This window comes from Tinamus guttatus, unplaced genomic scaffold (genome assembly GCF_059628265.1).
Source record: "Tinamus guttatus ecotype Peru unplaced genomic scaffold, ASM5962826v1 Tinamus_guttatus_pri_ptg000052l, whole genome shotgun sequence".
Taxonomy (NCBI): domain Eukaryota; kingdom Metazoa; phylum Chordata; class Aves; order Tinamiformes; family Tinamidae; genus Tinamus; species Tinamus guttatus.
The window spans coordinates 6819969-6892057 of record NW_028288586.1 but is presented as its reverse complement, the minus strand read 5'-3'; the positions used below and the strand labels follow the sequence as shown (position 1 = coordinate 6892057).

The 72089-nt window shown below is 39.2% G+C and overlaps 2 protein-coding genes across 2 annotated transcripts; one reads left to right on the top strand and one right to left on the bottom strand.

The window, feature by feature from the left end:
* The first annotated feature begins 23552 nt into the window (after positions 1 to 23552).
* Positions 23553 to 28705, top strand: ZNF518B (zinc finger protein 518B). Its single transcript, XM_010227809.2, is given in 2 exon segments — positions 23553 to 26994; positions 26997 to 28705. Coding segments are annotated over 2 exon segments (3264 nt in total). The 5' UTR covers positions 23553 to 23756; the 3' UTR covers positions 27023 to 28705.
* Positions 28706 to 30181: 1476 nt separating this feature from the next.
* CLNK (cytokine dependent hematopoietic cell linker) lies at positions 30182 to 67829 on the bottom strand. The gene is made up of 16 exons (XM_088540060.1): positions 67785 to 67829; positions 64943 to 64983; positions 62250 to 62412; positions 60824 to 60909; positions 60323 to 60368; positions 53509 to 53537; positions 53128 to 53147; positions 51492 to 51620; positions 47871 to 47898; positions 44753 to 44771; positions 43566 to 43641; positions 42458 to 42498; positions 37900 to 38033; positions 37451 to 37528; positions 35265 to 35420; positions 30182 to 30336 (listed from the first exon to the last, which is right to left on the bottom strand). Exons 1-16 carry the CDS (start codon positions 67807 to 67809, stop codon positions 30190 to 30192), a joined length of 1218 nt encoding a protein of 405 aa, XP_088396186.1. The 5' UTR covers positions 67810 to 67829; the 3' UTR covers positions 30182 to 30189.
* Between the last annotated feature and the right edge of the window lie 4260 nt (positions 67830 to 72089).

The window sequence follows — 72089 nt, the reverse complement described above, 5'->3', positions numbered from 1 at the left end:
AAATTCTTTGAAATAACTCATTTTCTAGCTATGAGAACGTAGTGTTAGAAACATCATTTTCAAATGTAGTACATTTTGTAGTTTATCCAAGTGTACCCTGAAATATGAAAGGGAACTTTCAGGAAATACAGAATAAATATTATAGACTGGATAAAATATAGTTACAGAACTGTCTAAGCATCCATACTCATTTGTGATAAATTTAATGGAAGCTCACTCAAAATTACACTAGTCCTATTCCTGTATATATTACCTTAAGCCAATACCGTCATAATTATTAGACTTATCGTGTTCATTTCTTATTATAATTGGCACTGATGTTAACACAGATTTGATACAGCTTCAGTAGATGCCCTATTCTGTGCTTATAATTGAATTTCTGCATATTAAGAGATTGTCCTTTAAAATTGACAACTTGCACATTCAGGATGTTGAATTAACTCAATCTGTGCAATTGAAGCAGTTGCCAGCAGTAAAGCAGGAGACTTGAATACCAAAAATTGGAAATTCATGCTAAAATGCCAGGTCACAGTTGTCTATATTAGATGTTATCTTTCTTATTTCTGGTGCTCAGTCATAGCCCTAAGTTATCTAGAAGGGGAAGTGAGTAACAGCCTATATACACGTGTGAGCCCTCTTGCAGGGCCACAGCTGTGTGCGAGCTACCTGCTGCGAGGCAGCTGCCTGCTTTAGCTGCAGCATGGTCGGAGCTGCCTATTGCCAATGCTGCGGTTTAGCCATTGGAAATTCCTCTCTATCTTTTCCAGTCATGGAGCTGACAGGGGAATGTGACCAACAGTGTTTCTTAAAAAGTGAGTCACGATGCTTTGAGATTCACAGAGCGATTTGGAGACGCTTCTTAAATGCTGTGATAAGACAGACAGTTAAGTTTAAGAAATTGTCCTCGTAGTCAGGGATCTTACAAGGACAAAGGGCTAATAAAAAACTAATTATTCTTTCACAAAGTTTGAATAACATGACAGCACATCATTTCTTCTTGTGCTTCTTAGCTGCACGATTTGGGGAAGATCTGGATTCCTTTGTGAATCAAATCCTTCATGTAGGGCTGACACAGTTGCCATTTTTGACAGAGGCACAAGACGAGATGACTTTTCAGCAGTTGCTAATGCCCTCAGGAAACAGAAACCTGCTTTGCTGAGTTTATCATCCAAGCTGCAGCTGTGTGCGATAAACCCAAGGGACCTGCCCTGCAGCTCAGTCTTCATATGGAGGTGGTCCCAGATGAACAGCATAAGCACGAATGCAGAATGGTAGGTAGGATCCTAGTGAAGGCCTTACAGTAGCACACCTCGAATGCAAGAAATTGGTTTTATTTCTGGAGAGGAAGCATAACTTGGGCAGCTGGCATTCAAGTATTGAAGCATTACATTTCAGATGTTCAGATCCAGTTTACCATTCCACCTGGATAGTCAAGATCTGTGAAGGTCATTGCCAACTACAGTTCTTGAGCTAGGCTCACCTTCTCAGAGAGAGACCTGCTGGCATTGCAAAATACTAAGGATATAGGACAAGGATTCAATTGTTAGTGGTTGTGTTCCCTTCTCCTGCTTCTCTGGTTTTGCACTGTGGAACCAGACATGACATTTGGGAAGAAACAAGCTTTCTGGGCCTCATAGCAGCACATGTGAGTTCACCACAAATATTGCATGCGGTTTTCGAACCTCAGTATGACACATATGCATTTTTTTCTGCATGTGTCATATAGATGTCACAGCATGTTCTTACTCCCTTGCTGCTAAAGTAAGTAAACAACCAGGCAAATATGAGGACTCTGTTGTTGAGAAATCAAGCCATGGTGCACAAGAATCGTTTAGCCAGAGGTATTGTCACATGAACAAGACTGGCTTACAAGAAATCTGTACAAGCCTAGTTTGTAGATTATTTTCTTTTATATGAATGAGAGAACTAACCTTTATAAAGTGGTTCTGGACAAGACTGCATTTTTATTCTGTAGAAGAAGCAGCTGGTGAATCTCAAATTTCAGATTTCAGCTTCTCATAGCTTTGCATTTATACTTCTCACTGTTATTAATATGTGGAATTTTGTGTTTCATTGCTGTGCTGGAAATACAGAGGGAAGTGAAATGAAATAGTTGATTAAAATTCATTGTTGGCAAAGGCAATACTACTTTGAAAATCCTGGCTGTCAAACTGGGTTTCATGAGAGGGGAACTACTAGGCACAATATTAATCTCTGTTTTTCAGAATAAGATTACACTACAACAATATCTATCATTGAGAAGTTTTCCACCCTAATCCACACAGTCTTATGATAAGAAAAAGACTGATTTTCAAAGGCTATGATAAAACTCTGATTAGCTTGATCTTGAATACAGGCTGTAACTATGCAAAATGAAAGGCTCAGATCATGATAATTGTGGCTATTCTGGAATTATTTATGACAGAGATTATTTTTCTTCATGAACGAGCAAGTAAATCTCACCATTTGTTAACTGCCAGTGTCAGATTCAAAGATAAAGCTGTGGACTAAAATACTGTCCTTGAATAAGTTGAAAACTTAGATGAGTTTTACAGTACTTCAGCTGAGTGTTGTAGCGTTACAAGTTCTCTGAGTGCTGTTGATCAGAGAACAAGAATTGGGGCACTATCTTAAAAAAACAGTTTAACAACCAAACTCAAGAAAATAACAAGGATAAAGCCATCCTGCATAACTGACAAATGTGAAAGGGACACTTATTGTTGTCTTGTTAATGGTGCTGTTTTAAGAAATGGCTGATCAATAGTTGTATGGTGTGTTCCAGACTACGGAGCCATAATGTGTTCCAGCTGGACTGAGTGTAGAACGGGCAGGAAAATGAAGGCATCTTGAATTCCAGTTTGGAGGAATTAGTACTGTCTGTACAAGCTAGAGTTTGTTTACTGCATTAAATGTTCCAAATGCTTACTTATTGCTAAAATAATGATGTAGATTTTTTTTGCTGATGTCCGTTGTTTGAACAAGCTTTTAAAGAAATCAGAACTATGTATTTTAACTTTCGTGTCAAAAGTCAGGAAAAATTACCTCTTTGAACTTCTTACTTTAATATAGGTACAGTTTAAATTTTAGTATAAAGTATCTACTCCTTTCTGCAAACAAGGTTCCATTTTACTGAAGTCCTAAATGCTAACAGTGAAAAGGATTTCAACATTTATCAAATGAAAAAGTAAACTAAAATGTAGACACATTTATGGGGGAATTCAACGGGGGAATTTGACGGCAGTATTACACCAACTTCTACCTTGACTTCAGCTTCCTACGGCAGCAGATATTTGTGATATTTGTGTCTAGACATGAGCCAAAAATACCCACTCAAGACTTATTTTGTGCTGTTTTCATTGCAACTGGTAAGGGTTGCTAATAGGGAAGATGTCTGATGTTTCCAGCTGAAGTTTAAGTGAGCATTACAAAAATGACTTGAGGGCCATTTTTTCCTGATCTGAAAATCTTTGCTGTTATTTTAGCGGCCTCAGAGCAGCTGGTGAAACGACACATTTTGCTGCTGCCAGGACAAGCCCATTTCCTGTCAGAAGACTTGCAGTTTCAAATGTTACTCACACAAGTTACCCATCACCTGACATTTAGGAGGATAATCTGAAACTAGGCTGTATAATTTACACATTCTAATTACTAAAAATATCGTTTGGTTTCTCTTTTTTTTTTTTTTTGGTCAGCAACTGTATCAACAAGTCTTTATCTGCAAAAAATATCTGGGCAAAGGAGCAGTCTCCCCTCAGTACGAATCCTTGCCACCCGCAGATCAATTTGCTGCAGCTCCTTCTGCCATTTGAGTCAATCACTGATCCTACTCTGTACCTCCTTGCCAACCCTTCCCAAATAGCACATTCTCCGTTTCTGCTTCATTTAAATCAGTTTTAGTCTTTCCTTGTTAGCACTCCAATCTTCGGTCATTAACTGTAAATTTTTCCTCGTGTATGATCCATGACTTGTTTGGGGCTGATGGGTATCACACAAAAACTTTCTGATATGCTGACTTGTCATTCTAGGCTCCTCTGGGAGAAATAATTGAATTATTCTCTCTTCTGTTTCCTACACTCTGATCATTGACTTACATTGTGGTAACTTTTCACAGCAACTTTCTCAGTACAAATGTACATCTATTTGATATTTCATCATCAGAAGGGCTTTCATTAATCAGTCTTTATCTTTTTCAGTAATCGCAGTTTCCTTTTCAAATCCACTGCAGTTTCAGTTTAATATTTTGGCCAGAATTATAGCTCAAGTTTAGCCTCGTTCCAAGCAGAAAATGCATTCCCCAAGTTTTATTTTAGAACTGGCTTGACTCACTGAATGCAACTGTTTGTTGTTCACAGCTGGCTGAGGGTTGTAATACGTTTGAAGCCATCACTGCAGTCTCTCAGTGGCAAGAAGCTTTTAGAAAGTATCCCAGCTGGAGCCAAAACAAAGTAGTTTAGTGATTTTACCAGTATTCACTGCACTGGATCACATCACAGATCTGCATCACAGATCTGTTAGGTGGGGTCCTACACTGCTAGGAACTGCTCTGTCAGGCCAGAGAAACAGATGTGAAGTGATGCAAAGATGAAAAGAAGAAGACGAAAAGCTTGGGCTCAAATTCCCACTGTCGCCCAATAGCTGGCGGTGGGAGGCTGACACAGCAGCACAAAGAGGAGCGAGCACGAAGCGTCCTCGCGTCCCACTGCCATGCCACACCATGTCCCTGGCCGTTTGTAACACTGTGAGACATTCTAACCATTTCTAAAATATTGTTTGTCGTATTCAAAGCATAAGGCGAAAAATGAAATGATCTCATTGGGAACTGAATAGATGTTTATCTTTTCAATGTATTTTACTATTGAAAAGTGATTTGTTTATAACATATAGCTGTATTCTTATGAGATCCTGGGTCTTTAGATCCCCAACTTCTTCTTTCTTTTTTTTTAAGTTAGAAATGTATGAAGAGGTTTTATGTTATAAAACAGCCTCTCTTCCAGAAAGTCTTTTCTTTTCTCACAAGGAAAACTGAATCATACAGAAGTATGAGAGCAGCTTCTTAAACTGTGTCTCTGTTTTGAATTAGTTTGCCTACTATTAAAAATATGTAACAGTTCTGGAAGTGTCAGTTAAATTTAACATGCCATCTCCTCTTCTGTGTTCTTTTTCTTTCCCTTATATCCTTCTGGTTTAGACATATACTCTATTTTTCTGTTTATATGTTAAGTTCAGGTTGTAATTCTACTCAAAATAAGATGCAGTGGGAAGCTGTAACTTGTTTTTATGTCATTGTATGATTTAAGTCTCACAAGAGTTAGAAGAACTGTCCCTTAATTTTAGATGTATTAAATATTTTGCCTCCTTTACAATTACATATTCTTTTTTATGTGTTGTACTTTAACATTGTGAACTTAGAGAATAGTATTATTTCATTAGAATATCTGAATTGCATTTAAAATACTGGTTACTAAGTAGCTATATTATTTAATACTTATATGTATTTCTTTTAAAGAGCTGACAGGATAAGTATTAAAATTATGACTGCTCACTGCAATTATCTTAGTAATGGGTATAATAATGCTTACTGTATAGAAGGCAGGCTGGAGAAGAATTCTTAATGCTTCCTTACAAGTAGTGAAAAAGTATGCTAAGATGTATGAAGAACTGGCAGTTGTTAAATATACCCTTGGGACTGCTGTGTGTCACATGCAAAGTGAGTTATCACTAGAAGAAATGTCTTTCCTCATGCATGTGAATCCAGATCTCAAACTGGCCTGTACACCTTTTGTGAAGAAACATCCTATACTGTTGGAATACAATGTCCTCTTTAGAAATTTCAGTTTCATACTTGTAAAAAATATAACTGACTCATGGCTAAAATTCTGCAATGTTGTCAAAAGGCTGACATCGCATTTAAGTTGATTTTGGTTAAGATAAGTGCAACTGAAGCTATTTACTTACAATATCATAAACGGACAACACAGTTACAGGCATTTTCAAAAGGCATCAGTGAAAAATGAAAGAAAAGCAGGCTTTTAATTCTTAACACAAAAATTAATTTTAAAAGATCTCTCTGTCTGTCTCTCTGCATTCAGTCATATTATTGTAGACACTGTTCTGACCTATACAGTCAGGAATGTGTTTCTTCCTGCAGGCTTTTCTGCCTCAGGTTATATTCATCAGAACCAACCTCTTCTTGGTAACTGGCTATCAGCCCCCTTCTTGCAGCTGTACTTATTCACTTACACATGCAGGTTGTTCTAACACGCCTTCCCTCTCATGCAGACCCTGCACTTAACTAACTGGTTATTTTATCTCTTTAAGGATTAAAAATTCCCTGGCTTGCACTCCAGTGCAAAGTGTGTATCTGCTGATCTATAAAGTCTACATATTGGACACATATCCACGATAAAAGCAAACAGATGAGATTCACTCATGCAGTGCATTATTAGCCCTTAATTGGCAGCAGGTAGTGTTGGAATCTCATCTCATTGCTTCAGTTTCACTTTCTGAAAAAATAACTTGTTCATGGAAGTTTTCCTTGAAACTGCTAAGCATATCCAGTGCAGGCACACCATCTTGACCATCGCTTCCTGGCTTACACTGGCATGGTGCTCTGGTAATATATCATGCTGCTATATGAGGAAGTTCGAGAGGGAAGCTCTGGGACACAAGCTGCTCTTTAAAGTCCCTGTTTACTTAACCCAAATATTTAGTAAAAGAAAACTCTTTACATGTAACTGCTGATTAACAGCAGCAAGCTGTGGGATGTGGCAAAGCCAAAAGCGCCATTTCCCTGCTGAAGGTGAGGGAGGCGAGTGCTGTAAGTAGTGGCATTACTTGGACACAACCTCCTTAACTGGACAAGATACTGGAGCAAGTCCTTTACTTCTGCTCTTCCTTTGTTCCCTGGTAGGGACTGCGAATGTATTTTGCATTTCCTTGTTATCTTCTTTGCTTTTTACAGGGTTGATGGCATGTTTTCGTATGTTAAATACATTCTCACCCTTCCCTTTGTGTACCCTAAGCTCGCCTCTCGGCAGCCCCTCAGGCTGCATTGCTGCAGGGAGCAGTAATGGAAGTTCCCTGACTTGTGTTTGCTCCGCAGGCCGGGCCTGCGCTCTGAAGGCCTCTGCTCTTGTCCCCGGCCTGCGCTCTCAGGGGCCTTCGCTGTAGAACTGTGAAATCCAATAGGCTTATGGCACATCGTGCCACATCTTCAAAGGATAACAGCATTCCCAAAGCTCAATATTAACTTAATAAGAATGATTTCACAATCGTCTCCCTGCATGGCCAGTTCAGAGAGATGAGCCAGAAAGAGATGCAAAGTGGAAAAACTGGAATTCCACTTTCTTCTGACTGACTTTCTGGAGGACCCAACCTCTGACCATGGACTGTAGAGGAAGCCCAAGATGTTCAGTCTCACGAAGCTGTAACATCCTTTGGATAAACTGCCCAGCCGTCGTCTCCTCCACAGCCTTGCTAAGTAAGCACAGTTGCCTTGAAGCAGTAATTGGTGTGGGAATGCTGTGCAGCAGTGAGAGGCAATACTAAAAATAATTCTGTCAGTAATCTAGTTGGGCAAAAGCATTAAATTCAGTTATTGAAAATAAATAGAGGATTTAGCATCCTTGGAGGATACACTATAATCCCAGAAAAATCAAAGGAGGGAGTTTTTTTTTTTTTCATCTGGCAGTATTAACGTTTCTTTACAGTCCATATAAGCCTTCCTGGAGACACTTTGAAGGAAATTATTCTCACCGATTAATCATTTTACTGCTGTATCTGAAAAGATTTTAAGGACAAACTGTCTCATTGAGCTCTTCTTGCTTTGTTCATGGCTTGCTTTCCTAAAAATTGCTTCCACCACTGAGTTGATTCCTGTGATTAATGTAACTTGTCGCTGATTTTACGCTTTGCCTTTTTTTAATATTCTGGCAGCATCCAAAGTGGCTTGAGATTTGAATCAGTTCTTCTGAATTATCGAATGGTTTAATGGAGTAATAATATGAGATATGGCAAGTGTGTGTATTGCATATAATTTGTAAAGATGCTAAAGCTACTTTTTGAATATCTGGGCAAAACATTACTAGGTAATTTACTTTCCCATTTGCTAAAAAGCTCCGAACGCCTTTGCGTTTTCCAATTACAACCTTGTTATATCACTTCTTAATTTTTGCCTTTTTTTTCTGGTGTTCAACAAATGCCTTTTGCTGGTTTTCTTGATGGCAAAATAATAATCAATAGCTGTCTATTTAATTATAGTTTATTGATTTCTTTCAACAGAGTGGAAGTTCATCTATATTGTGAATCAACCTAACAAGATATAAGCATATAACTGCAGCGCATGTCACTGTACATTTAGTGATACGTTCTGAGAGTCATGTCGTCTACTTAGCCCCAATGGATATTTCTTCTTGAATTTGTCTAGGCCATACAAACTTTTATTGTGAACGAGTCTATCACTAGAATTTTTGCATCTTAACTATTTCTTTACCCTCTTTTGTCTGTTCTACATCTACTGCCTGCTTGTTTTATTTGATAATGACACTCCTATCTATTGGCTTGTGAAAGACACTACACAATTGTTCTCTATGTATCCTCTCTTTGTTGCTCACAGATTTAGAGGTCTCTGTTGTATTCCCTTCTCAGTGGTTTCTTTCTCATGCAAGTCTGGTTGTCCCTCACAGGAGACCTGCCCCAAACCTTTAATCATTGTGTTGCCCTTCTCTGAACCCTTTCTGGTCTCTGTGATGGGAGGATCCTAATGTCCCAGAGCACCCAAGATGCAGGCACACTCTATTCATACAGAGAAATAATTATGTCCCTTGTTCTCTACTCTCTTTCTTTCTTTGTCATTTCTAGCATTTGATTTGCCTTTTTTTTTTTGACCTGAGCAACTGAGTACTTGGTTGTCCTTTTCATAAATTATTTAGTTATAACAAAAAGATCTTTTCTCTGAACAGTATCATTTTATATGTAAAGTTATTCTATGAGAATCATATGATCTTTCATACTTTCTCAGTGGTTGGTTTTGTTCCCAATAGTCCTGGATTTTGTGCCCAATAATTTAGTGATGATTTTTTAAATCTTGCTTTGCTCTTGACCACTTCCAGCTGCTGCTTGCTTTGCATGTTGAAAGTAGATATCCAATTATTTGATGTAAATCAAAGCTTCCAGGCTACTACTCAATTTAAATTCTGCTTCAAAGACATCCCTAATTTGAATAAAGAAGGTTAATATCCCCTCTTTTTATTCAGGGACATATTTTAATTCATGAAGGTTTTCATCACTCAAGACAGTCCTATATTTTCTGTCTACCTTAGACTACAGACAGTATTTTTTAAATAAATTAATTCACCCTTATTATGTCCATGTACTTTTTCTCACAAAGAAATTTGCATCATTTTTTTTGCCATTAAATTAATTCTGATCAGATCTAATGTAATTTATTCATATCCAACTCTTGCTTATCTGAAGGACTTCTTTACTATCCACTTTTCCCTGACTATAGAGGGGCGTTCTCATGTGGATGGTACTAAATATGAAATGACTTTATCAGATATCATCTGATGAACCATGCTTCACCCACACTTCAGAATGCTGTATTATTTTCTGAGATTCAGGCATCTTCCTATGAAGCAATTCGGAGTTCCCAGCCCAGTTCTTCACTCTCCTGTTGTTACCAACCTTGTGCCCTGCGCTACCCCTCAAGAACACACACACTCCTCCTTTTCCTAGTATGTGGAGGATTCCTTTGTGTTAGCGCCCAGGGAGCTGGAAACCGCAGCAAATGCATCTTCCCTGTTTCTCATGTCTTTCTCTCCCCCTGTCTCTCACTCTCTTGCATGACAAACATGTTCCCTTTTGACCAAAATTCTTCATGAATTGCTTGCTGGTCATACTAACCATTCATTAAAGAAAAGCTCTTCGTGAAAATAAGTTATTAGTAATGCTGAAGGCAGAGCAGCACGTGGTTGTTGGATAGCGAGCAGAGAGAGAAAAAAAAGAAGTATTTCTTGTCTTGGTGGTAGCAGATAAGAGACAGGGAAATGAAAAACCTACCTCATTCAGACTGCATATGTAATTATGAGCTGAAGAAAAAGAGGCAGCAAAAAGGCTTTTGAATTGCTGTAAATTTCTTTATTTCCTCCCATTTCCCTCACAGTTCAGTGGAGGTATTCAGCAGTATCAGTCCAGCATTTTTCTTCCATTTAACAGCTTTTAGTCTTTCAGATCACTTAGAATTTAGATTGAAACAATCCCAGGAGAAGCAATTTTGTTTTCTAATGACTTTTTTTTCTCTCCCTGTGCTTCCTGTAGCACAGAGGAAATTATTGTAATTGTGTGGGGTTTGTTGAGATTTATTCACCTGCTTCAGTGAGTCCAAACGTTTTGCATCCAAATGTTAATTGCTAAAATCAGCAGTATGTCTAGAACCTCTCTTGTGTCTGTCTTTAGCTGATGCAAGAACAAATAGAAATATCAGATGATTTGCATAGGTTCCAAAAATGTTAAAATAAATGACCATGAACTCTAAACACAGAAACATTTTTAGTCATTGAGAGTGAAATGATTAGTGTCTCCTGTTTTGTTATCAGAATCTGCGTGTGCATGTGTGTGTGTTGCAGGGGGGGTTGGAGTCCTTAATAACTTAGCTCTTACGGTGATGAGGAACAGCCTAAGTAGAAGATTATGCTGTTATTATGAATGGATCATCAAAGACCTGCTTGTTGCAAACATTGAAGATAATCTTTCCAGAGTAAAACAAATAACCAGAATCATATGAGGCTTCTGTATTGTCCCTCAGAAGAATTTGTCACCTCAACTTTTGGGTTACCTCTCTGGATGAAGAGATACAGCTGATACAAATGGCCACTCCTTTGGAGACAACAAATGATAGTTTATATCCATACTTCACCTCAAGTCTTGTCTAGATTTATGAATGTGAATTGATTTTTAATAAAAATGATCTCTGTAAGCACCAGCTTGAGAATTATGGTTTCTTCTGGAAACTATCAACAAATATAATAGTGTGACTTCTCCTTTCATCCTCCGCTGGCTTTGTTTCAGAACTTGTATGCATGCGGTGTAATGACTGCATCGCGCTCCGCTCTCTGGCTCATGTGCTGGCCGGCCACTGTGCTAAACTGCATTCTGCAGCTGAGTGTCTCTTCCTCTATGCGGGAAGGCTTAGTATTACCCTGTGAAGGGATTCGCTAAAACCAACGCATTACAACTGAAAGTAAACACTGTAGTGCCTTTTCCGAGGAACTTTGTTCTACGTATGTAAGTCACATTTTAATTGACTGTTCCCTTATGTGTCTGTTTGGGGAGTAAGGAAGATTCTGCCAACCGCAGACCTAGAAGTCTGGGAGGAAGGCACAGTGCAAACACATTGGGTCATCGAGTGCACACAAGGTAGCTGGAGGCAAGAATTTCTCTACTGCTGAGCTGCACAGGAGCAGATAGTCTTACAATAGGGTAAGGCTCCCCTTAAACTCACAGATCTTTGCACTGCATGCTACAACCTTGTGTATCTGTGTCCATTTTGCTATAAAAAAGTTGAAAACAAATGTGAAGCAGAAATAGCATTATTAATTAATAAGGCAGTTTTGAAATGTTCTCTTTGCAGCATATTGTACCAAGAGAAATTAAAAGCACGGAACAAGGGCAATTAAATTATATTTGTGCAGTGGGTTGGTTCAAGTCTGTCTCTCGAAAATCTGTCTTTGTGCTATTCCACCAGTGATCTATGCACCGCAGTGAGATTAAATGAGAATTCACTGACCTGCGGCTTCATCTGTTTTGCGAGCAAACAGATTCAATGAATTTCAGCTTGAATGTTGAGATAATTATCTTGGTCATTTGGAATTTGACCAAAGCTCAGCGAAAATCAATTTAAAGATTTCCATCAGCTTATGTGGACTTTGGGCCTTGCTTTTGAAGGAAGGAATCCGTAGGCATTGGAAGAACAGCTCATACTTCCATATTTTTTTTGAGTAGTTATCAACTGACTTTATAAATACAGAAGCAAATGCAGATCTCAGGATAATTCTGACTGTGTTTGCTACCTTGATAGCCTTTTTTTTGTATAGTTAATAAGACTATGTAAATAAAAACTAAATACATTTGTTCAATTTGATGTCCCTGTCTTATTGGATGCCACAATGTAAAAAAAGGAAAGCAATTTGCATTTACTAAAAATAGTGCACAGCTTTACTTCTTGATGATAATTGCTTCTGAGGAAATACAGGTAAAGGTACTAGCAAGCAATATAGTATTCTATGTTTTTAATTAATCAGGGATGTATATTGGGCTAGAGTTTTAAACCTCTTCTGGCAACTAAACAAGTAAATGGGTCCTGGGAAGAGTTACATATATAAGCACTGAAAAACTTTAAATAAAACATTTCCAGACCTCTTCATAGTTGAAAATTGAGATATTTTAAATCAGTACTGATTGAATATTGCTCTGGACTTTTTTTTTCCCTTAGGCAAGACTCCCGGAAACTCACTGTGATAAATAGAAAACAGACTAATAACAGGATTTTAGAAAAAAAAAAACACACTTTAAATCTACATGCATAGGCATGATCTCAAGATCTTACACTTAAGCAGAAGAATTGTTCACTTTAAGGACTTAGTGCAATTAATCAGTTTTAACTCAGGGCCCCATTTTGACGATATCAATGCAGAAGAGAAAGGAGTACTGTAAAGGCAGAATATCCAGAGTGACTCTTGAAATCTTGGTGGCGGTTCCCTTTCTGCTGAATGCCTTTCTGTGATGGAGGTGGAAACTGTCTGCAGCTGCTAGAAATGAGTTTTAATCTTGGAATACTAATTGGACTAAAGCTTTCCCTGCTGCAAGCCTCATTTTTTTACGAAATTATTTACTGCAACTAAAAATATCACTAAAGGTGTCTGTTGAGACATTGAATTGCTCTCAAAAAAGCCAAATAAGCTCATTAGGTGTATTCAGAAGATGAGTTTCAGCCATTACAAGTTCAAAGTCAACTGAATTTTATTTAAAAAAACAAAAGTCCTATCTACAACTGTGCACATTTTACAGTGATTATTAAAGGACTAAACATATGCTGGAAGGAAAAAAAATGGTAATCCTTCTTTAGAACACATATCTATCCAGATCTGTCCCCACCAAAAGCTATCAACCTTTAAGCTGCTCAAATTTGGACTATGTCTGAAGATCGAGGATTTCGATAGGATTTATTTTTTGACTGTATAAATCTGAAACAGTGTTTTTTTTCTTCCTTAATATTAAGATTCTAGAGAATGAATGATTGCTATCCAGCGAGCAGTGAGATTCTTTGATTGGAAATTGTAGTTCATTACAGAGTTTGACTGACACTCGTGGCTCATCAAAGGAGTTTTAAAGATGCATTTATTGCTAATGTTGCCATAGCAGCGGAAGACTTTAAACCCCATGTCTCTCAAGTATGGGAAATCTGTGATTCTGCAAGCATTTCGAAAATTCAGTCTCTTTCAGATCAAATGCTATATGGGGAATAAGTTCTACAATAGCAGGCTTGCTGGAAAACTGTCCTAAAAATTACAGGCTTCTCTCTTTGGTATCCTTAGCTGTCAGATGTCTGAAATCAATGGAGCAATCAGGAAATTTTTGGAGCAAGTTCAGGAAATTTTTGAGCCAGAGCCTGCATAAACTTTCAGCTCCTCAGCCCTTTCTAAGCTAGAGAAATGAAAAGATGCCCCTTACGTGCAATCCTGGAGAGGATGTGCAGAACGATGCAGTTTTTATGCCACATCGTGTTTCATTGTTGTATGGAAAGACTCGTACATCACAAAGCCATAGTCAGAGGTCTGTGCTCACAATAGTGGCTACACTGATCTAGGATGCTAAACTGTAAGAACAAACAAACAAAAAAAAAATCAAAGCAGATTTCTTAGGCTTGACTGAAACAACCATTTGCAAAGATTAGAGCTTTGAGAATGCCTAACAATATTGCCCTATATTTATTTGAGAATGAAAATCCATGGATACAAAAAAACAATCAATAAAGATGATCTGGATTTCTGAGCTATAGACAGAAAAAAAAAGCACCACCACCATCACCAAAAACTCTCTTCTTTTGTGTTTTAGTTATCCTAAAGAAATAGGTTTCTTTCTGGATGTACATGTACTCTTAAGTATTTTGAGTATTTTGTTTAATATGAAGCTAGGATACTTTATAAAAAAGCACAAGAAAAAAAAAAATAAAGGAATCGTACTTTAAGGACAGTATAACTTCAAAAGGGCTTGCCTATGTAGAGATTTAGCAAGGATGCTCTTCCACGTTTGCCATCTCCTCATGGATGACATGACAGTAATGAGAAAACACGAGCTTAGGTCATGTTTTACAGAACAGCTGATTGTCTCAGAGAGCTGTTATAATAGTTACATTGCTTAAAGAGCGGTCTAAGAAACCTTGGAAATGTTGGTAATCCAGGGAATGAGGGTCACGAAACTACTTTTGCTGTAACAAAAGTAAGAAAAGAGTTTATTTCTGAGGAAAACAAGAATATTTTTGTTACCATGCAGCAGCTAACACTAACTGCTATAGTACAAGAAGTGCTATTTTCAAATGGTGGTAGGCTAGGATAAATATGGGCACCCACGCCAAGATTTTGCCATGTGTTTGCTCATTATTGTGGGATAAGTGTCTCCTATTTCTCCCCCACATGGATACTGTTCCTCGTGGGAGCACTCTAGAGGATTCAGAATAGCTGCATTAAGCGAGAGGAGACAACATTGATGGGAGTGGTTTCCTAGGAAAGCACTGGATCCTAACGAGATGTTAGAAGAGGATTATTGCAAAGCCTGTTTTTTTTTTTTTAACCACATTACACCAATATACAGTAGAAACGTATTATGTTACTGCATGTAGATATTTGGGAGTGAAACAAATTTATAGTAGGATTTTCCAACCACTGAAAAGATACTGTATCTTTGATTTTCTACTGAACCCATAGACTTTATGAGAAAAGCTTGAAAAGAGTATGAAGATATTCTAATAATAGCTGGATAAAGTATATTTTGCTAATTGCCATGTAAAATATAAAACTGTGTTTCAGATTTCTGTCTCACTGTACCAGATCACGGGATGCATCTTCACCACGAACACAGTTTGTCGCTTTCACTGACCGTTCCAAGAAAGTTATTCTGTCTTACATAGCGAGCTAATCTTATACACACGGGTAAGCAGTAAGAGTGAACTGGGCACTTTAAGCAAGTGTATTTTCTTAATCTAGTTGATCTACTTGTTTGTTTGTTTGTTTGTGCTAACTTTGTACTTCCTTCCTGCTCCCTTGAGAGAGGTCTTGCTGTGCAGGATCCTGCCTGCCTCCCAGCTTTGCTGCACTATTCCCCCTGCGCTGTGGTGCTGCCCACCGCTGCAGGGGAGCTGGTTGAGCGGCCACCTTGGGTCTCTGAGTGCTTCAGAAACGCCAGTTGAGGTCACCCCAAACTCCTTGTTTGCTTACAGGATGTTTTTTTGAAAACTTGCTCCAGAACCTCCCTCATCCTGTAGTTCCCAAACCTCTTTCTAATTTCTACCTTGAAAGGACTCATAGCTGGCTTGTCTCTTGACATCTTAATTCTGATCTGTAGTTTTACTGTTAACAGGATTTCCCAAGTAATCAAGACTTATGTTATAATGCAGTCTGTTCCATAGCCTTCACCCCACAACTCACTGCCATGACCTCTTAATCAGCTTCTCACTTTAAACAAATCTGATAAATGGCGAGAGGTCTACATGGGGATGAGCTCTCTGTAACACTGTGGAAATTGGGAGCTTGCTGAAGGAGAGAGAATTAAGCCACCCAGTTAAGCAACCGAATACTTGTTCTGCCTAGCGTGCTGCAAGCCCATTAAAACACGTTTTGCTTGGCAGGAGGCAGAATGATGTGCTGATACCTCTCAGGAGCAGAGGGGAGCAAGGCTTTGAGGTGTTTTAGGTACACGCGAGAAACAGGGATACTGAGTTTGGTGAGGTCACAGAGACATATGGATATGGGTAGAAATATTAGAAATGCCAGGAAAAAAAAAAGATATAAAAATGCAAAAGACTTGTGCTTTATTGTTTATCGAAGGTGAATCTCTGCAAACGGGTTTGAAATGCTATAGTAGCACAGTCGGGCAGGAAACCTGAAGCTAAGCTGAACAGAGGCTAGGAGCAGGGCGGCTTGTTGGCCACGAGAGAGCAGTAGATAACCAGTAGTTGTGTGCAGCGCTACGGCAAAAGCTCAGCACTCAGACACATAACGCCTGTTCAAACACACATACAGAAATTGCTCCAACATCATCATGTAAAACTGCCCTCTTGACACTTCTTAATAATACCTGTGCCCTTCAATCAAACAAAATAGCAGTATGGAGCATTCTGGCAAGTAACAGAAGAATCTGTCATCTACGAACCTTTACATAAGGGTGACACTTTGTTTAGCCACCAGGATCAGGGATGTATTGTACACCACAAAGACCCGCTGCAGAAATGCAAGGGCACAACTAGCCTGGCTCCCTCTGTCTCTACATCCAGGGGTGTAGATGTACATCTACATCTGTGCATTACCAGGGCTTGGGAAATTATCTGACATGAAATTTTCTTCAGTCTTGTCATTATATGTATTTCATGTTGTATGTTTAGGAGAACAAAGACTCCTTACTGGGGTTTGTTCCCCTGCCCTCAAGCATACTGAACAGGTACAGAGCAATGTATTTCCCCCCTGGAAGCCTAAATGTTTCTCTGTTGCAAGTAAATCCTCCTCCACACTTAAAATGACTCACATATATGAAGCACATTCACAGGAGATACCAAGTCCTGCCCCTGCTTCCCCAGAGCTCAGCAGTCTGCGCTCATGTCTTGCTGCAGGGTATGCAGTGCAGCCACATCCACCTGCCTGTAGTTCCCATTCTGCTTCGAAGGAATAACAGGAGTTGCTATGTGAGAGTGCTGCTCTGGGATAAATTCTGTATAGCTCCAAAAAAGTGCCTTTCTTCCCGCTCAAATTCCATAATCATTGATTTTTTTTCCCCTTAGGTTTTCCAGTGCTATTCTTTCTTACCAGATTGACAAGCCCTCAGCAGGTAATGTGCAAAGCAAAGCTGGCTTGGGAAAAATCTCCTGAAGCATCTGTTGACTCCCGTAGTCCTTTTATTGACCCTCTTTCCTCCTGGAGCTTTTCCAAACACGCTGTCCCACCATGGCTAGCCCTCTGTGCATCTCTTCGTAAGCCACAACCCGCATTTTGTGCCAGACGGTCTTGTGAACGGGCGGGAAGCGACGCAGCAGGGCTGGGAGCAGCAGCAGCAGCGCAGAAGCGTCCGGTGAGTTCCTGGTAACGGGGCATCCCGCAGGGCACGACAGGACCAGCACGCGGCAGCGGGGCAAAGGGGCAGGAGACACTGCCCCACGTGCTGGGCATCTTCTCCTTGTTGCAGAACCGCGGGCTCATCATTGTCATGTAAACCGCGTTATTTGCTCGCTGCTGCTTCTGTTTGCTAGTTAGCACCACGATCACCGCCGGCTCCTACTTAAGTAATGACCCATTCACTTTAGACCCTCAGCACAGGTGAAAGCCAGTGCCTCCTAATGCTGCCCCTGGCCGCGCGGCCAAGGGGACAACGTGTAGATAAGGAGGTAACAAAAGACTTGGCAAGCGCTGGGAAATCGGAGGTCACAACGGCAGAATGGTCCAAGGAAAGGAGGAGATCAGGGGATAACTGCAGCAGAATGGCCCTCCCTGGGAGCCTAAAGAGGTTCAGGGCTGGGGAGTAAGTGAGAGAGCAGAGCTAGAAACCCACGGGTTTGACTCACTTCTGTGCAAACACAGTTCCCGTGATGAATGAAAGGAAACGGAGCGGCTTTGAACACGAGGTTAGAAAAGGCAGGGGAAGGGACTGGATTTACCGTAGCTGCAAAGCGCAGCTCGAGATGTGAATTGACTCTCAGGTTTTCCATTACAAAGGCTATTTTGGGTGACATTCTTTAGTTAGGCCTTATTGAAATACTGACTAATCCATCCTGCGTTTGTTACTTGCAATTGTCTAGCCTGCTCCACAGGAAGTTAGATACACAGAGCAAGGGGGGTGAAACTGCTTAATCACTGTTGTGCATCAGATAAATGACGCTGTTTTACCACTGGGGAAGATGTTTGCTGCAATCTGAACAGTCTAAGATGCAGATAGATGAGCTGAAAAAAACATTTTGACTAGCAAAATTTCTTGAGTTACAGCCTGTGTTCTAGAATATCGTATTTTATTTTAGGAATGTAACTAATCTTTCTGGTTATGAAGAAAACTACTATTTTGGTTCTGCATTTCATTTTTTCCCTACCATCTGTTGTTGTTAGCCCTCTCTTAGCTTAAAAAGCACTTTTTTTTTTCCTTTTTTCTTTCTCTTTTTCCAGATTAAAGCTTACTTAGCAGTTAATTACATGGAAGTTACTCTGCCCTGTTTCTTATCATTTTAACCTTTTGTTCATTTTATTCTGTTCTTCCTGAGAAGTACACACAGCTCTAAGATGTTCATGAATTCATGCAGTGGGATGATGATTGCTTTCCATTCCTTTTCAAATCCCAGCATTCGGCTTGCTTGTCTGAGCTCTACCGACTCTATGCTGAAGCAAGCTTTTCACAGAAAGGTGTGTTGTAATTCCAAGATATTTCTCCCGTGCAGTAAGTCAGTTTGTATCCCATCATTTTCTTTTGATTTTAGGATGTTCTTTGCCTGTATGCATCGCTTGTATTTATCCGGAATTCAAGGTGACATTTCACTGCTCAGTTACTCAGGCTCAAAGGCCCTTCTGCCGTTCCTCAGTTGGCTGTTGCGCTCAGCCCCTTGTTGGCTGTTGTCCTCAGCCCCTTGTTGGCTGTTGTTGGCTGTTGTGCTCGGCCCCTTGTTGGCTGTTGTCCTCAGCCCCTTGTTGGCTGTTGTTGGCTGTTGTGCTCGGCCCCTTGTTGGCTGTTGTCCTCAGCCCCTTGTTGGCTGTTGTCCTCGGCCCTTGTTGGCTGTTGTTGGCTGTTGTGCTCAGCCCCTTGTTGGCTGTTGTTGGCTGTTGCCCTCAGCCCCTTGCCTGTCACGCTGCTGCTTCCCAGCTCATCTGGGCCATGCTGAAGAGGCCCAAGCATGATCCCAACGGGGTATTTGCACACATCAGCTGCACACCAGGTGCTGCAGGAACCACACATCATTCCCATCCCGCTACCATCGTTTAACTGACCACTTATTCATTCCAAGGTGCGTCTTCTTACGCCATTGCCAACTGGTTTCTCTAAAAGCCTTTGTCAAAAGTCTTCTAGAAACGCCAGCAGCCTCTATCAACCAGATGACCTCCACTTTTTTCCTTTTTTTTTTTTTAAACATGTTTAATAAACCTCGCTGGCAGCAACATTTTATTACACTGATGAAGAGATGGGCAGGCTCTACGGGCACCACTTCATCGCGGAACGCGTTGGCAACATGGCCAACGCGGCTGGCGACGCCGGTGATGCCCTCGCGGTGCCCGCGCTGGGAGCGGGAGCGGGGCCGGGGCCGGGGCCTCCCCTCCCGCGGCCGGGCCCGGGGCCGCTCCGCGCCTGCGCCGCCGCCGCCGCGCCCTGGGCGCCGCTGTAGAGCTCTACCCGGCGGCGGCGGGAGCGGCGGCGCTGGCCAATGGGGCGGCGCGGCGCCCGCTGAGGTCAGTTCCGCTGGCGCGCGGCGGGCGGCAGAGCCGCGCCGGGCCCTGCTCCGCGGTAAGTGCGCGCGGGCGGCGCGGCCCGGCCCGGCCGCCAGCCGGGGGCGGCGCGGCGGGAGCCCCGTGCACGGGCGGCGGGAGGCGGCGGCGCGGAGCGAGGGCCGCACCGAGCGGGGCGGCGGCTCCCGCTTTGTGCGGGTACCGCGGCCTGGTCCGCCCCGGCCGCCGCTGCTGCCCCCTGCGGGCCGGCGCGGGCGCTGCGCTCCCCCGGCGCGGCGCGGGGACCGTCGGGCGGCGGCGCCGAGCAGCGGGGCCGGGGGCGCCCGCCCGCCGGGCGCCGCGGAGCGGAGCGGGGAGCGCGCGGGGCGGCGGCTGCGCGGGAGGCGCCGGCGGCCCCGCGCGCGGGGAGGCGGGATTGGAGCGCGGCGCGGAAAGGCGGCGAGCGGGGCACATGGAGGGGCTCGGGCTGCGCCTGTTCGGTCACACATGTCTGTGTTCCTTAAAAAAGGGCTTCTTTATTCCCAAGAAGACTATTTAACGGTGTTACAGAGGGCTTTGCTCACGTTCTGATGTGCATTTCTATTGCAGTAATAGGTTGCAGTCGAGGCCCTGCTCTTGCACATACTATATGCGGGTAATTTTGGCAGGAATGAAGTTTTTCAGTGTTTTGAGGGCTGGGCATGGAGGAGTGTGTACCTGTAATGAGGCTCTGCTTTCCTTTATGCCTTGCTTTCTTGCTTACAAGTGTTAAAGCTTAGGAGAGAGTAACACTAAATGTTACTCACCAAGTGCTTTGGGTGCTTGGAGGATCTTTTAAAATGGCTGTAAATTCTGTAAGATGGAGGCATGTGCAATGTAAATGTAAAAGTTGCTGAATATATGTCTAATTACAAGCAACTGTAGGAGCTTTGGGCACTCAAATATTACTTCTGAGGCAGGAGTTATTTTAAGATGTCTTGTTGAGTGCATTGCAACAAGATTGCTGAGCAATATGCTGCTTGAATCGGGTGTCAGAATCATGTGTGTCAGAATGGGGTGTCAGAATCACAGGCCTCCGTTTCAGTACAATACTCTATAATTTCATTAATACATGTTCACCTTTTTATTTTCTTTGGAAAATGCATTAGAAAGTGTGAGATGGTTTTAATCAATATTTTGCATAACTTTATACCATAATTAGTAAAAACTTCATGTAATTAAGATTTTCCCATAGAGTGGAATAAATGTATGCTTGATAATAAAATCTTTTTTAAAAAATGATGCATGGTCTTTGCACTTCTTAATCCTCCATGTTGACAATTCTGATTTATTTTGGGGGAGAAGCTTTATGTGGATTTCAGATACAGAAAGTATTGTGATTGTGTGCCTAGTTGTCACGGTGAAAAAAGATGTCTTCAAGAAGAAATAATTGTAGGAAAGTACTCTTTTGGAATATTTGAATGGTTTGTTTTTAATGCAAAATCAATTCTTTTAATTAATGTGTGTTACACTTGAGCGAAGAGCTTTGGATCTCTTGTCCTTTGGTCTCAAGTTAGAAGACAATAATTGTGACTATTGAGTTGGGTCACTGGTACAGTTAACTCTGCTCAACAGGGACGCAGTCATTGTTAAGTTGGTAGTATATGTACAGTATGTGGTTGTAAAGTTCAAACAAATGTGCTTACTTGAGTTTCTTTAAAAAAAAAAAAAGAAAGAAAAAGAAAAAAAAAAGAAACTTAGTGTCTTCTGATTCTTTTTAAAATCTTCCTTCTCTTAGGAAATGACTGATTTTTGCCTTTGCAATACCAGGGCAGGCTTTGATGGTTGGGTGCAGCCTATGAACTTAGCATGTGAGAGGTGCTGCACTTGGCTGGAGTAAAATCTTACTAGTTTGATCACGTATGATAAATGCATGCTGTTTGTCACATGCTCTTTATTCATTAGGTATCAAAATAAAAAAGGGAACTGAAACACTGAGAATACTCTTCTTTAGAATGATGAGCTAAGTTCGAATGTGTTCTCTTGATTGCGGTGTCTTAAACAGCAAGACCCAAAATACACCTGGTATTGTATGAAAGTTTTCTATATTTTCTCAAAATAATGACAAAGTAGAAGTTTGCATTAAAACTTTTCCTATTAGGTATTTGGCATTCACGAGAAACTGGAGAAATAAATGGGTGGAGAAACAACATGAGTGTCATTTCAGCAGTGACTTTTTCTTTTTCCACATGGTTTCTCCTTTGACTTCCTGGGAGAATGCCATTTATTTTTTCCCCAGATATGGATGTAGCCGGGTGTAGTTGTCTGTATCATTATGAGGTGAAGTTACTAGTCCTAAGAAATTACCTGCTAGCAAGTTTTACATGTATGCAATTATCTACCTGCTAAGGGCAAAAAAGCCCAATCTTGTCCCTGAGCAAACTTATAACTTATTTTATTGCTGTTTGAGGCTGACAGAAATCAGTGTGCTTGCTTTTTGCAGAGGCCTGTTCCTAGGGGCTTTAGCTGTCAGGTTCACTAGCAGATGGAGCGAGGGCAATGCAAGAACAGCTTTCTGGGTCAGATAGTGGCTTCTCAAGGTGAAGCTGTTGAAGGTGCACTGTGGTGGACAATAACCCACCTGAATGAGGCCTCCTTAGTAGGATAGTTGTCGATGATAGGAGCTCTGTGCTCAAACAGTGCTCTCTGTCGATACACACGGAGAAGAATTTGCTTGCAGAAGCAACTATAGGATAGTAGCAGGATATATTGAAATGTGATGGAATCCAGAGGTACCTTAGGGTCTATATGCAGATGCCTGTCTGTGCAGCACTCTATCTGTAAGGACAAATGCTTAAGTAAGAGAGACGTTGAATAGATTATAGTCATTGCTGTTAACTTTGGACATCATATGACTGACATTTATCCTGTATGTATTTCAAAAGGACAGTTTTTATTTGTTTATTTTCCAAATATCTGTGGTCTGTAGTCTTGACAAAAGCTCTTAAAGCCGAGCTCTTGTCCATGTTAAATTTAGAAAAGAGACAGTTACAGCTGTGGAACCTGTGCGACCAAATATTCTGCACAGATTGTGTGGTGGTGGTTTCTCACCACTGTTTTCCCTCTGTTTTACACCGGATTGATTATTTTGCTTGTTTTACACACTCTATATTATCAGGGGGGAGTGAATTATTGGAATGCTTGTCTAGATAGGCAGAAATGATCATATTGCAGTACTAAGAAAACTGAAAGTATTAATTTTATGCAACCACAGATTATTTTGACTTAATTATTTTGAGAACTTGTGAAGTAGAATTTCCCTGTTATGATTTAGCATTCAGGAGTCTTGGATTGGAAACATTGGCACTGATTAAAAAAGAACTTTCATCTGTACTTAAGGATATTCAAGTTGCCTTGAAATTCTTGATATATAAAAACAAATTCATGGTTCTGTGTTTCTAGTAAGGCTTGCAGTTTCTTTTTTCTTCTCAGATTCACAGGAGAGTGACATCTGTAGTGCTTAATAATATCTTTTCCTGAGTCGGGGGCTGCGTATGAACTGAAATCATATTTTGGTGCTCAATTCTGTTACTAAGAATCTTTTTTTTTTTTTTTTTTAAGCTTAAGTACATTCTGAATGTAAATTTTTTTGAAAATGGAAGAGATGCAAACAGTCCAGGTTTTGGTAGAGATCAGGTCATTTTATGAATTTAAGAACACTTTGATTATGAACAAACATTAAATGATTCATTGATTGTGTATGTTTTGCTTAGAATTAATAGTTGTGGGTGCCCAACACAATATTATATTAACAGTAGATTTGCACACTGTAATTTAGCTGTAGGTTCTCTAACACATTGATTAGTAGATCTTAACTGATGTAATCTTCTGCTTTTTATTTCGTTAGTGCTGCAGGTTGATGGAACAGAGTGAAGGACTGGGAATATAACATGGATGCACTTCTCTGAGCAGTTTTTCTTCCCAAGTGTGTATTTCACAGATTGGTGACCTGGATGATTGACTGATAAACAACATATGCAAGACTACTACCAAGAAAACTTTCTGCCTGTTGCTTCTGTGGTTTGAATACACCGGTGCAGAGTTGAATATTCTGAAATGCAGCTGAAAAAAATGAGGGAAATCTTACCAAAATTGTATCCTGGACAACTTAGTGATGAAAATAATTCCTTAAGTACCTCCCCAAAACAGTCTTCAGAGGATAAAGCTAATCCATCAAAAGGGGATGATGACCAGAATTGCTGTTACCAAGGGACTGAGGCTGAGAATAATAAGCTCTCACTAATAAGCTGTATGAAATGCAGAAATGTTCAGAAAATTTCAATGCAGGATATAGAAAAGCATAAGAAACTTGGGTGGACTGAAGACAGTTCTTTCATCTGCAAGAAATGCAGTCATATTACACAACCTGCCCTCCATTTTGTTCCTGAGGGTGCCAGTGCTGTAGACTTTGAAAAACAAGAAAAAACATCCCCAAGTAAAAACCAGAAAACTTTTAAAGTAAAGAACTTCCTGCCGGGTAAATATTACTGTGATAAATGTAGATTTTCAACAAAGGATCCTTTGCAGTATAAAAAGCATGTAAGTCAACATGACGAAATTAAATTTATATGTTCCCACTGCGGTTATGTATCCTACACCAAAGGAGAATTCCAGAGACATTTGGTGAAACACACTGGCACTTTTCCATATCAGTGTGAATACTGTGAATATGGTGCTGTTAGACATGATTATATTGTAAAACATACAAGAAGAGTGCATGAAATGCCCACAAAACGGCTAAAAAATACCCCCGTAAACCATAAGCAGAAAAAATCTGGCTTGCCAAGTCAAAGCACTTTATATCAAAAGCAGAAATATGATAAAAAAAAACCTTTACGAAATGAATTTCCAAGCTCGTCTCCCAATACTATTCGTGAAGTTCCAGATAAAGGGACTAAAATAGTCTGTTTGTCTCATGATATAGAATGTATCAGAAATGCAACTTCCAACCAGGACAAAACATTGTTGGAGCCATCTGAAGTAAGTGTATGTGAGAATCAAAGCGTGGAAGTTGAGGTGTATTCTCCAAAAACAGAACCTTTGCAACCTGGGATGCCTTTAACAGTAATTGCACCATCTGAACTTGTAGTTCCCTCTAACTGCTTAGCTCAAATAGTAGAGATTAAAATAGTAAATGGAGCACGACAGCTGGTTCTTAAATTAATTCCTATGAAAGATGGAACTTCCAAACCTGTGAACTGTGATGAAGACGAACCCGAGAATCAAGGTACAGAACGACCTACAGAAGGAAGAAAAATACCTTCCGCGTTTCAAAATGAGTTGCTAACCATGGAAGTGAATGTAGACAAATTATCCAGTGTTAGCAACCAGCTTACATCAGATAGCATATATGGTAAGAATTCTGAATGTTTCTATACTTCTAGCAGTCAACCCTCGGACTGTAACTCTACACAGAAGGAAGATGCATCGAAATTTTGCTTTCATTTGGTGAAAGGTATTGATGTCCATTCAAGTGTTATAGAACTTTGTTCTCAGTCTCTAGTGACTTGTAGTACTGAAAAAGAAAGTGATTCTAAATCCTTAAGGAGAGAAACAGATGGCAAAAATAATTTGCGTTATGACTTGTACTGTTACAAAGGAAGTCTGGATGTATCCCCTTCCAAATATGCCACTACTTCTGAAGATAAAAGTTCCAAGAATGTTTCAGGAAACGCTGTTCAAGAAGGCAAAAATTCCTCTTCTTCTGCACTCCTTAAAGAAAAGGATACATTGCCTTTGAAGAGTGAAGACAATGAATGTAAGAGTCCACTCATCAACTCTCCAGGGATATGTTTATTTACTACGGATTTTGATAACAAATCTATTAAATCTTGTGAAGCAGGAAGAAATTTTCACGTCACTAAAACTTCACCTTTGGAGCATACGAATGTTAGCTTAAGCAAATTGAAGGGAGTTGATGCCATAAATCCAAAGAACAATCTTCTCCTAGAATCACTAGAGTTACAGAGAATGGAAAACTATGCCAGCCCTTTTGAGGGACCTGTCATTTCATCTGTATTTTCTCTTAGCTCTGGTGCTGAAAATGTTCCAGAAGGCATTAGATGGGATGATACAACATGCAGTAAAAAGTCAGCAACATTGCTGTGCAGAAAGATTGCTCAGTTGATGTCTGCTGCTGAGTCTAACATGAAGTCTATGCCTTTGAGATGCCAAGTCGCTAGTAAAAAGGTGCTTTTGTCTCAGGAAAATTCAGCAAGCTGTGAGAGAATTGCCCCTGCTGCTGAGTTGGAACAGTCTGCATCTTGGCCTCAGCTGCTTGGTGGGAACAGTGTGATTGGTGGTGAAGAACACGGTGAAGACCAACTCCTTACAGTTGCACAGGCATCTAAAAGCAGGATGGCTAAAAACTCCCATGTTGCCACTCCAGTGTTTATTCCCAAAGGGACAGTGCTGAGAGTGCTGAATGCTGCCAGCGGTCAAGACCCAACTGGAATAGAAAGCAGGAGTGAAACATCAGTTCCTTCTGCATATTGCAATGAAATGCTGCTGCCTCGTCCCGTTCCTGTCAGTGTTTCTGAGAAACCTGGCAGTTATTTGCCGTGTTTATCTAATCTGAGTGAACCCAATGCTCCAGCCCGAAATATCTCACTCAGACAAAGACCAAAGCGAGAGGCAAGTGTGAAAAATAATAGTAAACAAAGTAGCATCTCCTGTCAAAAAAGTAGTGATGTAAGCAAGCAAAGCAAACTCCATTCAAAGAGTCAGCAAGGACCCAAAAATAAAGGAAAACAAGCAAGTTTCAGGGAACTTCCCAAGAGGAAAACAAGAACTCAATCAGAAACCAGCTCTGGTTCTGACATGGCCTATCTGTTGACAGCAAGACGTCTCAGGCTTGTCCCTTTGAGAACGGATCAGTTGATAAAATGCCCTCGTCGTAACCAGCCAGTTGTGGTATTAAACCATCCTGATGTTGACTCGCCAGAGATAATTAATGTCATGAAAACTATCAACAAGTATAAAGGCCACGTCCTGAAAGTAGTTCTCTCAGAAAGGACAAGTAGTTGTCTTGGTGTGAAACGTTACCGAAAACGTCTCACTCTTCAGAATGCAGAGACAGGAAACCAAACAAAAAAGCAGAATATGTTAAAAACGAAACTAAAAAAAACACATAAAAATAACTACCAGGTGGTGGAAGCTTCACCAGCTGAATCACTTCAGTGTATGTTTAAGTGCTGGTTTTGTGGAAGAGTGTATGTGGACCAGGAAGAATGGATAAGTCACGGACAGAGGCACTTGATAGAGGCAACCAAGGGTTGGGATGTTCTTTCTCTTCCAACAAAAAACATCAAGTGAGAGATTAGCTTATTTGTCTTATTTTTAATGATTGACACTACTTTGTTTGGAAGGGAAGATAGAAATAACTCCTTTGTTTTGCCAAAAGGTTTTTTTTTGTTAGCAAAGTGGGAGAGGAGAGTTACAGAGATAATGAGAAGCCGATAGTGAGGGCTAAGCACTACTTTGCACTCTCCTATTTGAAATAAGTACCAGAAGACAACTTCATCTGTTCCCTGAAAGAAATCTGAAGATTTGCTATGCAAACATCTTTCTCGTTGCCATTTTCTGTGCTAGGATACTGTGCTTGTAACTGGTTTGTGCTAGTTTGGTATGAATTGGAATCTTAGACTACAAGATATGTGTAAATTTAACTCTTTTTGATTACAACGTAGTGTTTCAGAAATCAGTCATACAGGTATTAAAAATACCTTTGGTCCTCTGTGAGCAGCAAGTATACATCATAGCTTTAGTGATAAAGTAAGTGCTGTGAAAAAGAAACTTAAATGAAAGTACCCTGCTTTAGTGGGACAGAAGGACCTCTGTGGACTGCATTGGTATGCAAGGTTAGAAATGAAGAATCTGTGAGATCAGTTGCTCCTACTGCATAAGATGGCACTGAAAAACCTGGCCTGAGAGAGAGACAGGTATCTGGCTGGCTTTTTATGCTCCGTTTGTGCTGAGCAGGCAGAGCTCTAGGTTTCCTCAAACTTAGAGATAAGCTGCTCTTTCCTAACAGCCTATGTGGTCCCAGCAGACTGTTCAGAAGTTCGAGGAGTGAAGAGCCAAGTATATACCTGCCTGTCACCCTGTGCTCGTGCCGCCTGACAGAGACACTTGTGCAGAATTGGGCTTTTGGTTAGATCCCTGGTCAGCGAGTTCATGCTTATTCACAGGGAGAACTTGCTGAGGACTTTTCAAGATGAAAAACCATGTTGCACAGCATTTATGTTGACAGTGTTTAACCAGACTTCCAGTGCAGTCTCTCATCCTTCTTTAGATTAAGAGGTTGGATATTTAGAATATATTTTTGGTAGGCATCAATTCATATAAGTATTTGCCTAGCTACATATGTACATATGGTATGTTCTACCAACTTGAGTGCAGTGTAAGCAGTATACTTATTTGTTTAAATACTTTCCTAAATTAGGGCCAAATTTCAAGATTTTAGTAAAGAAGGAGGAGAGATAGTACTGCAGTCTAAAGTTTCTGTATGTGAGTGTTTTCCTATTCCTGGCAATCATTCTATTCTAAAATGATATAGAATGAACTCTATTGAATTAAGCACATACTTGCAATTAAAATGACTTCTTGCATTTTTACAGATAACAAGTCAATACTCTTATGCTGGATATGTATTATATGTTTGAACTGGAACTACTCTTTGGAAGAACTTGTAGTTCCTAACTTCTTTTCACTATTGGTGCATTTTTGTAAACGATTTAACTAGGCTGGAAATATTTTTTTTATACTCTGGCAGATTATACATTGCTTTTGATAAAGTATGTACGGTATCTTTATTGAAATGTAAATATTTTAGGGCTATAAAGTACATCTTCTGATTGAGGTTTATTTTGAAAAAAAAAAAACACTTAGAATATTGCTTTCCAACCATTTTGCAATACAGTGTTAAAATCCTTCAGGTATTTGGTGCTTTCAGCAGTCAGATCTGATACATCATTGTGTTCACATTAAACATTTTTATATCATTTGTGCCATAGGCTAGCCTATTCCACAGAACAAATTTCCTTTTATCTGTTAGTAATAACAAAACAACAGTTCTCATTTTGTATGCAAATGGAATTATATTTTTTTAGATGAGTATACACTAGAGGGTTTTTTCACTTCATGTACTTTGATGCCAAACCTAACAGTACTATATGCATTTTTGATTGTGAAAATACTTTTATTTTAAAATCCTGCCATATCATATGTAATATTGAAATTGTTAACACAAGAAAAAACATACTTCATTTTCTCTGTTGTTTAAACTCCTTAAGTCCAGGTTACTGTTTGAATTATTTTTGTCTCTGTAGAAGCTACTAAATAAATGTTTTTGAATTCTCTTAAGAATTGTCTCTGGCAAAACTAGAACATTCCTAACAAGCTGTATTTTTTCTTTTTTAAAGTGTTGTTCAGCATTAGGAACTGCAGATTTTTTTACACATACTAGTAATGCTTCTGTCTTTGCTTCAGTAGACATCTACAAAAGCTTATGTCAGTGACACAGTCTGTTGTCTAAATTGTTAAGCTGTGTTATTTTTTTCATGTAATTAGTTTGGAAAATGTCTTCTTAAAAATATAATACCTTTCATAAATTAAATTGTATAGTGACTTGCTAAAGCCACCTCTTGCTAAAGCCTCTATTTCATGCCTCTCATCCTTTCGATGAGTTCTGCCAGACTACCTCAGCTGTTCTGAATAATTTCCTTCAGGAGGTTCGGTAGTTTCAGGTAACTAGTCCCAGTGGTTTCAGGTAAATAATTGTAATGAATCGCTTTTGCATTTTGATGCAGCATATAGAAGTAAAAAGATTTCAAGTACATCAACAACCGGTTGCTATATTTTTGTTGAACTAGTCTGTGCCATTGTGTGCTATGTCATAATTTGTATTGGAGAGTTGTGTTTGGGGGCTTGGATGTTTTTATTCCTCTTGTTCTCTAACGATGAGGCAACTGGGGTTGCTCCGGTGTTGTCCAATTAACTAGTCAAACTTTAGAAAGGGAGACTATTGAGAACTTTGCTGTGCAGCATCATGTTTGCTTTTCATATTCCAACTAAGCTCAAGTCTTCCAAACCTCTGATCATATGAACATAGTATTATAGTTTGTACTGGAAAAATATCACCTTCTGTGGTACAGACTGGAAAATCTTTTTTGTTGAGTTTAAACACTTAGGCTATTCCCAATAGTGTCTTTTATCTCTAGATTTGCACAGGCAATTTAAAGGGATTTTTTGCATAAATGGTCTTACTGCATAAGTGTTTGAAAGCTCAACTATGAATGCCTGTATCTCACTAGAGCTAAGGAATCAGTCTCGCTCATGTCAAGTAGCAGGATTTATTTCATTCAAGCTAATCTTATAATCTGGTCCCGTGCATTGACTGACACCTACTGATTTCAGGGGCTATTGAATACCGTTTAATGTACACCCAAGATCCATATACAAGCAGGCTTACGCAGACGAGTTGGCGTCGTCACGGCAGGAAGCACTTTTTGCGCAGCGGGAGTGGGTATGTAAGGTAGCACTGCTCTCTCTGGATTCCTGATTTGTCCTTTCCATCAATAAGCGTGATGGGAACATATTTGTAGAAGTCAATGATTTCTTTCACAGAATTAAATTTCTGTGGGGGGGGGGGAAAAAAAGTAAAATTTGAATCAGTGGCTGATAATTGAAATGCTGGAAGTCTTTGTCTCTTCTAACATTAAAAGACTTTTTAATAGACATTATTAGAGATAGGCAGTATTTTGCATAGAATGAGATTAAATGGTAGTTATCATAAAAGGAAGAGCACCCAAGTTGAATCCTCTTATATTTCCTTTGAGCCTCCGAAGAACTGTTGTCTTTAGGAGAAAGCAGCTTCCTGGCTGGGACAGAAACTGCTTGGGATGTTTCTATCCCAGAAATGCAATATCACCTGTGAAAGTTTGTGATTGCATACGTATGATACTCTTGGAAATGATGAAGAAACTGTAAATCATTATTAACTTTTACCCTGTTAGAAATCACACCTATGTAGTGCACATTTCTTTACCTTGATAATTCGTCTGCCCTTTTGTGAATGTACATTTTATTTGCCAGCTCAATTTACTGAGGAAGTGAAAGCCTTTTGAAGAACGGCATGGAAAGGGTAAGCACTAGGGTTTTACTGATGTTCTCTGTTCAAACCGATGGCATCCTTTAATCCTCTTCCTATACTGAGAGAGATCTGGATGGCGGTTCCTGAGCTGATCCAGCTGCACCTTACCTTGTCCAGGTATTTATCCTCACCTGGCTTGCTGGGAGTCTTAAATGCTGCCATTCTGATGGTTGCCAGGCCTCTACTGTCCAGTCATTAGTACTTGCTGCCTATCATTGACCTTCAGTTTAGTTATTTTCCCTGTGGCTTACCCTGTGTGTAGAATTGCAGAGCCTTCCACTTTTCTAGACTAAAATGCTAACTTCAAATTTTGTGATCCATTCCTCTTGTCACAGTACTGTTTGTCCTCAGCTCCTCTTCGGGTTCGTCGTTATTAAAGCACTAGAATTGTATGCAATATGAAAGTTTACTGTGACATTATACTTGCCTTTACCTAAAACAATTTTAATATATTGTTTATTACATTGACATCCATGGGCATACAGTTAGTACATCCCATGATGATTTTCACCTGATCCATCCACACTCAATTTATAGCAAGAGAATCTTTCAGGTAAAGTCTGTGCTCTGATCAACTGCCACTTTGTTATCCTGGCATCAAAATAATTTGATCCCAAAATGAGTGTAGTTACTTTGTAATGTTCAAGATTGCTATTGTTACTAGGGATCTAGGCAAAATCGTAGTTTGTTTCATGCCATTCCTTAAAACTTTTCTGTAGCAGGTCTGTTTCTTTTCCTGTTGTCTGATTTTGTTTGTTGAAATATTGTGCTAACTGTTTAATCTCCTTTGGTTTAGCTTCACTTGCCAAGTGTCACGTGTCACTGTACTGCTAAGCTGTAGCTCTCTTAAAATGGGAGATATTTTGCCTCTCAGCTGTTGCACTTCTGTCTTTTTCCTGATTTCTTTCATTCTGCATTCTTACTTGAGTTAAAGAGATTTAAAATATTAAGTCCTGAGTCTCTTCCATGGCTGCTAGGCCATAAAACTGACTTAGGCATCATAACGACAAGCATTGACCATCCTAAGTGTTATATTCTTGACCCTTTAATGGAACCCTGTGCCTTTTGTTAGACATAAAGCCACGAGGATGAAGGAAATGCAGCCTTTCAGAATTGTTCCTCTCCCTTGACTGTCTGAAGAGATTCAAACGGATCTTTGCTTTCTTAGAGGTGTGCTACAGGAGACAGGTATAGGGTCTTAAGAGTCATTCATTAATTTTATATAACTGCCATTTAAAAAAAAAGGAGGGGGAAGGGGGCCCTGGTGCAGGGACAAAAGCCTGACACTGAGCAGTGTCCATGGGAATACGGTGGTTGTGCTGCTTTTTGGTTCCTCCTCTGTTCAACTAAGCCTCTGAATATTTTGTTTTCTCTGAAAAGCAGAAGAGCCTCAAAAGCCTGCGTATGAGCAGTAGTTCACCAGTCAGTACTTGCCAGAAGATGGAAGATGTAGTGTGTAATTGCTTAGAGGCGTTGGTAGCACTCTGAGTGTCCTGAATTTAAAGTGTCACCTTAAAAGTGTTTATCTTAAAAGCTTCTCTCTCAGGTGAAGGTACTACCATCATCCCCCAATTACCATCATCCTCTTATTTGCTATTTCCATTTTATTGGAGGTCATATAGCACTGCCAGTGACAGGGGTAGTAGAGTGATTGCTCATCTACTCTTAAGCGTAGTGGCTGCTGATGGTAGTTTGAGCTAATCCATCTGACTCTCCTTGAAATGAATCAAGCTGAAACGATGTGAGCCGTGCGAGCGATAATTTGAAAACGACACGTAGCTGCAAACAGTGGCAGCGAGTTGAGAAAATATCCGTGCCCAGCACTGCTAGATCCAGATACACATCTGTCTAGGTCTAGAATACTCTGTAAAACAGGCTGTGAGCTGAAGGACAGTCTGCTCCTGCCTTTGCTTTTAGAAGCTAAAGCAGTTATTGCTGCATTTTGATTTGGGCCTGAAGCTGCTGGCGCCATAAAACAATGTTTCTTTTGTGCATGCCGGATTTGGTTTTGCAAAGGAGTTAACAAGAAGAGTGATTAATTTTTGTGTCCTGGTTAGTTTTGAATGTGAGCAAGGTTTTGAGTTGTTCTGAGCTGTCAAAAACAGCTGTGTATATGAACAGAAGGGATGCAGATATCTGTGGATCTTTAATATTGAAAATGATTGTAGTGGGGAGCTGACAGCCTGACAAATTGTCTTAACACTCTAAGACAGAACTCTTGGAAGGTGCAGAAGCTGAGATTTTAATTTTCAGGAAAAAGCAATATGGGAAATCCTTTCAAATGATCTGAAAGTACCTCTGCTGAACAGGATTGGTGCCACTGTTCCTTCATTGCTACCTAGGTGCTTCGTGCCTGTTTCAGTGTGTTTATTTTCACATTTTCTGAAAATAATGCAGAGAAATGGGGGGTGGTTGTCCCCATGACTCACCAGTCTATCACAACAATATTTTTTTTCTGTTGTAGTTGATCTATGGGAGATTTCTAAACAAAAGAAAAGAATAGGCGTTAAGATCAGGGCACAATTACAGACTTCTCTGGCAGAGCCAAGTCTTAGATAGGGTGTTGGTAACAAACCTTATTCTGGAATTGCAACTTTCTAATCTGAGTAGTGTCATTCCAGAACCACTGCTTAAAATGTTTGTTTTCTGTGAACAAGTTGAAACCAAGGTGTAAATCTTTTTTTTTTTTTTTTTTTGGATATTTCCTGAGACAGGAGGAATCACATTCTTCTTCCTTCTGGTTCTGTAGAAGCTTTTTGTTTTCCTTTAAAGTTGTTTTTATATTGTGCTCAGGTCACCACTTTTCTTTCTAGCTGCTGTAATTATCAGATGTACTAAAATGTTAAAGCTTCAGCTTTTCATTAACTTTTAGTAATGTGTAGCACATACTACATTATTTTGTAGTTTATTAGTTTCATTCTATTTTTTTTTAATTGGCCATCTCTTCTAATCTGAAACTTTTTGATTTTGGTCATTATAGCAAGACTAAACAACCTAATAGTCATGGAAAACTAAACTTGCATTTTGTTAAGGACATACTAAAACTCCATAAAATTTTCTAGGATGTCTAGCGCAGAGCAGGTAGGCAGTGTTTTCCAGAGGACTGGTAGTGCTCAGCAGCAATGCCATGGTGACATATGCAGTGTTGTTCTCAATTTGTTCTATCTTTCTGCTTCGCAAGCTGTTCTATTGTGCTTGCACAACAAAGTGGGCATTTTTTTTTTCTCATTATTCAACCAGTTCTCTTGAAGAACAATTTGCCAGTAAAACCTGTGTCTCATCTCTGAAAACTCATGAATCCTATTCCACAATTTGTCAGAGTCCAAATTTAGTCTTGGTCCTAGCAAATTCATCAAGTTAGCTAGTTTCGAGTTCAGCTTTTCAAGAAAGATATGCTTTAAACATCCTAATGGAAAGGACATAATTGAAAACAGCTGCAGGGGCTTTGCCACTTCAGCTGGCTGACTGTTTACTGATTGCATATTTAATAATCACCAGCACAGTGTCTTGTTCTCTTTTCCTGCTGCAAAGTCTGATGCTTCCTTATGCACAATCTGGTGCTCAGCTAGGACTTCTGTAACTTTCTTTAATTTTTTTGCAAGTTTAAGTTATCTATCTTATCATATCATTGATAGATATATAGATATCTGTGCAGTTATGGAGATAACTGTTTCAGTTCTGAAACAAGTGTTTTTTTTCTTTGTTTGTTTCTTCTTCATATGGGAAAGACCTGCAGATACAGTATCATTTAACCATATAGTTAGAATAGCAATTGACTCTTAAGAATGTAATTAAACTTAATTATGCAAAGGAGCATATTGCTAATTAAAAGTATTTTCTAATTTAAATTTATCATATTGCAAAGACTGATGGAGGGGCAAGTAATCATTCTTTCATTGCTTCTGAATAGCCATGACAACTTTGGTTGTATTTCCTCATTTCTTTTTAAAGATTGTGACTTCCTTTTTGCTATTTGAGAGACAGAATACGAAAAACTGGCTAATTATACAACAATAATAGCAGCAGCACATGCTGTCAGATGTATAGAGCTGCCTATGTTTTAAAATATCTGCTTATATTGTAAAAATATTACAAAATCTGTTGTATGTATAAAGATGTATGTGTTGAAAGGAAGGACACTTCCCCTTTGCTTTGCAGATGTTACTGAGTCAGGGGAGGTAGACTTATCAATTCTTAGGAAGCCTTCACACAGATTTACATCAGATTTTGATTTAAACTATTGAGAAATTGATTGAAAGATTAAAACATACTTGAAATAAGAGGCCTACAAAAAAATTAATGAAGCATAAGGCAACCTTCCTATGTAGGAAGATTTGTAACTAATCACCTTCAGAGCTGTTAAGTGTAACACGCAACCAATAGACTATAACATTAGATGGTATTTTACTTACGTCATCTCCTCGGAGCCCTGTTCCCAGTGCATACTGCTGGCTCTCCTCCAGAAAACGTACTTTAATGTTGTATACCTTTTTTCCATAATAGACAACCAAAACATAGGGTTCAGCGTTCGATTTCCTTGAACAATCTCTGACCAAGAATGTCTCATCCTGTATGACACAGATTATAACAGCTGTTTTAAGAGTAAATCCTAATGAAAAGCATTTTCTTACATTACCCACAACTATAGTTTGGGGATAAATCTTCCAGTTATTATACCAGTGCTGTACTACTCAGCTGCAACAAATTCTACTTCTTAAATGGAATTTAAGATGTAGGCTGAGTTCAGTAAAGTATTTTTCAAGCATAGTGAAACTGCTTGTACGAAAATAGCTAATTTCTGTCATGAGTCATACATCGTCAACAGACTGACTGACGCTAGTGAAAAATCACAGCCAGATCGCTACTGTCGTGCAGTACAAACTGCACAATATTAATCTGAAATATATATTGAAAAAAAAAAGAAAGAAAATGTAGATCAATAAAAACAAATCATTATGCCAAAGATGTTATGAATAAAACGAAGTCCAAAACATGCCCTGTATCATTGTTCTTACTGATAGGCTGAACCAGGATAAGTATCAGGGAACATTGTTTCCATGAGGTGACAAGAAGCACAGTGTTATTAGTTGCTTTTCTCTCACACTACCGAGTTGTACGAACAGCGGGGGGATGTGTTCTTTGTTTCCTAAAGTCTTCTGAGTGCCCAGTTCAGGGCAGTGCAACTCTGTACGGCTGATTGGTAGCCTCAAGTCATTACTCTAAACGGGATTTCTTTCCTTAAGGGATAGTTGAGCCCTTCGAGAATCTGGCTTCTCTCCCCTTTGCCATTGGATCCAATGCTTTTTAAAAAACATTTATGCATGGAAGTAGTCTGAAGTAACACTGTAAAGTCCTTTCTGAGCATATGTGCTGGATACCCACGTGGAAAGTTAAATGACCACAGACTTTAGGAAAGCTGGCAACACCGGAATAACTGGATGCTCCCGTACTTCAGGCTGACCGTCCTGTCCTCAGCCTCTCTGTGCAGCTGGTTCCTACGAGCGGCCCAGAGCGGCTCCGAGAGCCGACAGGAAGCGCAGGCCCCGCAGCCTCCGGCCTGCAGGGAGCTCCTGCCGGGCATTAACCCTTCCTGGCGCGCTGCTCCGCGCGCTCCGGGCGCCTTCCACCAACGCGCGGGCTCGCTGGGGCCTGCAGCGAGGAGTGCTGCGCCGAAACTGCCCCCAGATAAAAACAGTCACTGCGCTTGTGATAATCCACAGCGTGCTTGGGAGGGAGACTCCTAATGCCATCCTGAGGTTCTCGAAATTTGTTATGTGTAAGGAAAGATCTAGTTCTCCTTACTGAAGGTGAGAGTTGGTCAAGTGCCCTCAAACTCGGCAGGGGGGAAAAAAGTAGTCAATAATGATAAAAAGAAAAAAATCCAGCCTTCAGAATTTTGGGTAGTGGAAGTTGGCAGGTGTGAATGGGGCTCTCATGTTTCAGTCCTAAAACATTATTTCAGTCTCTGAATAAGTTACGGGTTAGGATGTTTTATACCTTTTGTGGTCAATACTTTTGTTTTTGTTTTTTTTTTTTAATTGACAACTGAGCAGTGTATTTTTATCCCACCACATGGCCTAGCGTGGAGCACTGGAAGCATCCTTGCTATAGATCGTAAAGCAACTCTCTCCCTCTGCTGCCTTATGCTGTACAGGTCATCCTGCTCTGTTCTTCTAGCTGCCATGAAAAGATCTGCTCTTTCACCCCACCTCTTTTAGGTGGTCTTGTAAAGAACTTAAACATAATAATGACTGTAAAACTCTAAGATACCTGAATGCTCCTATGCCAATCAGTTTGTTTATTTTTAAACATAAACTGAAATATGCTTCTAATCCCATTAATAATCTTTGAGCAGTCAGTGAGTGAAGTACTTAGTTGTAATAGATATCTTTGATAGTATCAGAATTAAACTTTTACATTTTGTTAAACATGTACACATTAAATAAAAGCATAAAGAGTTAGCAATCATTTAAATGTTTTATATATTCTATCAAATTCAAGTTGTTACAGCTTGTATGACTGGGTTACAAAGCACTTGTAAACTATAACAGTTGGACTGTGACTGACACAGTCTGTCTTCAAGATAAATTGTACTTACAGTGTTTTCCTGTAGCAGTGCTGCCTCTGCTTCATGGCGATCATATTCTCCAATGTACCATTCATATTTATTCAAATCCTTAATTTTAATATATCTTAATTAGTATGCAGAAATTAACCACAGCTGGCAGAATCAAAATTAACTGAAAATTGATTGTATCTAATTGCATTTAAGACACATTAATCACAATTTATCAAAGGAATTGTAATACATCTGTATTAAAAAATATTTTAGAAAATCTGTTTCAAATTAGGCATCAAATTTGCTATCTGTAGAATCATAAACTTATATTGGACTCTTTCAGGGGTGCTGAAAACATGCAACTATCAGACCACTTATGTTCATTGAGAAGTATATTCAGTAAACAGCATTTCTTGTGTGTGTGCATCATACAGTGATAATCCTGTTTTGTAAGAAACTGCCTCTTTACTAAATGAAGCATTCTTTACCTTTTCAGTGGGCTGCGTAAGAGATTCCATCTCTCTTTTTACAAGTGAATATTTGGATTTATTTTCATGTGGTAGGAGCAGTGTAGCAGATGGTGACTTCTTAACTGACGAGTTTTCTACATTTAACATGGACCCTGTAAAAGTAATGTCAGAAGGAAATACAAATCACATGGTTTAAGCTTAATTTATAACTTCATTTTGCCATGTAACTTTTTATTCAATATATGTTAGAGTATATTTTGCAGCTTGGAAATAACTTTTTAAAATTTAGAGTCGTCAGTTCTGATTGCCCTTGCACTAATACACCTCCAGCAGCTTCAGATTCAATCCGAAGAGATTTTTCAGATATTGTTTTTTAATTGACATCACTCCGCTGGGTACATGTGCACACAAACGCAATAAAATGTTAACCAAACTGATTTTTTTTTTAATTATTAAATATATGGGGACATTTGTATGCCGCCAGTGTAACAGTTCATTCTCTTCTACTTTCACCTTTTGAACCCTCGTAGTAGTATTTGATCACAGCATATTGCAGTTGCTTATTATCCCACTGTCAACTAGCATTGCTTCTACCAAGCTGTAGGAGTCTTAAAGGATTGAGAAGTTTTGTTGTCCTGATAACTTCAGGCTGCTCTGCAACTTCTTTGAATTAATGCATTTTGGACCAGGCCTTGCTTTTGAGTGCAGAGTGACTCTGCTTTCTCTGCATGTTCCTGCCCCATCCTTACTACTGAGATGACAGTGAGAACTGTGCTCCCAAACCAGAGGTGATGAGCCCCGTGTCTGCCTAACACCGCCCGCGTGAGGGCCGGGGTCGCCTCGCGTGGGAGCTGAGATCAGCCGGCCGCGCCGCTGCAGCCCGACTGCTTCTAGCTGTGCCTCTGAAACGCAGCTTACGTGATATGGAAAAACTGGCTGCTTGAGGAAGAAGTAAAAATGTATCCCGGTATAGAACAGATGGGATTTTCCTATGTTCAGGGCAATGCTGTGGGGAGCACTGGCGGAGTGAATGAGCGCTTATGTGACTGTGTGATTATCAGTCCTTCCCATCTTTCTCGCTGGTGACTGTGACAAGAGACAGCAGCGTTTGCTGACACTGTATTTCATTATGTTTTATCTCTGGTTCATGTGCTATCAGTTTATTGCTTTTCTCCCTATACACGGTGTATACTGGAATATTAGAGGAATTCAGCCAGGAAGGTGGTTCTTTTACAGGAGGATCATCTCCGTTGTGTTCCATTGTTTCACGGACGTGTGTGCCGTGCTCTGGTTTCCAACAGCATCACGTTTATTTTTAAGGCAGCAAACACTGCCCACTGATGTCAGAAACGCAGCTGTCTGCAGTAGGCAATCAATTAGTTCAGAAAGGAACTAAGAGCCACTCATCCAAAAGGTCTGGAATTGCCTCTGCCCTTTGTCTGGAATCAATCTGAGCTGTCAAAATGTAGATGTGTCACCATGTCCAGTTCGCAGATACATTCAATTTATTAGATACTGTAGTTCTGTCAGTTGTGTTCATATTTCATTTTTGGTGTCTATTTACAGGCACTGCTTTATTTAAGGAGATCCTGCAGCTAGAACTGTATTTACTTCTTTGTGACTACTTCTCTATACATTCAGTAGCAAATTTTCTGCTTTGTCTTAAGCTGTAGGACAAGGGTAAAATTCTCTTGTACTGCTCCACAAGAAAATGTAAAAGAATATTCTAAACTTTTGTACAAGTAAATCATTAGTTTAAACAATATATGCTAAAAATACCATACTAAGACATGTGTAGAAGTTATTTACATTAAATATATTTCACAAAGTTGAGATTTCTTCTCAAAGTTTTATTTTAGTCCAAATATGAGCCTTTCTTTTTACTGCTATGCTTTATTCTCATTCTTAAGAAAATAATTAGGTAATTGAAAGTGCTACTTTGGGTTTCCCCAGCACTAACTGGGAAGACATGGGCTTCCCGGCATGAGTTCAGCAGAGCACCCACCACCACCAGGGAGCCCGGGAGGGAGAGCAGCTGGTGCAGCAGGGCAGGTGCAGGGAGCCGGGTTTGTACAGTCCTATGGAAGAGCAGAGAGCTCCTACTGCTGTCTACAGCTGCCTATGGAAGGCTGTAGAAAATCTGGATCCAGATTCTCCAGAGGTGCAGAAGATAAAAAGTAATGGGTGCAAGTTGTAGCACAGGCAAATTCTGAGTAGGATTTTTTTCTGTTTGTTGTTTTTTGATTTCCCCTGTGAGGGTGGTAAAGACATTGAAACAAGTTGCCTGGGGACATTGATCCATCTTTGGAAATATTCAAAAATTCACTGGGCAAATTATCACTTTAGTGATAAGTAAATGACTTAAAAGCAATTGTTTAAGGTTATTTAAGTATACAAAATGTCTAATGGGATTTTGAGAATAGCTGGTTATATAACCTGAATGAGTTTTGTAGTGTAGCTGGCCTTAATTTCTGCTTAGTTTGCCAATTGTTGTGGTTTATTATACAGTTTTGAAAGGACGTTGCAAGACAGCAGGTGGAAAGGCTGGTTGCTTGTTCCATCCTTGTTGTTTCACAAGGACAAGGAACTTATCGAAGAAAAGGGACATCTCTCTCCTGGGGAGTCTGGGCTTGAATAAAGAAGAATGATGGTAGGAATGCTGAAAAGTTCCTAAATTGCAGATTGAGGTAAAGCACCTAGAAAAAAAGAAGCAATTGTGTGCAGGAGAGAGAACTGAGAGACTCCCAAGAACAAGAGCAAACAGACAGAGATGAGCTTGGTGGATTGTGCAAAGAAGGATTAGTAACTGTCCAAGGAGGGTGTGTGGAGCTACACCCTCGGCATGAGGAAGAGGTTGATAAGCAGAAGTGGCTCAGTGGAGGGCCCCTAGCATAGTCACAGAGCTGCAGCACTTGTCTTATGAAATGAAGCTGAGTGAGATGATTTGAGCCTAGAAATGACTGAAATTAAGGTTAATTCCAATTAATTTGAATACATAATACATTGATGTGTTCTTCCTTTGCCTTATTTGCCTTGAGTATAACTTCACATTATGCACCATACAGATTTTGTATTCTTTGATACAGAAATGCATTTGCAAAGGCAGGTAAGGGAGAATATGAAAGTATAGTAAGTGTAGTCAAGGATAGTCCTTATAGCTCTTGAGTCTTTGAGTCTCCTAAGGCATGAATTCTTTTATGTTTCCTCCCTTCCTCCCTTCCTTCCTTTTTCTTTTCTTTCTTTTTAAGATGGAGGTATGATAACAAAAACTTACTTGGCTGTTGGTCTTTTTACAAAGTGAAAAAAATGAAGGTCATGTTGCAAGGATATGCATTTATAAATCTGTCTGCTTATGAAGAACAAATATAGTAAGGGATAATTTTTTCATAGTGTCTTTTCTCCTAAGTATCTATTTATGCAAAAAGAAATGATACATGGTAAAATGGGAGAGATTTTCTTTTGCTTACCCAGTTTTTGTCATTGAGTATAGTAATAAGGGATTTTTTTTCAAAAGCCTCTAAACAGATGGTATCTTTTACCATCTCTCTTGGATTTATGGAGATGCTTTTTAAAGTACTTGTAAGTATAGCAAATAAGTAGGGACAAGCCAAATTGGGGTTAAATTAAAAAAAAGGCCTTTTTTTTCTAGAAGAAATTAGGTAAAGGAGTGGGTGGTGACATGATAAAATGACAGCAAAAGCTAACACAGGTGTTTGCATAAATATCATCATCTGTATAAGACAGCCTGGAATCTCCGTGCATAGTGAAACTACTCCTTTGTGTTGCATTGAGTTCTGGGAATCTCCGAAAGATGGAAGGAAAAGGACGTGTGGTGTTGCCATGGTTACTGGCCATCCCCAAAGCTGGTTTTGGCAGGGCACCCGGCAGGATAACGTCGGCTTCCAGGACACTCCCTGGGTCAGACTGGGCACTCCAGTAAATGCAGGCTGTGCTATCTCCAGCCCTAATAAGCTGACAGACTTGTCTGAATATGGCACCTACAAATTCTTCCCTCTACATACCTGCAGTTTCTTTGCAGAAAACCCCAATTTATTCCTTTACCCGAGGCACTAAAACAATAGTAGAGCCTATATAGCCTCTTGAGCTTCTGTAAGTTCTGCATAGGCCATCTAATTCTAGCTCTGCTGGAAAAGCAGGCTGTTCTGCTCACAGCATGCTCTTTCTCTGTGTTTCTTTGTATTCCTAAACAATTTTCCAGTGCTTCCTCTCGCTAGTCTGCTTCCTTGGCTTGCCCAAATATGCTTAGTTTTCTCAGCAGGGTGTTCTTTAATGTTTTAACATCGATTCTAGACTAGTCATGGGGAGAATGATTCTTTTTTAGATTGAAACAGAGGTGTTTAGCCAAGCACATAACTTCTCCTGTTATTTCTTCATGACTACTGTCTGTGTCATGTTTTACTTTTATCTGGTTTGTCTCTAACAATCCCTCTGCATGACTCCAGTGCAGACATACACTCACAAAAAGGCAGATTCATTCCTTATGTCACAGCTTTGCATATGTAACTAGCACTCATCCATTCCTGCTGTAGGTTTCACAGCAGTCTGTGGTTCTTACCTGAGCTGCAAACACCCTTAGAACTCCGTGTACTTGGAAGACTAGGAGAAAGCAATGAATGAAAGTAATGTCAGAAAACGTTTCTGATCCTGGGCAGTGCATACATTCTCCAGGGTATCATTTTATCCTTCAACAAATTGCAGTTTAGAGCCTTCTGAGTTTCAGGCGGTGGTTTGGTATTTAATAGCTTTTGATAGACTTCTATTAATTTGCCTGGCCACTTCTTGATATTATCTGCATTTTTGCTCTCTGCAACAAGACTTTCACATTTTGTCTGTGTTGAACTCATCCCCTACTAATTTAAGTTGGTGTTACCAGTCTTTCTATAGAAAGAGACATTTTCTATAGAAGAGAGTCATTTGTGATTTTCTAGACCTCTATTGAGGACTCAACTGATTGTACTGAAAAATATCAACTAGAATTCCTTAGGACTCACTGCTACCATGCAAGAAACAAATCACAACTACTACTAGATTTAGTTTAGGCAATAATTTTATGTCCAAGAAGCTCAAGTATTGTAAATAATGTTAGGCAAGAGGTTCTGTTTTCTCAGCTGTATTTGTCTAGAAGAGATACTAAACCACTTCAAGTTATCCTGTACTGCCTTTTACTTTTCATTAACTGCTGAAGAAGGTGTGGGGGATTTGCATTCAAAAAATACCTTTAAAAGGATAGTTCGCATACGTTAGGAGACAGTTAGGAGAAGCTCACAAACTTCTACAGGGGAGCAACTACCCTTCAGAAGCCCACTTATGTTTTCTTTACATATAAATATACATATATGTAGGAGGGGAAATGCTGAGACTGGGGATGAAATGGCTTCTTTATATAGTATATTTAACATCTTCTCATAAAAAATTGAGTGAAAAATATAGTATGCTGGTATGTTATTAAAGACAATAATTACACATGCAATTCCAGTTGCTTGAAGGTCATTCCTAAAGAGAGTTATTCCAATGTGTCAGGGCAAATCATAATATGTCACTTTGTGGTATCAGTGTGTGGCATCCTCTTGCTTTTATTGCATAGTGAAGTACACTTTTCTAGGTGCAGAATGTTTAGTATTTGAAGCATCCAGCACATATGTATGACATTCTTACATTCCTACCTGTCTTCAGGATGATATTTTGGTGTGGACTTCTCTGTTTGGAAATTTAATTCAGGTTGTTTTCCCGATTCTCCCACTGTTTATAATTAAAAAAAAAAAAAAAGATTATTTCCTCTCGTGCAACTTTGACAGTATCTAATAACTACCATGACTTAAATCTAAATTCGTATATGATAGGAAGCAGTGCAGTAGTAAAAGCTAGGAGATTACAATCGGTCTCATTTTAAAATTTAAACTAATGATTTAAATGTGAAACATACTAGTGACACTGAATATTGCAAGTTTTGTTGATGGCAAATATGGATTAGCATATAGGTAAATGATGCAGAATGTTTTACTGAATTCATAAATCGTTTTTGAAGGGAGATATAGACCGGCAGCAAGTGTGTTAATGAAGCTGATGCTATTTCTGGTTAAAGATCAGGCACCTGTACCTTATGCCTCAAAAGGAACTCCCAGAGGAAACTGTGAACTTATTGGTATATACCACATAAAAATTATATATCCAAAATCTATCCTTGAAGTATTTCAGACTAATATTTTTTTTCATGGACCTTAAGAAGCAGAATGCACACACAGAGTCAGTGGGTCAAACCAGTTCTTAGAAGCTGAAGAAGTCAGTAGGTCTGAAGTACTGACATTTTTCAAACATGTTCAGTAAAAACTTATTTGGGCCCATTTGTGTCTTTAAAGATCTAAAACTTTTAAAAGTATTTATTTCAAAATTCCTAACTTCAAATTGGGAAGAGAGATGCAAGAGGGAGAGAAGAGAGATGATCTCTGTGCAGACTGAATTAATTCACAGGCCTCACTCTTCAGGATATTCTTCCCTCAATTTCTTCAGTTTCCAACGGTTGTGTTTTCACCAGGACCTGGGATTTTGATTTGCTCAGGACAAATGTCATGCTCTGGTTGCATAAATAGGAGCAGCGAATGCACATTAAATTCCTTTCACCAGTGTGTCTTCCGCAACTGCTGAGGGGAGTCTAAATATCTCCCTTCTCATCCCATGCTTAAGGGGGATGTATACTTATTAAGGGATGTCTCTTACTAGTCTGAATACAGGGCCAGACTGTGTGATGCTATACAGCAGCACAGATGCCAGATTCTCATACTGATTGCTTCAGCTGGTATGTTCTCACATGAAGGAAAGACAGCAAATTCATACTGTATGATTATGTACTAACCTTGTCCTCCTCTAGGTACCTGTATAAAATGATAAAATAGATGACAAATACATACAGTTTTTGATCACCAACTTGAATTTACAACAACAGATCCAGACATCTTTTGATTTTAAAACAATTTGCAGACTGTGATTCCTAAATATCTTAATCTCTTCATCAGAAACTCAGGCAGAATTCTGATCTCAATTCACTGACAAGAAGGTGACTTGAATTTTTAGGGGTGTAGATGAACATATAGTTTGTCCCAGTATGCACTCATTAAAACACCATTTCATGATCACTATTATATGTTATTTTAAATTATACCAACATATTCCTTTGTTGATCTTGTATTAAATCAGATACTGGACACATACCATCCACACATTAAAATCAGTCATTTTCAGGCCCTTCAACTGATGCCGTAATTATTTTTCTTGCTATGGTAGATATATCTTTCAAAATTACTGTGGGGATATTACAAATGCAGCATATAATGTTACAAGCAAGTAAATGATAGGTAAGTGTTTGACTCAAACTTTCATTGCATTTCCATATTTGTTTCACACACAGATATAATTAGTTTCATGGCTACTTTGATACACAAGAGTATATTACAGAAATATTAGAGAAAGGATTTTTTTGCTCTTTGTCCATGTTGCTACTTGAGTCTTCGTTGAGACTTATTGCCCTGCACATATTTTCCTATTAATTTGGAATTTATAAGTATTGTTGAGGTTGGAAGGAACCTTTGCGGGTATCTAGTCCAAGGTCCTGCTCAAAGCAGGGTGAGCCGTAAAAGCAGTCTAGGGCTCAGATTATCATCTAGTTGGGTCTGGCAAGCCTTCAACACCACAAATTTCACAGCCTCTCTGGGCAACCTGTCCCAACAGACTGTTTTTTTTTTTCCCTCTATCTAGTTGAAATGTCCCCAGTTTCAATTTGTGATCATTGTTTTCTGCTTCCACTGTCTTGGCAATCTTTACCTAAGGACTGGAAGGCTGCTCTTAGGTCCAGCTTCCCCAGATTCACTTCACAGGGCAAATTTTCCAGTCCTTTGCAGACCCCCTCTGGTCTATATACACCAGCCTCATATAATATTCCAGATGACATATAATGAGTAAGGGGGGAAAATGCCTTCCCTTGATCTCTGGGCTCTGCTTCTATCGATGCAGCTCTGCACGCTGTTGGCCTGCTAGGTACCAGGCCGCACTGATGGTTTGTACTTGGCCTACACTGTCCCCAGGTCCTTTCAGCATAGCTGCTACCAAGCCCATCGGTGTTGCGCGGGGTTAGTCCATCCCAAGTGCAGGGTTTTCCATCTGTCCTTGTTGTATTTCATGAGTTTCCTTTTCTCCCTTTCCACTTCCACAGGGCCCGTGGGGGTCCTTGTGATTTGCTCTCCAGCTCTCAAGCAGACTGACCCACAATTCGGTGTCTGCATGTTTGACAAGGTCACACTGAAACTGTGGAGCTATGTGAATGTGAAGGGATCCAAATTAAATTCCCATTTTCATGTTATGAGATGTACTATATTTCTCCTTAAAATGTCTGCCAAGCTATGAGTTTATTATGAACTGCAATATTTGGGCAGCTGTACAGTGCCAAGTTAAAAATATTAATTACAGATGTAAGATATTTCTTGTTCTAGGGGATGTTTTCATATGTGGTTTCTGTAATGAGACAGCGTCCAGGACAACACAAAGCTTTTTTGTATACCAAGTTAAAACATTATGTTTCTTGCCAGTATCTATTTTTTTTAGCATTAAATGCTTATTACAATATTGCAATCAAAGCCTGCATTGTAAAAATCTTGCAGAATAAAACATTTTCTAACCATGGGAAGAGTAAGATTCCCACTCAGAACTGTGAAGAAAAAACAATTCAAAGGATGAAATTGAAATTAGAGCTAGATCAGTACGTGGATTTATTATACAATTTTCGTGATAGGAAGAGGCTGGGCTTTATAGTAGTGTAGACATTGTTTTCTTTCATTTGTTCTCTTGTAATGAGATTAAAAGTACTATAGAAATATAGTTGTGTAATAAAACATTGAATAAGAAATGCAAAATGCTATAAATTATAACCTATTTTTGAATTTCACAATCATCCTTCAACAGTCGGCATTACTGCAGGGAATATATTTCTAAATACATCTTACAGACCGGTTTCCTTAGAAAGCCACTCAAGAAGCTATTGTTGTCATTAATTTCTATTAAGATTTTGCTAAACTCATTTCCTCTGCTTTACTTCATTGGTCTGAATAGAAGGTGAATGCACTTTAAAAAGAAAAAAAAATTTTTTCACAGAAAGTGAGTTTTTTCTTTCTTAAAAGAAAAGAAAAGAAAAGAAAACAAAACAAAACCAAGCCACTTGCTGAGAGCCATCTTGCTTTATGTTTTATTTAGGCCTGTGGGTCTGGGACTGCTGCAGCGAGGCTGGGCCTCGCAGAGGCCGCTGTGGGAGAAGCCCCCCGAGGAGCAGCGGCCGCTGTAGGTGCGCGAGCGAGGGCAGAGCTTTGTCATTTGTTGGCCTCTGCCAGACACGGGGCCTCAGAGCTGCTGCTTCCACTGTGCTGAGCAGAAAAGCACAGTTGTGGGGGGCAATAATGCAGTCAGTTCTGCATATAAGATCTGTCAGTTTTTATTTGTTCTTACTAAAAAGGGTCACCTTTTGTTTGAGGTATCTTTGCTGTGTTTACATTAGTGTCATACTAATGATCCTATCATTTCAGTTTTGTGTTTTTCAAAATATATCTGGAATTTATAATTTTCTGAAATAGATATTCTTTCCTGCTGTTAATCTTTCATAGACATCAGCAGCACTTTGCAGTTAGAGATATGCTTTTATCTAGATACTTGGGAAGGAAGCTTTTCACCGTGTGTATATTTGTATTCCTGTGAGCAACTTCAGGAACTAGTCTGTTATTCAGAGTAGTGGTTTTGAAAATACTACATACATTAAAGATATATTTCTGCCCAAGTATAATATAATTATTGCAATATGATTATTATAATATTTTTACCTAATAGACCAAGTAATGCACTGAAATACCATTACATTAGAGGCTGTGCCAATATGTACTTCGTGCATGCTTTTTGTGGTATTAAATATATTAAATAGAAAGATTTTTACTTACGTCATTGACTTCTTTAATGGATAGTTGTCTAGAAAAGAAATTTATATGCAAAACATTTATTTATTTTAAAATTAAAAAAACCCTTAATACTTCAATACTTTGGTTACATTAACACTGAAAAACTAACAGCCCTTTGCAAAAGAAGAATTTTATTATTGGTATATAAATTCAGAAGGGAGTTTTTTTTACATAAATTATTTGAAGGAAAAGGTTATGGACTTTCATAAAAAGGAATACCACTGAATTCACTATGGTAAATGAGAAAAGTGCTTATTAAGGATTTATTCTGGGAGGAGGGGAGAGGAGATTTGAGTGATCGTGAAATCTCTTCAGTACTTTCATCTCATGCTGAAAAGTCTTATCACAAACTTAGTATCAGCTATAAATGTAATTAAGTTCCCTGAAGAGTTTCAAAAATGAGATTTGCAGTGCTGGAATGAAAAGAAATGAAAGTGGAAGAAAGGAGATGCAGAAGAGGAATTTAAGATGATTATCTGAAAATATTTCAAAAAATAAGTCTGTTCCCTGAGAGCTAGAACTCCTTCCTAGCCCATTCCAAAGGATTTATACAAGAGTTTACAGGTTAGCCTATTCTGTCATCAAAGTAAATCTCTGATTTGTGCAGGCTGGCATTAAACAGTTTTAATTTTGGTGGTTGTGCCACCTGAGCATCAGACTAGCCATCTATCACAAGAAAGGTAGCAGGATCTTGACTCTTCTTGCATAAAATCTGACAGATCAGTTCAGGTCAGCAATAGGATGTGTTTCTGTACCTTTTGTCACAGGAAAAACCTTACTGTGGCTTTGACATATGATCATTTTGTTTGATAGCTTAAAGATGTAATTTTGAAAAATGATTTTTAGCAGCTTTAATCTCACTATACAAGAGGTTAAGACTATGTTTTAGAAGTTATTTAAGAATATAAGGTGTAAATAGGCATGTATTAAGTTCTTCAAAGTCTCTAGAATCCCATCTTTTTTTAGATTACCACCTGGATTAAAAAAAAAAAAGAGAGAGAGAAATTTGTTAAATTGTTAAATCAGTCAGAAGGCAAAAGGAAGGCACAGTAAAAGAAGAAACCCCGGGACCAATTTTTCAAAACTTATTCAGTGGAAAGGAGTCTTGTCCATGCTCTTCCATTCAAAATGTAAGCATGGAGGAGCATCTAATGCTTAAGAGGCAAGAAATTTTCAAACGATCTATTAGAGTTCCTGCAAGTGTAAGAGAAAGGACAGGAATTGTTTGGCATTTGGATGACTGTCTTTGTGTTAGCTTGTGCAATTTGTTGGCTTCTTCTCTAAGGTCATTATTAGATGTGAGAAGGTCTACTTTCAAGATACTGGCTGTATGGCATGGTAATAAAGGTGTACTTGCAGAACTAGATTCTACCATGAAGGCCTTTGCCATTGATGTTCCCCAAATACCACAAGCATGTAAAGCTTGCAGCTCACTGGAGCTTCCAAGATGCATTCTGAGATCATACACAGGCCTAATTTTTTATGAGGCTAGAGAATGTAAAAAAACCAAAGTGTGTAATTTTTTAATTCTTCCAAATCTTGTTGGAAAGTGGATCTTGCAGTCCTAAATCATGTCTTCAGTTGGATACTTTGCTTACAGTCTGGCTGGTAATGGCTGTACTGCTGTACAATCCTGGGACTGGATTGAAGACAGGTGACAGATATTTCAGGTTAAATGCCCGTTGAGGCTTGTGTGGGAAATCTATGAAGTGTCTTCTCACATCACAGAATCATAGAATCACAGAATGGTTGAGGTTGGAAGGGAACTCTAGAGATCATCTAGTCCAACCCCCCTGCTCCAGCAGGGACACCTAGAGCACGTGGCACAGGGTGGCATCCAGGTGGGTTTGGAAGATCTCCAGAGAAGGAGACTCCACAGCCCCCCTGGGCAGCCTGTTGCAGGGCTCTTGCACCCTCACACGTGGTCTTAGTCTCTACCACTTCTTTCTTACTCGTTATTAAAAAAAATTACAATTAATTCTTTTTTTTTTTTTTTAGAATATGTTTGTATCTACAGCTACAATATGAATTGTATTTTGGTAATGATGATTTTGCTGCTTTCTTTTACTTTTAGAATATAAAATGTCATATATTACGGAATTTGGCTTTATAATAGGACTTTTCAAATCCAATACTTTGCCCTCTGATGACTATTGGCAAACACGGTTCATAATAGTTCTCAGAGTTCTCAATTTATATGCTGCCCTACCAAGGCAAAGGATGTTGTAGCAACTGCATGACTGAAGAATCAGTCATGGGATTTGGAACTTTTAGCTGTAGGTCAGGTCACGCATCTGAATATGAAATTACTTCATATTAATAAAATGTCTTAATATCCAACAGCTTTTGGAACCTAATCCATGAAAGAATTTAAGCATCATTCAGGAAAAATAAAGATCATACTTTCATACTTACAGCAGTCTCCCTAAGTATATACTTAACTTTAAGCAGAAAATTATTCATTGATTTATAATCTTTTTTTTTCTTTCTTTCTTTCTTGTGGGATTTGGACTGTAGGATTTGCACTGTAGTGATCTTTCATAAATGAAAAATAATCCATCTTGACTAACTGAAATTGGAAGAACTAATAAAAGGAGAGACATAACAGACATAGAAATCAGTTGTTCCCAAATTTGTGGCTACAATAGTTTTCCATAGAAAGACATTTGAGCATTACACTCTTACACTCTGTGGCCCCTGGATGTGTATTAGCCCTAAATTTCCAGTCTGTGTGCTGCCTTCCCCATTCATGGCTGCGCACTTTAGTCCCAAAGCACCTATGTATTTGGTTAGGTGGCAGTGAGAAGTGGGCATGCATGATCATGTGACTAGACATCCGTGACAAAAAGCAAGCCATTTCATAACTTCACATACACATTTTTGATCATGTGGCTGGACACAGTGGTTCCTGAGACACAACTCGTCGCTCATGGTGACTGAACACGTATGTCGTGACAGAGGAAATGCTGTGGGGTGCTGGCGGAAAGGGCAGCAAGGGGGGACCGCTGTAGAGATTTCCTGCAGTTTGTAGCCTGCCCTTCATGTGCATCCAGTATGGAGGGAGGGAGCATGTAAAGAAAGGGCAAGAAGTGACTCATGATCGGGATCAATTAGTCTCATGAGCTAACGAGGGATTTTTGGCTACAGATTAGTCATCTCTTTTCCTGTATATAATGTTATTGGGATATGGACTGTTTTTCTTTAGGTTTCCGGAATGTTCAGTGTGTTTTTCAGGCACTTGGTTTACCAACCGTGCTAAGCAACTGCAATTGTTTTTACTCAAAAGTCATTGCAAAACTTCTAAATGCTAGTGAGAAAAAGTAGGACAAAACTTACACAACATGTTCATAAAAATTCCACCTACTTTTCCACTCCTTCACTTTACTATTATTTTGGCAGTTATTTCTTTATAAAGTTAAGCATCAGATTACGGTAAATACCACTACTCTTGATTATTCACAGCTGTCTAAAGAATCAACATTTTTATTCTTCAGAAAAAGCTGAGATGGAGGCACAGTCTCGTGGTTTTACCAAGAGAGTGTTTTGATTCTCAGGAAATTAGTGTAAAGAAACTCCAGGGTTTGAGATAGAACATCGTATTACCTTGTGATTTTTGCTGATACTGGAAAGGTATGAGCTTGGCTGAACTTTTTCCTTGTGTGAAAGGGCTGGCTGCTTATCTTTGGTTCTGGAGGAAGTGGCTGATATTGCTTTGGCAATGTCTTTAGAGGCCTAAAAAAGTAAAAGAAGAATTTGAAGAACTATTAGGCTATAAAGGAAGCACAAGGACTGTGTTGCAAGTGCAGGCTCAAAAAAGGAAAATACTGAAGTTTTCTAAGACTATTTCATTATATTCGCAATGACCTTTGCTCAGGTTCAGGATATTATTCAGACCTTTCAAAATTGGTGGCAATTCTGGATAATACTCTGCATTTCCAGACATTACTGTACTATGTCATGTGTCACATAACACTGTTTTCACACACTTCAAAGTTATGTATCAAAGACATCTCTCCAGTGTCAGTATTTGTGGGTGGATATAGCTGTGTATGAGAACCAGGAATTCTGCAATTCAGACACACCTAGCAAAATATATTCCTTGCACCAAAAACTCACAGCTTAAAGGTACCCAGCATTTTCTGGGAGCTGTGGGCTCACCCTGCCCATGGCTGAAATCAGCCAGGCACAGACCACCTCTAAAGTAGAAATTGTGTAGCTGCTTGTGGCGTGGAGATCTGCTTGAATGAATAAATATACTAGCTGTGATAGAATGAATAATTATATTGGCATTGGCACTGCCAGTATACACAGCCAACAGCAATGAGTTCCTTGCAGCAGAGCCCTGGGGGTTTGTGTGGTACAGACCAAAGTCAGGTGAGATAATTAAAATCTACTCTAGCTACCCTAATGCAAATAGAACAAATAGTGAAACATTGTAGAATAATTAAGTAAGAATGTTCATATTTGTGCACTTCTACAATTTTGAGTTTGTAAAGCTTTATCTTTTTTTACTGTTTTATATTTTAACTTAAGGAGTAAGATGAATGTGTCTGTAATGCTAATCATTTTTTAGAACCATTTACAGTTTTGTACTCAATGGGCATTAAGAAATAAGCTTGGTAGTTATGAACTACCTTCTGAAAGTAAATCTTATTTGTAACAGTTATTCTTTGAGATAGAATAGATCAGAAAGTGATTAATTCTTTTATGAGCATATCACAGAAAAATATACTCATATATATTCAAGGAAGAGAGCTTGGCCCATCTTCTATTTGGGTAAGTAGCAAAATTCTAATAGATTTTTATGATCACGATTTAGTGGTAAAAAAAAAAAGAAAAGAAAAAGAGGCAAATAAGGTTTCAGAGGCAATGAAAACAGTATTATCAAGGTGAACAGGACCTCAGACACAATACACATCAGAAGTTTTTACTACTAATTTAAGTCTGTATTGAATCATATCCAAGGATTCTAGGCATTTTACTTGTTGTCACTCTCAGCCAAATTGATTGCAACTATGCAGGCCTGAGATTTAGTTATGAAGACTCATCTTTTTTTGTTCTCCCTGCTTGCATTTCAGAAGCTAGAAAAGTCCAAATAGAACCAGGTGGAGAAATGATGTCCTCTCACTTCCAGTCATCTTGTTAACATGAGTGATGCAGATAGAGCTGAGACTTCACTAAGATTCCTTGAACATATTTTTCAGGAAATGCATGTACGCTAACTCTTAAGTGATCTTACCGTGGGGGAGGCACAGGATTCTAAAAGACAGAAAGCAAAAATATGTATAAGCTTTTTCATGCTTGTTTTAGTACCAAAGATGATAAAACTTTAGATTAAGCAGACAAAACTGTGTCAACAAGGTTTGACATATTTTTTATGCTACACATAACAAATGTTTTCATATTCCATTTTCACTGAGTTTTAAAAGATGACTACATAAGCCATGACTGCAAACGAGTAGAACAATGTAGAACTGCAGATAATAGTTTGCTCTTTTTCTTAGGGAGCACAAGTTAGTGTTAGCAAAACTGCAGCATGTGTTTAAAATCCAAATCCCCACATATTCAATGGCAAAATGCTCTTAAAAAATAAATAATAATAATAAAAGATTCTGCTTACCTGGCATTCATTTATGTTCATTCTTTGTCCTAAAGATAATTAGTAACGATTGTTAATAAAGTACTGTCCATATAATTAGCAAATACAGATGCGATTTTATTTTGGTATTTATTATCAACAGCCCTCATGGATGGGAGTGTCTGTAGATAAATCTGTGAGGTGATAACCTACTCCACTGTATGGATGACAGTGGGAAGTGCCTCTCTGTCCAAAGAAGCACTGATTAGTGTCTCTGCAGTCTATCCCCATCCTCCTGCCCACATCCTGCTCCAGCTGTACAACTCTTTCCTCCAAAGAATTGATACTCACATTGCTGGCCCCACAGCATTCACGTAACATGTCTGTATTTATGTACTTTTTCCCTGTTAATTAATGGGAATCAGGGTACCTTGCAATTTCTGTGGACCTAGATGCAAGGCCTGGAAGTTTCTGACTCAGTGAAGAATTGTTATTTGTGTGACTGTAGTCAGGCCACAGCCTGGACCACAGACTGGGGTCACCGAAGCCAGAAACTGTGTTTTCTCTGTTAGCTGTTCTGTACATAACACCAACAGGCTCTGAATGAAGCTTAAGGCAAGTGTAGAGCATTCTGTTCTTTCTGTAAGTCTTTTAGGGGGATGGCTTCGCAGATGGGTGCAGATGCAATTCATGCCTCATTCCGAAATATTTGTGCTTTTCTCCTTATAAAACATAAAACTAAGTATACTCTGATAATTATGGTGGTCGTGGAAATGTTGAGAAACTCATAGCCGAGTAATTCTTTTTAACATCACTCACAAACATTCATACGAGAGCTAGTTAGGTAATATTTAAAGATAAAGCAGGAAAAACATTATTTGGATATTTCAGCTGAAAAAAAAATAAATCTAGTTGGAGGCTGGTAGTGTGGTTTCCCCAGGGATCCTCAGTCCAGTCCTATTCTATTCATCAGTGACCTGGATGAAGGCACAGAGTGCTCCCTCAGCAAGTTTGCTGATGACACCAAATTGGGAGGAGTAGCTGATATCCCAGAGGGCTGCACTGCCATCCAGAGGGACCTGGACAGACTGGACAACTGGGCGGTGAGAAACCTCATGCAATTCAACAAGGCCACGTGCAAGGTCCTGCACCTGCGGAGGAATAACCCTAGACACCAGGACAGGCTGGGGACCGACCTTCTGGAGAGCAGCTCTGCAGAGAGGGACCTGGGTGTCATGGTGGACGACAAGTTGACCATGAGGCAGCAGTGTGCCCTCGTGGCCAAGAAGGCCAATGGGATCCTGGGGTGCATTAAGAAGAGCGTCTCCAGCAGGTCGAGGGAGGTGATCCTCCCCCTCTACTCAGCCCTGGTGAGGCCGCATCTGGAGTATTGTGTCCAGTTCTGGGCTCCACAGTGCAAGAGGGCTGTGGAGCTGCTGGAGAGAGTCCAGTGCAGGGCTACAAGGATGATCAGGGCCTGGAACATCTGCCCTATGAGGAGAGGCTGAGGGAGCTGGGCCTGTTCAGCCTAGAGAAGAGAAGGCTGAGAGGGGATCTAATCAGTGTCTATAAAGGAAGTCAAGGGAAGCAGTGAGGAGGATGGTGCTGACCTCTTTTCAGTGGTGGCCACTGGTAGAACTAGAGGAAATGGCCAGAAACTGAAGCACCAAAAGTTCCACAGGAACTTAAGGAAAAATTTCTTAACAGTGAGGGTGACAGAGCCCTGGAACAGGCTGCCCAGAGAGGTTGTGGAGTCTCCTTCTCTGGAGATCTTCAAGACCTGGAGATCTCTTGGATGCAGTCCTGTGCCACGTGCTCTAAGTGACCCTGCGTGTGCAGGGGGGTTGGACTAGATGATCTCTAGAGGTCCCTTCCAACCTTAAGCATTCTATGATTCTGTAATTCTGTGAAAGCAAATCTTTAAAAAGCTGCCATACTTAGTAAAACATAGTGAACTTTGATTGACCTCTGGCTTTTAGAAGAGGTTTGACAGTGATATTTGTTCAGATTTTTAAAGGAGATCTTATACATTTGTTTATCAAGTTTTTGGGAATTCATTTTATTTGGCTAATTAATTTGTATAGAAATCTATTAAAATCTTCTAAAGTAATTAAAAATCTGTTATTTTTCATACAAATTTACTACAGTATGATTATTTAAATGAATATAGGACATCTTAAAAATTAAAAAAATACTTTAGTTTGAACTAGTTTTTATTTTGAAAATATTTGATAATTCTAAATATTTACATCCTAGTTAATGTGAAAAGAGATGCAATAGATCTTAAATTCTGCTTCAAGTAAACCATAACAGATTCTTCTGAATCAAAGTAATTGTACATTAAATATTTAACAGTTCTAGAAAATAACGAATTAAAAAAAATCTTCTGTTCTGTTTATGCCATCTTGTGGCAAAACCATTAAACAGCAGTGTGCAGAAGAATAAAAGTGATGATACGCTTGATCATAGTTATTAACTAAAAATAAAAAAAAAGATTCCTATGTAAGCACCAAGTATTAAAAATATATATATAAGATACAATCTCAAACTTGCAGGATTTTATTTGCCCGGGTCTACCATCTTTTCCTTTGCCTTTGTAATTTCATTATAAATCCTGTGGACGTAGATGAACATGTAAATCCAATCTGCTAAATACATCGTTATGGGATTTGAGATTATATCTAAACAGGATAACTGGCAGTGGGAGCCTCCCTACTGATTTCTGTTGATCTTGAACCTGGCTTCAAGAGTTTATCTTAAGTTGGCCATTTTACAAGATCTATCAATATACGCTCACAGGATTCAGTCTCACCTTTCATTTTTGCAGATTTTATGTATATACTGCTTACTTGCCCAAAATGTGTAGGAATATTATTGACTGTATGCTTTATATTATAGCATGGACTAGAACGGGCAAAATAACTTCTACTTTGTATTGAATTCTTTGCATTATATTTCTGCCTCCTCAAACATAGTATTATTGTCTATCATAGAAAGTGGTCATATTTTCCTGATTTGGCAGTTTCACTCTTTTTGGCCAAATTTGTGCGTATTGAGAGATTTGAAACTGATAAGAGAAAAATCCCTTTCAAGATGAATCAGATATTTAATACTTCAGTAGAAGATTTCACAACGCATTGCTACTCTAAACTATATCAAATATATATAAAAAAGTATATAGAAATATACTTTTAAAATAAATTTGTAACTGAGTAAAATATAAATAAGATTTGTACATGAACATTTCATTCGGTGCTTTAAGAATTAGTCATCTCTATGGGATTTCACCATAAAAAGCATATATAACCAACAAAAAAGATGTGTTTCTGCTTCAGAATTACAGAATTTTAAAACAAATTTGCAATTGATGGCCATGCAATGGAGAAATGAATGTATGCCAAGTGATAAAATAGATTTTGCATATCCTTAGTTGGAAAACACTGCATTAGTATAGGTGGTAAATTCCTAATAGCTATTATTCTAGATGGTAATACTATTAAAATGGTTATTACATTATCTTGTAGAATAGATCATAGAATCATAGAATCATAGAATGCTTAGGGTTGGAAGGGACCTCTAGAGATCATCTAGTCCAACCCCCCTGCATACGCAGGGACACCTAAAGCACGTGGCACAGGACTGCATCCAAGCGGGTTTTGAAGATCTCCAGAGAAGGAGACTCCACAACCTCTCTGGGCAGCCTGTTCCAGTGCTCTGTCACCCTCACTGTTAAGAAATTTTTCCTTAAGTTCCTATGGAATTTTTGATGTTTCAGTTTCCGGCCATTTCCTCTAGTCCTATCAGTGGCCACCACTGAAAAGATACCATGACCGTCCTCTGCACTCCCTCCCTTGAGGTATTTATATACACTGATTAGATCCCCTCTCAGCCTTCTCTTCTCCAGGCTGAACAGGCCCAGCTCCCTCAGCCTCTCCTCATAGGGCAGATGTTCCAGGCCCCTGATCATCCTTGTGGCCCTGCGCTGGACTCTCTCCAGCAGCTCCACATCCCTCTTGTACTGTGGAGCCCAGAACTGGACACAGTACTCCAGATGCGGCCTCACCAGGGCTGAGTAGAGGGGCAGGATCACCTCCCTCGACCTGCTGGAGACGCTCTTCTTAATGCAGCCCAGGATCCCATTGGCCTTTTTGGCCACGAGGGCACACTGCTGCCTCATGGTCAACTTGTCGTCCACCATGACACCCAGGTCTTTCTCCGCAGAGCTGCTCTCCACAAGCTCAGTCCCCAGCCTGTACTGGTGTCTGGGGTTATTCCTCCCCAGGTGCAGGACCTTGCACTTGGCCTTGTTGAACTGCATGAGGTTTTTCACCGCCCAGTTGTCCAGTCTGTCCAGGTCCCTCTGGATGGCAGCACAGCCCTCTGGGGTATCGGCTACTCCTCCCAGTTTGGTATCATCAGCAAACTTGCTGAGGGAGCACTCTGTGCCTTCATCCAGGTCATTGATGAATAAATTGAACAGGACTGGACCAAGGACTGACCCCTGGGGGACCCCACTAGCCACAGGCCTCCAACTAGACTCTGCACCGCTGATCACCACTCTCTGGGCCCTGCCATCCAGCCAGTTCCTAATCCATCTCACTGTCCACTCATCTATCCCACACTTCCGGAGCTTGCCCAGGAGGATGTTGTGAGGGACGGTGTCAAAAGCCTTGGTGAAGTCGAGATAGACGACATCCACCGCTCTCCCCTCGTCTATCCAGCCGGTCATTTCATCATAGAAGGCTATCAGGTTAGTCAGGCAAGATTTTCCCTTGGTGAATCCATGCTGACTACTCTTGAGCACCTTCTTGTCCTCCATGTGCCTGGAGACAACGGCCAGTATGAGCCGTTCCATCACTTTTCCGGGGACGGAGGTGAGGCTGACTGGCCTGTAGTTGCCTGGGTCCTCCTTCTTGCCTTTTTTGAAGACTGGCGTGACATTGGCCTTCTTCCAGTCTTCCGGCACCTCCCCCGTTCTCCAGGATCTTTCAAAGATGATGGAGAGCGGCTTAGCTATGGCATCTGCCAGCTCCCGCAGCACTCTGGGGTGCATCCCATCAGGGCCCATGGATTTGTGGGTATCGAGGTTCCTTAGGTGCTCTCTGACCCAATCTTCCTCTACCCAGGGCAAGTCTTCCTCTCCACCCGCTTCTTCTCTTGCCTCTAGGGCCTGGGGCTCTAAAGGGCTGCCCTTGGTAAACACCGAAGCAAAGAAGGCATTGAGCAACTCTGCTTTTTCTGTGTTATTTGTAACCAAGGTGCCCATCCCGTCCTCCAGCGGACCCACGTTCTCCCTGATCTTCCTTTTGCTGTTAATGTATTTGAAGAATTTTTTTTTGTTATTTTTAACGTCCCTTGCCAGCTTGCCTTCCAGACGTGCCTTAGCTTTCCTTGTCGCATCTCTGCACTCCCTGACTACGTTCCTGTATTTCTCCCAGGGGGCCTGTCCTTTTTTCCACATTCTGTATACCGCTGCCTTCTGCTTGAGCATTGCCACAAGCTCCCGGCTCATCCACGCAGGTCGCCTGCCCCCTCTGCCTCCCTTCCTACACACAGGGATGCACTGCTGCTGGGCGTGGAGGAAGTGCCGCTTGAAAACTAACCAGCTCTCTTGGGCCCCCCTGCCTTCTAGAGCACTAGCCCATGGGATTCTACCGAGGAGGTCTCTGAAGAGGCTAAAGTTGGCCCTCCTGAAGTCCATCGTCGCAAGGCTACTTACAGCCCTGCCTCCTCCTCGTTGAATCCTGAACTCCACCAACTCATGGTCACTGCAGCCGAGGCTACCCCCCACCTTAACATCTCCTACTAGGCCCTCCCTATTTGATAGCACGAGGTCCAGTAGCCCACCTCTCCTCGTCGGCTCCTCCACAACCTGCGTCAAAAAGTTATCGTCGACGCTCTGCAGGAACCTCCAGGACTGCTTATGCCTGGCTGTGTTGTCCTCCCAGTTGATGTCGGGGTAGTTGAAGTCCCCCATGAGAACCAGGGCCTGTGACCGTGAGGCAACATCCAGCTGCCTATAGAAGGCCTCATCAACCTCCTCGTCCTGGTCAGGTGGCCGGTAGCAGACACCCACCACAGTGTCTCCCACATTAGCCTGCCCTCTAATCCTTACCCACAAGCTCTCAACTCGCTCATCCTCGACTCCCAGGTTGAGCTCCATGCATTCCAGTTGCTCTCTCACATAAAGAGCAACTCCACCACCTCGCCTTCCCAGCCTGTCCTTCCTAAAGAGCACATAGCCTTCCATGGCAGCGCTCCAGTCGTGCGAGCTATCCCACCACGTCTCTGTGATTCCGATGAGATCATGACGCTGGGACCGCACACAGATCTCCAGTTCATCCTGCTTATTCCCCATGCTTCGCGCATTGGTATACAGGCATTTCAGGGAAGCAACAGAGGCCACAGGTTTCCCAGGAGGGGTGAAAGAGGACCCTCCGTGATCATTTCCTATCCTCACTTCCCCACTACCATACTCCCGCTGGCCGCCATCTGACCTGGGCTGTGCGGTACCGCTTGCCGCGTCAGTGCGCCACTCCCCTTCCCCCTTCTTGCCTAGTTTAAGATAGATCTCCTAGTCTAAGCAATCATACAAAGACCCAGCAATCGGATAATCTGCCTTTTAGATAGAATGGCTTTTTCCCCTTAGGAATAGGGGGCTCATGAGATAAAATGTAAATCTAAGCAATATCTTTAGTCAGGGAATCAGTTTTCTAAATCAGTATTTTTGAAAGTGGCTGCTGTTATACAAACTATGCTGTTTTCAACTTTGGTAATGTCTATTTCCATACATACAAAACTAAATAGGAAGCAACATTTTCTATATCAGGTTTTTGAAACAGTTGTTTTATTCTACCTTTAACATTTGGCATGTTCCTCTGCTCTAGAACAGACGTGTTTTTCTGTTAATAAAATAAAATAAAGACATGATGTTAGCCATTATACATGAAATTATAGATAACAGTAAATGAGTTGTTTTAGACTGAGATGCCTCCAAATGCTTCCTTTGTAGATCCAGTCTTAATCTTATGCAGTTAGTAAGTGAAAGCAGTTAGGCTAGGCTAGGCCCTAAGGACAGCTGTGGGGTTGATGTCTTCCATAAATATTGGCATGATATGCTTGTATTCATGTATATCTATATAGATATGGTTGATTTGGTTCCAATAAGTCACAATATTTGCTATGTTTATTGCAATATTTTTTCAAAGTGAAACAAGAACATGATGTAACGCTTATGAACTTGTAAAAAATAAATGCTCTTTCGCTAAGATTTTAACTTGGCTGCACTTAAATTTAAGCAATATCACAGAAAAGAGGATATATATATTCATAAATTGGGTTCAGGAGCTTTACTTACAATCAAGTCCTGAGGAGGAGACTGAGAATACGTGTGCTGGTTAGTCATATAGGAAGTGGTACCTGAAGACTTTACACAACGTCTATCTGCAAGAGAGGAAGAAAAAGCAAACAGTAATTCAGTGATATGTTTTAAAAACATGAGGTTTTAATGTTTAAAGTATGTTTTTCAGGTCAGGTACTGAGATTCCTATAGCATTTTCATTTTTTTACACAACTACTTCCCTGTTATTTTAGTACTGAAAAGATAAGCATGACCCTGAGAATAAAGTTTTATGGTTAACGTCCTCACTGTGGGTAAGAAAAAGCTTTCATAAGATGTCACACAGCTAAAGCAGATGTTTGCCTCATCTGTGAATAAATTAGTGAATGTTTTTTACTTGTTCTTGGCAGTGTTGTCTGTCTTCTTGTAGGTGTTCTATTTTTTTTCTTAATTCACTAGAGAGTGTTTCAAATTTTTACATTAGCTATTTTTTTACATTAGCTTTTAAGCTAATAAATACTGCACCCATTGCCATATAAAAGAAATGCACAGATTATATATTCCATATACTCACACACTGATAAATTTACTGATAAAAAGCCATCCATAGAAGCCATCATTAGAAAAATCTCTGCTTGGCTTTGATGTGAACAGGATCAAATTTTTCATATAAATATTGACCTTATACTTTCAGATATTTTTGGCTTATGTTTTCCATTCTTCCATTTCTGATTCTGCTCTCTCTATTTGTCTGGCCAATTTCTGAATTATTTAAAATCTCAATAAACTGGTTAGAATGGCCTTTCACTATGGTAGCTAAGATGATATTTCACTTCCCTAAATATTTCAGTTCCCTAAATTGGATATTAATTGATTTGCTGTGTTTGGGGATGAAAGGTGGCTTAGACTGGCTTTAGTAAACTAGAGCTTGACTAATGTAGCTTTTTCCTCAGGTTAAGAATGCTTGAGAAATATGTGCAAAATAATTGTTGTTCATACTGCAAAAGGCAGCAAATGCCTTCAAAATGAGTTACATTTATGCATCTACAAATTTTCACATGAAGGAAAATTTTACATATTTTTTTCTTTTCCACACTTTCCATTGTAAAGTTTCTTGGCCTAATTAGCAGTTGGCTTTTCTGCATTAGCTGTGGATTTGACCAGCAGTTCCTCACAGATTCCAGGTGGAACGGGATCACAGAATTTCTTTTTTGTTATTTTAGACAATACTAAAATTAAGAAGAGCAGCATGGGAGTATTAAGTTAACATAACCTAATGGAAAAAGAGAGAAACTGAACAGGAAGATGCAGTAAAGGTTCCTCTCTGGCCTGCCAATGTTTTATCTACTTTATTTTGAAAAATATCCAGATTGAAAACACCAAATCTGTACTGTCCCAATTTGTATCTGAATTTAGCTCACTTTTAGTAGACATAAAAAGTTACCTGCATATTCGGATTCTTGTAGGGGTTTGGCAGGAAGAATTCTCAACGCATGGATAGCCTCCAGGGTGGAGCTGCTCACAGTCTCATAATCCTGTTCCTTCTCATGAGATATTTTGGAGGAAGGTTTTAGCTCATTGGTCCCCTTTCTTGTCAAATCTTTACTCTGGATAGAAGAAAAGATATGCAAAGATACAAATAAATTTAAGTCCAATATTAATTTCAGATTTAAATTCAGATTTTTTTCTGATGGCGATTGAGAGGTTGGAAAGCAGGGGAGCAAGTGTTTTGAGAATCTAAATTTTATATTTGGATTCATAAAATAGCCATTTGGGAGACAGATTAGGTCTCTCTGTGAATCTGACCTGTCACCACTCTTGAAAATATAATCCAGCCTATTTCTTTTTTTTCATGAGTGCAGACTTTACAAACTATGCCATTCATTATGATATCTTCTATGTGGTATTTGTTATACATTGTTTACATATGCTACTTGCAAGAGTATATATATATGTGTGTGTGTGTGTATATATGTATATAAAATAACCAGCTCATCATGAATGTCTTCTTTTAAAATAAAAACATGCACTGTTTATGTAAATTAATCTTTAGAATTTGAATCCTGAGAGGTGTGCCAGCAAATATGCAATCCAAAACAGCAAGCATATATTGAACAGTAAAACTCACACAAAAATGGTGCTGCGACTCCAGATGGTGGTGAATGACTCAAGATATCCTGGATGTGTCTATACCATTATACTAACTTTGTTATGGATTTTTTTTTTCTGTATAATCCCTGTTTATTATGCTGGAACATACCTGCTGGCTTCCTTTGGGAGGACACATTTGTTAACAGCACTGAATCCAAATTTTTAGGATGTGACCCCAACTGAGGATATTGCAGCAATGTTTGTATGTAGCATTTTGCTACCAGAGACAGTATAGGTCCACCCGTCTACTCAGTCTCACTCAAAGCATATCTGGATCTTCTCTGATTTTTGTTTTAGTCTGTTCTTGAGTTCACTAGTAACAGGAAATCAATATCTTCCCAACATGTCATCTTCCCTGAGTTAACTAGCTAACTAGCTTTTCTGATAATGTTTTTTTTTTTTAAAGTGCAACAAATTAAATCAATTTGGATTATCATCTAAGGGCACTAAAAGCAATTGATTACCATCCACTTATTTCTGTGTGTACTATGTTTTAAGGCCTATAATTATATTTCTTTGTAGCCTTCTCAATTGTTGAGTAAACAGGAACCATTCTTTGAAGATTTGCTGAGTTGTCAGCTCTGCAAAGGATTTCAAACCTCTTACTCTCAGTGTTTCTCTCCTCTGGATTCCCTCCTGTTTATCCACATCAAACCTTAAAGTGGAAAGTACCAAGGAAATCTTCCCAGCATCGAATCTTAACCTCCGGAGATTACATGCAGGTTCTTGACAGTACATTTTAGGGTGAGGTTTGCCTTTTTGTAGTAGTACCCATTAAATAAAAATACCATCATACCCTGGACATACTCCTGCAGAATAAATGGATTTGCAGGGTATTCTGCTGGATATATCATTCCAATGGTAGCAAACCATATATTTTCAGTTTGCAAACTCTTTGCACAATTTTATCTAGACCAGATTTCCATAATTGCTTATTAGACCATCTTCTGGAAAATTTCAAAAACCTAAAAAATGAAGATATATCACAACTACTTCTTTCCTTCTCTCCCTTATGCCAATATTTCTAGCAGAAAGAAATTATGCTGGTTTGATCAGTTCTTCTTCATGTTCCTGATAATGTTTTTTTTTTCTTAATTAGAGATATTATTCAAAAAAAAAGGTTTCAAATTGAGTTTATTTCACAGTCTTGCCATGTACCCAGTATACTGTTAGACTCTGATTCCTTCTTGTAAGAAACTGAGGTTATCTTTGTCCTTCTCCTTTTTTTAGGAACTCATGATTCCTTGGAGAGTTCCCAAAGATAATCAATTAATGGCTCAGAAATTACTTCAACTACATCCTTAAGTGCTTTAGAATAAATAAATATTCTCTAATTCATCTTCCCCTGTCCTGGTCTGTGCTCTTACTGTGCTCTACTTGATATTAATTGCATATAGCATCTGATCACGATCAACCTTCCTATGAAACTTGATGCAGCCAAAGCACTGGTGACACAAACTTTCTTTAGTGATCCTTTATTGGTTCAGCTTCAGTTACGCAATAGCCCTGCACTGTATTCTCAAGTTTTTCTGATTTGTAGTGCATTTGTAGATTCTTTTCTTTTATCTTTTGATAGCTGACTCTCAAAATCAGCTTTCAAATACAAATGAGAAATTGTTGCAAAGTTTACTGTTACTTTTTCAGCCTTCGTTGCATATTGCATATATACTACACCTCCAGATTTTGATTTATATACTTGTTCACTTTGAATCCTGTTAATTTCATACCGATCTTGCGGCAAGTGTGTACTTCAGATTCGGCCATAAATGCGTAATTAGTTACTGTGTGGATCACTTCCCTAATCTTTCTCCTACTAAAACTAAGTAAGAGTTCTTACACGTACTTTAAAAAGCTCTCATGATGTATTTTATATTAGCAAGCAGTGAGATTTATGTTTTCTGTTAACAGCATTATATCACTGGGATAATATTAACAAACGTGAAATGAAACAGAAGCATAGTTTTAGGAAAACAGTATGTTACTTACAAAACTATATGTATTAGCAGGAATATTTCTTCTCTTGTTTTCTGTATAAAATGAAGGAAAAATGACAACAATTGTAATTCTGTAGAAAATGATACAGTAACTAATAGTTTATATATAGAAATAGAAACCAGTGAACTGATTCACTGAGTATTTTGCAGATAAAGAATTGAAACAAAGGAGAAGAGCCAAATCCATTCATGAATTTGTAATCTATACAATGCACAAGGAAGCAGCTATCTGTAATTGAGACTGACCGCCGCTAGCATGCGTAAGCCAGTCCACGGAAGGATGTTTTGAGCCCCTATCTCCTGAGTTTAGCTGTCTAACTAACAACTGTAAATGTTCACCCATGTGAGATTGGGAATCTTTTCCTGAAAATCCCTCTGTGAATAGAAGCATATAGTTAACCTTTAGCAGTAGAATACAATCTGACTTTCTGACTTCAAAACTTAACTGGAAGAGGAGTTATGCCAATGTCTTTTCTGTTACAACACAGCATTTGGAGCACTTGCCCTGGGAATGGGACTCATGGTTTCAGTTTAAGAATCTCGAAATCTATGTTTTCTAAAACCAAGGGTATTCTTGGTTACTAATTACCTTAAGCTATTCTAGCTAGTCGCTGCCCATGGCAGTTTTATCATGGTGTAGCTAAGAAAGCATGAGTTACAGGGCCAAAGATCTGCTGAACAAGAGAGTACATTGACTTGAAAACAGTCCTAAATTCTGCCTTTAATCTCATTTACACGTTTAATCCAGTGATTGTTTCCTTCCACAGCAAGTGTAAGTAAGTGCTCTTGTTTGGACTGTTTTAACAACTCTTGTTTAGCCATCAGTGTGTGTCTAGCCATGGATTCAAGCCTTCATCTTGCTGGCTACATGACAGCTTGATTTCACAACCTTTTCACAAACTTCTTAGAAGCCCAGCCTGTAAGTATATAATTACAGCATGCTGTAATTCTTACAGGGAAGGGAGAACTGTGGACAGAAACCTTTTTGGGCTGAGGAAGAAGCTGGAACTTCATGTACATGTGTTCTACCCTGTGTTAGTACATGACTGATGGGCACCACCCCATGACCCTCCCTTTCAGCTGTGTTTTGAAAGCCAGTACTCCTGACGTAAATGTGTCACTGTTGTTGAGTTCTCAGGAGCGTGTGAGCCTGGCATTGTAGAGCTTTGCATGGCCCAGCAGATGGCATTGAATGTTCATTTATATTGCATACGTAGTACTTCTATCTAGGCTCAGAAGCCATTCACAAGGGGGAGAATTATTTAGGCAAACTGTCTGATTTAGCTCTCCCTAGCTGTTGAGAACACCTTCTTTACACAAGGGAGAGAGAGAAGTGAAGTTGAGATTAACCTGCAGGCATTTCTGTTACATGAGGTAAATCCCAAGTACTTGCTTTGTTCTGGCAGAACACAGAAACTGCTCCCCTTGTTATAAAGGATGATATTTTGATAGCAAAATGAATATTTCTTTTTGTTAGCTATGCAATACATATCGGGCCTTTAGAATTAAAAGTGCTGAGAACCATTTGGGTGGTGGAAGACTGTTGAAGACTCACTACTTGAGGGGAGATCATTTCTGCCACTTCCTATTTTTATCGCCCTGGACCTTTCAGTTTCCTGGCTTCTATGGCACTCGTTGTTCAGGATTTACAGCTTTCAGGAATCAGAATTTCCTCAAGCTATAGAGAATGATCCTGTCTTATTTAGTTTTAAAATTCACTTCTAAAACTTATTATTGCCTGGCTACATCCTCTGTGAAGTTGACTGTTGTAGTCTATCAGTTATAACAATAAGAACAATACAATAATAACATATCATACATTTTATATGGCATATGTGTGGGAGAGTTTGCTGTTGACAGAGAATACCTGTTGTCAAAGGACAAAAGGGAAGTAATGAATTTTTACTCAAACTAAAAAGGAATAAAAGTTTGTGCATTTTGTGGCAACCTTGCTTGTCTTTTGTAATGACCTAAAAAGATTCTCTAAAAAAGGGCAGGAAAACCTAATGTCACACATCCCTTATTTAAATGAGAAGGTAGAAGCTAAATCTGTTCCCATAAACTTCATGTTGTGGTTTTTTTAGTCATTATTTGTGGTGTTTCAGACAAATAAGTTATTGTGGGTTATATTTTAATAAACTTTAATCTACCTGCAGGATATCTCCAGACCTGGTTTTATCATCAGCAAAAAAGAAAAAGAAGAAAAAGAAAAAGGAAAAAAAAAAAAGAAAAAAGGAAAAGAGCAAGAAAAAGAAAAGGAAAAATTAAAAAAAGAAAAAAGAAAAAAGGAAAAATAAAAATAAAAAGTAAAAAAAAAAGAAAAAAGAAAAAGAAAAGAAAAGAAAAAAGAAAAAGGAAAAAGAAAAAAAAAAGAAAAAGATGCTGGAAATGTTGCAAGGAAGAACCTGCACAGAAATTTTCAATCCTTTTTCTTGCTATTTGGTCCTAAATCGCCATCTAAAAAGCCTGTCCTGTTAAGTATATTAGCACCTCTCTCATACCTCTAGAAGGACAAATAGAACCAATAGAACCTTCATAAAATAAATAAGTTTAACTCCAGGCCCAAGCAAAAGATATCGCCACTTATCTACATAAAATAAAAGATTTCTAAAAGGATCCTAGATTGTTGGGGTTTATTTTAGCAGAATTTTAGCTGGTTCTTTTCAGCCCTAGGTTTATTTCTTCTGTATTAGCATGACATTGAATACGTTTAAGCAAACTTCATATAGCACAATAAATGTATGGTATACCAAACCTCCTTCCCTGGCTACTAGTGCCCCTGTTTAGTTATATATGTTATAATACTTCATTTTTCAGTACAGAAAGAATTTTACCTTTTGGATTTAATTCCTGATTCATTGCTGCACATATATTTGGGCAAGATCTAAATAAATGACAAAGAAGAAAAAAATCCAGGTAAATATTAGAAATTGCCATTGTTCTATAAAACTTTTCCAAAAGAATAAAATGACTGAAAGCTGCAAGGACTATAGTTTATATTTGAAAATATTTTTTCACATACAGAAATCTGAAAATTTGGGATTGGACCTTATAATTTTATTAACTTTCTGTTTCAAATTTGGCACAGTTACAGAGGAGTCCACTGATTTTGCAAATAAACTTTACAGGTAAATACTGCAACAGCCTTATCAATGTTTTAGCATATTTAATAATTTATTCCAGGGATGAATTTGCCTAGGGAGATAAGAGCTAAGCTTCTTTTAATATGCAGCTGTGCTACTACTCATCCTTCCTTCCCACTCCACCAACTCTCAGTTTCCTCCAAGCCATGAAGTGGTATTTTTCCCTCCTACTGTTACTCAACCATACGAAATACAGGCCAATTGGACATTGAGATATGTGTGTGGAAGACATGTAAATGGGGCTTGATCTTACCCTGGTATCCTGGATGATGGTTCTCTCACCATCACCCTCTTTACCCACTGAGCTTTAGATCTGTATCAGCCTGTCCAGCAACATATACGACTCATTACTATTGAGAAATGACAAGAAATGCTTTTCAACAAAGATGCAGTCAGAGATTGCCTTTGTACTATATTTATGCACATTCACTTTACCTAGTATCTGAGAATCTACCCTCAAAAAATGCAAAGTCCAAATCTTTGGACTTCAAATGCTTCTTTGAATTGTAAAATAATTTAGGTTAATATCAACTTTTGAACAAAGAGTAGAGCTTGTGGTTTCCTGTTCAGTGAGCAGTCTCTAAACCACACGAGAGTCATCCGTTCTTTCTTTGCCCACTGCTTAGAGCACAGATGCATCCACATGAAACTTTTTGTTTTGTTATTACTTCTCAGTGCTTTAAGGAGGAATTTATTTACTTACCTATTTTTTGGCAAAGTTATCTTCCTGCTGTTTGAATCTTTTGGGTTCTCTATTATTGTTTTCCTGTTAATGCTGATAAAATTGAACAAAGTTTATTGTTATCAAGCAGCAATAAGTGGAAAAGAAATTTGATTGGGAGAAACATTAAAAGGAAAATTTTCAAATCTGGAAAACACATATATGCAAATTACTTCCTCTCTATCTCAAAACTTTCTCCAGTATAGTATGCTGGTTTTCTTGTTCTTAATTATTTGGAAAAAAAACAGTTTCCTAAAAGGAGAAAGAAAGATTAGATATTGAATTCCTAAATCCAGAGTTTTATTTTCTTAGAGTGTGGGATTTACTAAACTCTTGTATAATTGAAGTAAAACCCACCAGGCACCTATTGTAGATCTCTACTACTAGTAAAACATTTCCAAACAGCAACAATATCCGTATCAGAACAACAGGAACCTGTTCTCTTGGCCTTCCACTTCTAGTTACTCTTAAGCCCCAGTTCAAAACAGATCTCCTAAATTCACTCATGTAAGAGTAAGAATACCAGTCATTAACTCATTAAAAGAACCACCGTGCAAATTCCACCTCAGCCTATGACCACCAGAGTCTTCAGTGTTTGTTCGCAGCAAAAAAAAAGTTAGGATTATCTCATCAAGTAATTCCTAGAGATTGTAAAGATGGCAGTGTTTTCTTGCACAATTTCACTTGAACTTAGTCCTGCCTTACTCATTGTAAATTCATAGATCTATAATCAGCACTACCACATCGATTTTGAATTTGTACATAGATATTGAATTTTTCTAATTGTCAACGTGCAAATACGGACAGTCAAAAATGCAAAGATACAAATTTTAGAGGAACAAGAAGCCTTGCAACTGTGGAGTTAGCACCAGAGAAATTTCGAGGAGTTGCTGCAACTGTAGAGAATTTTGGCTTAGGATATTTTTCAGGTTATGAGACAAGATCTTTGAAGTCTTTGTGGTACTCCCTTAGCCACCAGGAGTACAAATGATTAAATCTATACTGCTAAAGCTGTCTCTCTGGAATATCAGAAATGCAAAGACATAACTGTCTCTATACTATTTATCATTCGTTTTTAATATTTTTTTTATTTAAGAGAATAATTCCATTCTTTGCCAAACACAGTCCAGTTCTCCATAAAGAAGTATGATGAATGCAGAAGTCTACCGCATCTTATACATACAATGAATGTAATTTTTGTGTGTTTGAGCTCACTGTATTCCTCCTCCACCCTCCTGTATGACTAATTTCCCAACATGCATTGGAAAAAGACCTTCGACAAATTCCTGTTGCCTGCAGCAAATAGTTCTACTCTGTTTAATTATGCTTTTTGTCTGCACTTGAGACCTAGCACTGTGGTTCAATGCTTCTTTCACTGGCTACTCTAAGTTTTTCAGAACTGCATACATCCTAGTGGGACCTAGCATTAATGTAGCATTAGCATTAACGGCTCAGAAGTGCAGGATTTGACAGGAACATTTGTGAGGTTCCGACAGTAAGGATATTCTGCACTTTTGGGGTGGTCTACTTTGACAAAATCTCTACTTTGCCAAAGAAGATTGCAAAAAGTCCTTTTCAATGCTTCTCCTGTAAAATATAACTATATCCAAATATGTTAAATCCCCATGTCTAACTATGTGTCAAAGAATTTTCCTTCACAGGATTTTCTTCATTCTCTGGTCTACACTACAGCCATAATGCTCCCTTCTTTTGCAAAAAAAGAGGGTCTTTCTATGTAGTGTAAGAAAGACCCTTACATCTCTTTTAACTTGACGGATATGTGGAATTTCATTTAATTGGCAATGCTTCCCAACTTGCCATATGTGTTATTCATTCCAGAATGACCATGTACAAAAATCTAAATTCTGTGTCTGTGACAGTGCAGTTCACTGACCCAGAGAGCAGCAATGCCTATTCAGCGCAAGACTCAAGTTACATTATGTATGACTAGAAACATACTGAGAAGGGCTGCTTTCATTCTAAGTGACCATTGACTAATATTTACCTGCATACAAATTGTAATGGAACACCTACTGAAATACAGATGACTTTTACCTTAATGCCAACTGAATTCATCTTGATGGATTCTGTTTTAAAAAATATATGATTAATTGATGATGAAATGGATGTGTAAAAATTTCTGTTCCAAAGTCCTAACATTTTCAAGAGTCATAAGTCATTCTAAGAGTTATTAATCAACAGGCATATTTGAAGACACTTAATTCACTTGAAAATTTGTTTACTTCAAAACCTTTAGGGTGATCATTGCTGGGTAAATTTTACTTGTCAGTAATAAAAAGATCAGAATATGGCCATAATGAACAGCTGAAGTATAGCTGTTAAAAAAAAGGACCTCTTTCCCTTTCTCTCTGTCATCACAGTAAGCAATGAAAATAGTATCATATTAAAAGGATCTCCTGTAACTGCAACACTACATGAAGCAGTTCAATATTGCCTGATACTGTGTTCAGTATATTACTACTTTCCAAAGACTCTGTCACACATACCAAATTCTCCTTCTTGAGAGAGTGTAAATGACATCAATTGGCCCAAAGGATTCAGAAGCAATTGGTTAAGCATTATTGTGGTTATTTGTTTTTTTTTTTTCCAGTTACTTATTTTTGCAGTTGCTTGAATATTTATTGGTTTTGCAGAAATACTTGAAAGTTCCTAACGCAGAACAGATCCTCACTGTGCTAGATGAATCAAAAAAACAAAAGCAGCCCCAGTCCAAAGAATGCATAATAAAAGAGAAAAGAGATAGGTGCAACCAACAAATGGGGGAGAATAAGATGAAAGTGAAAAATGTTTTGCTATGAAGAAAGGACTAAAACATGGCGTACACTTGTGCTACGAGTAGAGAGCTGAGGGGGGACAGTCTCTTATTAGAAAAACTAGGTACTATCAATCAGGTTCATGGAGAGAGAAAACAGCCTTTGCCTCACTACTGTTGTTGAAAGAGCTCAGTATTACATTTTACAGGATACTTAATACAACCAAAGGGCCCTACTATTTATCACTATGATTATTCCAATCCATGGCTTAAAGTTACTTTCTCAGTAAATGTTTACCAGGGTGATTATTAAGGAATGCAATCCATAAATAAACAGCTTGTTTCCTGAATTATGACTAAACGTGCTATGTGCACTGCATTTGGTGGTTAGGACTAGATTTTGCAGGACTTTGCAATCACAAGGTCATTCTGGTTTACGGTGGTTTGGCACTGTATGATATTGTTCATTTCCTTTTTGGCTAACCTCTCTCTCTACAGGCAT

Bases quoted from the DNA above. Each gene is read 5' to 3' on its own strand.
- CLNK (XM_088540060.1), bottom strand. From the start codon at position 67,809: ATGAATCAGGAATTAAATCCAAAAG. The intron at 42,499-43,565 runs GTAGGAATGTAA...GCTTTCTCCTAG, and splicing joins AAATATCATCCTGAAGACAG to TCTTCCAAGTACACGGAGTT. The intron at 37,529-37,899 runs GTAAAGAATGCT...ATTAAAATTAAG, and splicing joins TTACGCAGCCCACTGAAAAG to GATTTGAATAAATATGAATG.